Source organism: Cajanus cajan, chromosome 7, assembly GCF_000230855.2.
Source record: "Cajanus cajan strain Asha chromosome 7, NIPB_CcT2T_4, whole genome shotgun sequence".
Taxonomy (NCBI): Eukaryota; Viridiplantae; Streptophyta; class Magnoliopsida; order Fabales; family Fabaceae; genus Cajanus; species Cajanus cajan.
Genome location: NC_138523.1, coordinates 20,535,386 through 20,607,474, shown reverse-complemented (window position 1 = coordinate 20,607,474; position 72,089 = coordinate 20,535,386). Strand labels below are relative to the sequence as shown.

Below are 72,089 nucleotides of genomic sequence, written 5' to 3'. Positions count from 1 at the left end.
CGTATGCTTGACACTTGTGGCATTTCCGGACGTATTGGTAACAATCCCTTTCAATGGTCGACCAATAATATCCTGCTCTGAGGATTTTCTTAGCCATTGCAGGCCCGGGAATATGGGTACCGAAAACCCCCTCATGTATTTCTTTGATTACATTTTGAGCTTCGACTTGGTCTATGCACCTCAACAAGACCGAGTCATAATTCTTTTTGTAGAGGGTTTCTCCAATCAACAGAAATCCCATGGCCCTTCTTCGGATATGCTTTTTATCATTATCGCTGGCCATATCAGGATATTCCCCTTTTGACAGATATTGTTTGATGTCATGGAACCATGGATGATCGTCAACAGCTTCATCTATCAGTAGGCAGAACGCTTGCTTATCGTGCCGCCGGATATTGATGATGGGCATTTCATGCTCCTTATCCAAGGCGAACATCGATGATAGTGTGGCAAGGGCGTCAGCGAACTGATTTTCCTCCCTTGGGATATATTCAAAGACGACATTTTGAAAGAATTGTATCAGGTCTTTGATATGCTCAACATATGGTATCAGCTTAGGATTTCAGACTTCCCATTCACCTCGCAGTTGGTGGATGACTAAAGCCGAATCTCCAAATACTTTGAGCTTTAGGATACCATTGTTGATTGCTGCTTGGATTCCTAACGCGCAAGCCTCGTATTCGGCCATGTTATTTGTACAGTCGAAGTTGAGTCTTGCCGTTAAGGGGATATGCTTTCCTTGTGGGGAGATTAATACTGTTCCAATCCCCTGTCCAAGCATGTTGGAGGCTCCATCGAAATACATGGTCCACGTATCATCCTTAGGATCTTCATGTTGTAAATGCATTATATCCTCATCGGGGAAATCATCCTGAAGGGATTGATAGTCATTGGTCGGCCCGTGTGCTAGGTAATCAGCTAGGGTACTACCCTTGATGGCCTTTTGTGTGACATGTATGATGTCAAATTCTGATAATTGCACTTGCCATCAGGCAATCTTCCCAGTGATTATCGGTTTGTCGAACACGTACTTAATTGGGTCCATTTTGGAAACCAACCAAGTAGTATGCCTAATCATATACTGCCTGAGCCGTTGTGTTGCCCATGCTAACGCACAGCACGTCTTTTCTAGTGGCGTGTAGCGGGTTTCATAATCAAGGAACTTTTTGCTCAGGTAGTAGATGGCTTGTTCTTTCTTCTTTGTTTCATCTTGTTGTCCTAGCACAGCTCCCATGGACTCATCAAGCACCGTTAGATAGAGGATTAATGGTCTTCCCTCGACAGGTGGCACCAACACTGGTGGATTGGCCAAGCACTGTTTGATCTTATCGAAAGCTTGTTGACAATTCTCATCCCAAACTTCGGAATGATTCTTGCGCAACAGCTTGAATATTGGTTTGCACGTGTCAGTCAACTGTGCGATGAACCTTGCGACGTAGTTCACCCTGCCGAGGAATCCTCTAATTTCTTTCTCAGTTTTAGGAGGAGGCATTTCCATTATTGCCCTTACTTTATCGGGGTCCACCTCTATGCCTTTTTCACTGACGATGAACCCGAGAAGCTTACCCGACCGAACTCCGAAAGTACACTTAGCCGGGTTTAGCTTAAGCTGATACTTACGAAGCCGATTGAATAATTTTCTCAAATATTGGATGTGGTCCATCTCGTCTTTTGACTTTGCGATCATGTCATCCACGTATACTTCAATTTCTTTGTGGATCATATCGTGGAATAGCGTCACCATCGCTCGTTGGTAGGTGGCACCCGCATTTTTAAGTCCAAAAGGCATCACCCTGTAGCAGAAAGTGCCCCAGGGTGTAATGAAAGAAGTTTTCTCGCGGTCTTCTATATTCATCTTGATTTGATTATACCCCGAGTATCCATCCATAAAGGAATAGAGTGTGTTTGTGGCGGTGTGATCCACAAGTGTATCGATGTGGGGCAAGGGAAAATCGTCCTTTGGACTGGCACGATTCAAATCCCTATAATCAACACACACTCTAACCTTCCCATTCTTTTTGATGACTGGCACAATGTTAGCCAGCCATTCGGGATACTGGGATACAACCAAGAATCCCGCGTCCAATTGTTTTTCTACCTCCTCCTTAATCTTTAAGGACCATTCGGGCTTGATTCGTCGAAGCTTTTGCTTAATGGGTCGAAACCCCTCTTTTAAGGGCAACTTGTGCTCGACGATATTAGAGTCCAATCCGGGCATATCATGGTACGACCATGCAAATACGTCCTTGTATTCCCTCAATAGTTGGATCAATTGTGCCTTTATTTCATCACTGATATGGGTCCCAATGTTGACCTCTTGCAACTCTTGACCCTGCCCCAAATTTACGGTCTCCAATTTCTCTTGATATGGTTGGAGTAGACGAGCTTCTTGATCTAGCAGTCTTTGCAGATCCGGAGAGATGGTCTCCTCATCACTGTCCAACTCAACCCATTCATCCTCGGCTTTCGGATCCCGGTCAGAGCGAGCAATCACAGACATAATTATTTATTGGTTCTGTTTAGGTTTAGAGTTTATTAATATTAATGAGAGAGAGAATAGAACAAAATGAGAGAATAATGTGTGAAAAATGCCTCTTTATTGATGTATGTAAAACTGTACAAAACCCTTTATTTACATGAAAAGGTCCTCATGATCTCGGGTACTGATCATGAGTCCCTAAAAGAAAAAAATGTGGAGGGGCCCTATCATGGCTTGCCCTTCTCTCTCCTCCTGCTGCGGTAGAGGATTCTTGCTCACATCGGGCGCCGTCGAATCGAAAGTGACCCACCCAGCATCGATAAGGTCTTGGACCTTATACTTGAGAGCTCTGCAGTTCTCCGTTGAGTGCCCTGGTGCCCCCGAATGGTATAGACATTTGTCTTGTGGATTGTACCAATCGGGGTAAGGTGGATTCACTTTCTTTGGTGGAATGTAAGCTATAAGACGCGCCTCCACTAGCTTCGGCAGGAGATCGCTATAAGTGGTCGGAAGTTTATCAAACTTCTTCACAGAGTTGTTTTGCGATTTGCCTGACTTCGAAGCGGAAGAAGATGGAGAAATGGTTACAGCGTTGACTCCTCCTTCTTTCTTCTTCCCGAAGGCCTTCTTAGCTTCATATGGTTGGGAAGGCTTAGCCAGCTTCCCACTTTTAAGTCCTTGTTCCACTCTCTCCCCAATAGTGATGATGTCCGAGAAGAGTGTCGTTGTGTTCCCTATCATTTTATCGTAATAGGGACCAGTCAACGAGTTGATGAATATGGACACCGTCTCCTTATCTGACAGCGGGGGCTCTATCTGTGCCGCCAACTCCCTCCAACGTTGGGCGTACGCCTTGAAAGATTCATCATTATTCTTGCTCAAGGCTTGAAGATCTGACCTATCGGGTGTTAGGTCGATGTTGTATTTGTAGCGCTTGAGAAAGGCGTCGGCCAACTGCCTCCATGTGTGTACTAGATTTCCATCTAGCTGCATATACCAGTTGAGTGCAGTTTCAGCCAAGCTCTCTTGAAAGCAATGAATCAAGAGCTTTTCATTTGTGGCATATGCGGCCATCTTGCGACAGTACATGGTGAGATGACTTTTGGGGCAAGTCGATCCCGCGTACTTTGGGAAATCCGGCACTTTAAATTTAGGAGGGAATTGGATGTCCCTCACTAAACACATGTCGGCGGCATCCTTGATGTCAAAATCATGCCCCTCCATAGCCCTTAGCCGATCCTCGAGGGCGTGGAATTGTTCCTTTGATACTTCGGGCTCTTTAATCATAATTCCATCCCCAAGGGGTACAGCGTGTGGAGGATCTTTTTCATGCTCTTCCTCCTCTCCCTCATGATGGGACCCATGATCACTGTGATGAGATCCATGGATGTTGTGATGACGCATGAGTTCCATCATTTGCGCCATTTGGTCTTTAAGTTGCGAAAGCTTGGTTGTGAGCTTTTTGTTTTGCTCTTCCAATGCTTCCATTTTCTTGATCTTCTTTGCGCGTGTGAGGACAGAGAGATGACCAGCCACTTTCTAAAATGAATGTTTATTCTAATTAGCTTATTTATGATATGAATATACTCTCGATGTGAGCTTGATAATCTTTCATCTTTAAGGCGCTGCCTTTTTAAGATGAAAGTTTATCACCCTCCCTAGCCTATGATTTCTCCACAACGGAGAATCTCAATAGTCACGGGTCTCTTTCACTCACATCGAGAGGGTATTAGTGAACCTATAAATAATGATGAGGATGCATGAGGTATTATTGATAATGATGCCTATGCTCCTTACTTTTATTATATTTTCACACATGGTTTTTCCTCTCATGTCATGGTATTTTCATGCATGGGTATTATTCTTAGACCTTATCACGAGGTTTTTTATTAATGCACAATCAATTGCACATAAGCATTTACACAAACAATTCACTCATCCACGAACAGTCACGAGCGAATCACGAGGTAGGGGTATCCTGCAGAAATGGTGCATATTCAAGGTAGGTTCTAACTGTTCTCACCAGTCCAAGGCCCCCAAGGTGCCCCCATTATAGGGACCCAATTCCTCTCATCGTAGGTCGATGGAAAGCTCCAACGCACCGTCGGACTCAAGTTCATGGTTATCACCTTGAGTGATGTTTTCCGACAACGGTCTACGGGCACCTATAGACCCATTCGACAACCGGCCGTACTAACATCCACTCCCTATGGATTACCACTCATGCCCCCGGGTATAGAGGGAACTGTTGTGTGCAAAGGTTTGTGTGCAATTTATATTTCAAACAATTGCGGAATTTTAAACAAACAACAGTTATTTAAAGCCAAATATATAAAGCATGTTATCATACAAGCAAAGGGGTAATAAAGTAATTTTAACTATCATTTGTTAAAAATAATCTGTCACTAAATGGGACTGACTCTCGAAGCTTCCCCAGTGGAGTTGCCATCTGTCGCCACCGGCCCGAAACGGGCTTTCGGCATTCGCGAAGGATGGTTGGACTCTTTTATTTGTTTAAAAATATGGATTGCTAGAATGACTTATTCTCAAACTGAGACCTCGTCAAATGAGCAATTTTATTAAATGATTCACCAATCCATATTAATCCCAAGCGGGACCCTCCATGGATTAGTGGTTTTCGTAAAAGGAGGGTTCGTGGAGTCGCCACCAATGTTTTACTCAAAACATTGGAAAAAGGGATAAGGCAATTGATTTTATAAATCAACTTTGGCCATTACAACCAGAGTTGGGTAAGGGAGTCGGTTACGCGTGGGGAAGGTGTTAGCACCCCACAGCGCCCCTTTCGGGTTCCCTATGACAGATTATTTCTAAAATAATAGCGTAAAATTACTAAATTACCCCTATTTATTCTAAGCAATTATAAATTAACTATCTACATGATGACAGTTTAAATATGCACACAGAAAGCAGTAAAAGGAAGGACTTTAAGAAGAAACCTTTGAAGCGTGCTTTTATATATTTCGTACAACTGGGAAGCTTTTTGGCGTTCCCTCGCTCTACAAGCTCGCTCGCTCCTTCCTAAAAACTTTTAACTATGGAAATCCGGAGGATTTCCCTTCGACTAGGTTCGATCCTCAAGCAAAATGGCTCGGGGCTCAAGAACTTTGTCGGATCAACTCTCCGAGTGATTTCTAGGGCAGAACACTGCTCAAAAACCCCAGAATACTCAAGGAGAGGGTTGAAACTATCTGAAAAAGTGTGGAATGACGTCCAATTGACGTCATATTTATAGGGAATAGGCGCAATACGGCCTACAGAAGCAATACGGCCGTATTGAAATTTTTGAACTTCAATACGGTCGTATTGAGTTCAATACGGTCGTATTGAAATTCAGAAATTTCAATGCGCCCGTATTGAGTTCACTGCGGCTGTATTGAAGCTTCAACACGGCCGTATTGATTTCAGTACGGCCGTATTGAAGTTTCAGAAACTTCAATACGCCGTATTGAGTTCACTGCGGCCGTCAGTACGGCCGTATTGGGCTTCATTCCCTCCACTTCCTTATTTTGGGCTATTCTAAGACCTCTAGACCTACAGAGAACCCTCCTAGGGCCTTCCAGGAGTCCTTCTGGCTGATCTTCCTTCAGTCTTCGAGAGTCTTCAAGCTTTATTTCCGACCCGGACAATTTTAGGGGTCTACATTGCATATTTAAATTCGTCATCATGTAGATATTTAATACATAATCGCTTATAATAAATAGGGGTAATTTAGTAATTTTACACTGTTATTTATGAAATAATCCGTCATAGGGAACCCGAAAGGGGCGTTGTGGGGTGCTAACACCTTCCCCACACGTAGCCGACTCCCTTACCCAACTCTGGTTGTAATGGCCAAGGTTGATTTGCGAAAATCAATTGCCTTGTCCCTTTTTCCAATGTTTTGAGTAAAACATTGGTGGCGACTCCAACAACCCTTCTTTTTACGAAAACCACTAATCCATGGAGGGTCCCGCTTGGGATTAACATGGATTGGTGAATCATTTTAATAAAATTGTTAGTTCAACAAGGTCTCAGTTTGAGAATAAGTCGTTCTAGCAATCCACCACTTTTAAAAAACTAAAACGAGTCATGACCATCGTCGCGAATGCCAATGTCCGTTTCGGCGGGTGGCGACAGATGGCGACTCCACTGGGGAAGTATGAGAGTCAGTCCCATTTAGTGATGGATTATTTCTAAAATAATAGTTTAAAATTACTTTATTACCCCTCACTTGTATGATAACATGTTTATCTATTTGGCTTTAATAATTGTTGAATGTTTAAATTCTCGCAATTGTTTGAAATAAAAACTGCACACAAACCTTTGCACACAACAGTTCCCTCTATACCCGGGGGCATGAGTGGAAAGCCATAGGGAGTGGATGTTAGTACGGCCGGTTGTCGAATGGGTCTATAGGTGCCCGTAGACCGTTGTCGGAAAACATCACTCAAGGTGATAACCATGAACTCGAGTCCGACAGTGCGTTGGAACTTTCCATCGACTTACGACGAGAGGAATTGGGTCCCTATAATGGGGGCACCTTGGGGGCCTCAGACCGGTGAGAACAGTTAGAACCACCTTGAATATGCACTTTTCTGCAGGATACCCCTACCTCGTGATTCGCTCGTGACTGTTCGTGGATGAGTGAATTGTTTGTGCATTGTTTATGTGACATTGTTTGAGCATACATTGCATTATTTAAACATACAACATTCCCCTTTTAAAATAAGAATAAATGGGAATAAAAATCTTCCATCACATGGTGTTAACATCTACCTTCATCACATTCATATAGGTAGTTTCCCTTTTCACCAAAAAAAAAAAATATATACAAAAAACGAAATACCCAAAAAAAAAGAAAAAAAAAGGGGTTATTTATCCAAACCAAGCAATATCATGCATCATCTTAGGGACATCCCGAAAACATGATAATGCTTAGTTAAATAAACACTATGCATGCATATTCACCACCATCATCTCATATCATGCATTTTATTGTAGATTATGGAGGGATCTAGGGGAATGCAAGGGCAGTTGAAGAAAGTGGATTTCTTATTATACCGTGCTGAGAGGTTGGATCACCTCTGTACTTTGATGCCACGCGAGGCTCGTGTTGAATTTGAAAAATCCTATGGACGAGTCCTCGACTTAATGAAGATATGTGCGGATCCAGCTTTTCTGAGAGCATTGGTTCACTTCTGGAGTCTCGATCTGCATTGCTTTGAGTTCCCCCAGTTTGACTTAGTTCCTACTCTCGAGGAGTATGAGCTCATGCTACGATGGCCCAAATCAGCCGGGGTCCATATCTTTCATGGCAATCATGTGGCCGTGGAGAGGGTCGCAACTCAAGTCAAACTGCCATCACGATTATCTGCCTTAGTGGGGAACGGCAGTATCAAGGGTTGGAAGCTCGCAATGATTGAAGACCACCTTTCTTCCTTGGCTGGTGAGGGAGATTGGTTAGCTTTCAACAAGACTCTAGCGTTAGCCGTGTTTGGGACGATCCTATTCCCCTTTCACGCTAACACAGTGGACCATGCAGCTATGGACGCCTTCTTCGCTTGGGACGTACATATGAAGAGTCCCGTGCCTGCCATTCTTGCCGACACCTTGCTTTCTGTCAACCTATCTCAGCAGAAGCAAGGGAAGACTATCCGATGCTGCACCTCCTTGTTGTATGTGTGGGGCATCACACACTTCTATGCCTCTAGTCACATGGGGGCCTTGCCCGATCCATTGAGGAGTTTTTCGAAGATCCCCGTACGCCGCCGCTATGCTTCTGAATGGAAGGAGGAGATGGAACAGTGGAGTATTGAGCACTTCACGTGGGTTTGTCCTTGGTTCCGTCCAAGTAATGTATTGACGAAATGCGGTAGCTATCCAAGCATACCATTGATGGGCCTTAGAGGTTGCATAGCCTACTCACCTAGATTGGCTATGAGGCAACTTATGAGGACTCAGATTGTTCCTACTCAAGAGGAGCTTGGAGGATTGTGTTTCTCCTTTGATTCCGAGCATCAAAGGGATATGCACGCTGTCATTAGAGCGTGGGAGAAACCAATCTATGAGGGAGATCGAGAGCTTGGAAAGCCTCGGGTATCCGCCTCCACCGACTACGAGATATGGAGGAGCGAGAGAGGGGTGTCCCAGCCATCCACCTCTTGCGCAACCGCAACTACAAGGAGGATAATGCAAGAACAAGTCGACGCCTTGACCAAGAAGCTGGAAATTATGGGAGCTCAAATGAGAGTTCTTGAAGAGAAAAATGAAGAATCCAGTTTCGTCATCGATGGTCTACAAAGGCAATGCAAGAAGAAAGACCACGAGATAGAGCGGCTCAAGGATGAGTGTGCTAACCTCAATGAGGAGGCTACTCGGGCATCCAAAATGCCAAAGGTTGAACCGAGTAGTCAACTCCTAGAAATCAACACAAAGATAGCACACCTTGAAGCCGAGCATGCAAGGCAGGCACAGTTGATCAAGGACATGCAAGACGATCTGCTCTTGACTTGATCCGACGCACAACAATGGCGGGAAGTTGCTCAACAACAAACCGCAAGCCTTTCCGATTTCCGCAAAAAGGAAAGAGAGGGACTAGCACAGATGGCTAGACTCCGGGAGGAGAAGGATCGAGCCGAAGACGAACTTAATGAACTGCAGGCCATGATCAACTACCATAATCAAAAGGCGAAGGACGCTCAAAAGATCAGTGATGATATGAGCCAAGCAGTCCATACGCAAGTCGAAGCAATGGCCCGCCATGTAGAGGAAGCTGAAGATGAATGGAGAAGAAAAATGAACCCGCCTGTGGGTTTTTATCAGCTTTTCTCATATTGTAAAAAATTGCTTCAAAGCATTGTATGATAAGTTGTACACTTTCTATGATCAATGAAATCAAGTTTTTGATTTATGAAATCTCTCAATTGCCTTTGCATCTCATAGTCATTCATTTGCATACATCTCTCCAAGTAATTTAATAATAAACATTAATAAAAAGAAAGAATTAATCGATGCGTATAATCAAAGAGTGGATCGCACGCCATTTGTTATCAAATGCAAACCAACAACTGCGCCAAGCGAGCACACGACAACTTCGTTGTTGGTAATCAAGACGAACAAAGGGGAAGGTCCGACACCGTTAAGGATCACTACTCCAAGGCCTTTTCCCTATGAATCAAATAAGGCTGTGCCATGGATATATGACATCCATTTTTCTGCCAACAGCGATTTCTCTAACATCGCTGGACTTGGGGGCATGACTAGGAGTGGCAGGATCTACACTCCCAATGATCTTCATGATAAAAGCTCCCAAGAATAAAGGAAAGGAAAATAAAGAATCCGAGGAGGAAAATCTAGAGACCGCCTTCCAAGCATTGGAAAGTGCCAATGTTGAAACGTTTCCCCAAGAAATGAAGAAGGTAGCCTACATGCTTACCAAGAACGGATACTTGCCCGAACAAGGACTTGGCAAGGACTCCCAAGGGACTCCAGAGCTACCCATTATCAAAGATAATCCGGGGAAACAAGGGTTAGGATACAACCCTAATAAAGATCAAAGGACGAAGAGGAACCAAGATCCTTCTCGACGTTCTTTAAGCCAGATCTTTAGGAAGGCCGGTTCACAAGCGTCAAGGCCGGTCGTCGTCATCAAGTGCTCTTCTCCTTCCGATAGGGATGTATAGACCTGATGACTATTAGAGATTACTCCTCGGGGACAGCCCGACCCCCGAGCCTCGATAGGGCACATGTTTCCATTATGATTATAATAAAATCATTCTTTATTCATTTCTTATTGCTTCTTTTCTTGCTTGCAATAAATCTCTAGACCACATTATTTTAACCCTGTTTGAATAAGCATGAATGAGGTTAAAATTGTCTTAATAATAATAAACCCGCATCATTTTTATGTGGAAGTGTGTATGACAACTTGGAGCACCTTCCCTTGGCCTCGACAAGTGCCATCATGGATAAAAAGAAATCCTTTAAAATAAAAAAGCTCGGCAGGAAACCCAAAAAGGGGGCTGCGCAAAAATAAGAGCAAAAGACCCGCTAGGAATCCCACGAAAGGGTGACCTAGGCAAAAGTTAGGGTTGCAAAAATGAACAAAAACAAAAGTCCGCTAAAACGCCACAAAAGGGTGTTTTAGGCGAAAATAAGGACAATCAAAAAAAGCAAAAGAAATCCATGATGGTACCATGAGCCGAATTCAAAAAGAAAGGTTCAAGGGAAGCTATCTAAGTTGTCAAATCACAACGTCAATAACAAGATTTTCTTAACTTCATAAGTGTTTAATCAAACAAGCCTAAACACATAAGCCTACCTTGGCCAACCATTCTTACAAAAACCATTTTCAAAAAATAATCCCCTCTAAAACACAAACTTCTGAACAAAAAATATCTTTCCTTTCTTTTCTCTCTTGTCCCAAACGATTTTGGAATAATCTAGTGGAAACATGGAGATATAGTGGTCAATAGGAGGGTTGACATGTCTTCTAAAGGAAGGGAAGAATCACTTGGTTGATGACGCCCATCTTGATATAACACGCATCATTCCTCGGTTATGTAAATCGGCAGCGCACAGCCCGTCTGGAGGAATGGCAAAACTCAAACAGAGAAACGCATCGGTTAATTCTTTTGAAAAATGAATCAAATAGAATTAGGTGCATCATACCGCATACATGCATACAGATGATAGGTGTACTGGAAGATCACTTATTCTCTGTTTATTGAAAAAACAAAACAAACAAAAAAAAAAACAAAAACAAACAAAAAAAAAAACAAAACAAAAAAAACAAAAAAACAAAAAAATATAAACTTCAGAAAAAACAATGCGCCCGTATCATGTTCAGTACACCCGTACTAAAATCAGGGTTATGAACAAATTTTCAACTCAATACGGGCGTACCGAAATGAATACGGCAGCATTGGCCATAACGTCCATACCAATACGGGCGTATTGAATTCAATACGGCCCGTATTGGTCCATTCTCATTCATCACAACATCTTCATTCCTCTGCATACTTCATCTGTGAGTGTGTTTGAGATCCCTCCAACAGAAAAAGCCGAAAAATCGACAAAAAAGGCAAAAATACAGAAAAAGCCAAAAATCAACAAAAAAGGCAAAATACAGAAAACCCAACAAATTGTACAGAATAACTGAGCCTGGAGAGGCTTGCCGAAATAATACTCTCTCAGAATAATTGAGCCTGGAGAGGCTTGCCGAAATAATACTCTCTCAGAATAACTGAGCCTAGAGAGGCTTGCCGAAATAATACTCTCTCAGAATAATTGAGCCTGGAGAGGCTTGCTGAAATAATACTCTCTCAAAATAATTGAGCCTGGAGAGGCTTGCCGAAATAATACTCATACAAAATAACTGAGCCTGGAGAGGCTTGCCGAAATAATACTCTCTCAGAATAACTGAGCCTGGAGAGGCTTGCCGAAATAATACTCCCCAGAGATATCTCAGCTTCTACTCACAGGCCAAATTCCCCAGTGAGAGCTATCAAACCAAGATCAGCAAAGATTCCCCAAGGGAGGCTTGATCATCTAAACAGAATATCCAAGTCGAAAGGACTCATACTTCCTCAGTGGAAGATAGCTTTCCAACTCAGGCGATGAGTGAAGCTAAGCCTGAAGAGGCTTTCTAAATAATACTCTGGGATACATAAGATCTTCAATCCCCATTCGCCTACTCAGAGGCACCCCTTCAAAGAAGAGAAAAATCAAAAAGATCAATAACCATTCTCCAAGCGGAATCCGGCACTCAGTCGAACACCGAACATCAAGATCATTCGCCTACTCAGAGGCACTCCTTCAAAAAGAGAAAATCAAAAACATCAATAACCATTCCCCAAGCGGAATCCAGCACTCAGCCAAACACCGAACATCAAGATCATTCGCCTACTCAGAGGCAACAAAACCGGAAAATCAAAAGAGTCACCCGAATAAGGATAACCGGGATACTCCACCAACGTCGAAAGGACGTCAGCCAATCATAAGGCATCGCTCACATCAGAAAGAGCATCTATGTGTCTGCATCCCCAAGGAATCATAAATTCCCCAGTGGGCACCAACTACACAATGGAAAGTTGGGACACAAGAACCTATGAGTAACTGCACATCCCCTAGACGGATCCCTGCGTTATCCAGCCCTCAGCGGCATCAAAATAAAAAAAAAAAAAAAAAAAAAAAAAAAACTGTCGAAGCAGCATCGTGGACTGTGGAGACAAAATCATACGACAGAATCCCCTAGTGGATAACAGCCTACGCAGAGGCAATAAAACCAGAAAATCAAAAAGAGTCACCCGAATAAGGATAACCGGGATACTCCACCACCATCGAAAGGACGTCAGCCAACCATAAGGCACCGCTCACATCAGAAAGAGCATCTTTGTGTCTACATCCCCAAGGAATCAGAAATTCCCCAGTGGGTACCAACTACGCAATGGAAAGTTGGGACACAAGAACTTACGAAATAACTGCACATCCCCTAGATGGATCCCTGCGTTATCCAGCCCTCAGCGGCATCAAAATCAAAAACAGTCGTTGAAGCAGCATCGTCGACTGTGGAGACAAAACTATCACAAATCCCTGGAGAGGGCAAACTCACGCTACCAAAGTGACCAAAGCACCGAGGTATGCACAAAGCCTGGAGAGGCGATACTCAGCTACCCAGATGTCCAGAGCACCGAGGTATGCACAAAGCCTGGAGAGGCGATACTCAGCTACCCAGATGTCCAGAGCACCGAGGTATGCACAAGCCTGGAGAGGCGATACTCAGCTACCCAGATGTCCAGAGCACCGAGGTATGCACAAAGCCTGGAGAGGCGATACTCAGCTACCCAGATGTCCAGAGCACCGAGGTATGCACAAGCCTGGAGAGGCGATACTCAGCTACCTAGATGTCCAGAGCACCGAGGTATGCACAAGCCTGGAGAGGCGATACTCAGCTACCCAGATGTCCAGAGCACCGAGGTATGCACAAGCCTGGAGAGGCAGTACTCAGCTACCCAGATGTCCAGAGCACCGAGGTATGCAACGAGCCTGGAGAGGCGACGACTAATACTCAACCTGGAGAGGCTACTCAACAATTTTCCACCGGAAGACACTACAAGTCGGAAGGATGGCTCATTCCCCGGACAATCGGGTCAACTCCTTTACTTGTCAATCGTTACACCAAAAGGTCGTTTGACTAAGTAAAGGGGGGGCAGCTGTAGACCCCTAAAATTGTCCGGGTCAAAAATAAGACTCGAAGACTCTCAAAGATCGAAAGAAAGTCAGCCAGAAGGACTCCTAGAAGACCATAGGATGGCTATCTGTAGGTTTAGAGGTCTTAGAGTACCTAAAAATAAGGAAGTGGGAGGTTTGGAGCTCAATACGGCCTCCTTGGAGTTCAGTACGACCGTACTGCACATTTTGTACTACAATACGGCCGTACTGAAACCAATACGGCCGTATTGAAGTTTCTGTATTTCAATACGGCCGTACTGAATTCAATACGGCCGTATTGAAGTACAAAAACTCAATACGGGCCGTATTGACCCCAGGGGCCGTACTGCGCCTCATCCCTATAAATAGGACGTCATTTGGACGTCATTTGACACTTTGGCACACAGTTTTGACTCTCTCCTTGAGTATTCTGGGGTTTTTGAGCAGTGTTCTGCCCTAGAAATCGCTCTGAGAGTCAATCCGACGAAGTTCTTGAGTCACGAGCCATTTGCTTGAGTCTCGAACTTAGTCGAAGGGAAATCTTTTGGATTTCCATAGTCAAAAATTATTTTTTAGGAAGGAGCGAGCGAGCTTGTAGAGGGAGGGAGCGCCAAAAAGCCTCCTAAACTTCATTGATATATAAAAAGCACGCTTCAAGAGGTTTCTTCTCTAAAAATCCCTTCTTTTACCGCTTTCTGATTGTTGCATATTTAAATTCGTCATCATGTAGATATTTAATACATAATCGCTTATAATAAATAGGGGTAATTTAGTAATTTTACACTGTTATTTATGAAATAATCCGTCATAGGGAACCCGAAAGGGGCGTTGTGGGGTGCTAACACCTTCCCCACACGTAACCGACTCCCTTACCCAACTCTGGTTGTAATTGCCAAGGTTGATTTGCGAAAATCAATTGCCTTATCCCTTTTTCCAATGTTTTGAGTAAAACATTGGTGGCGACTCCAACAACCCTTCTTTTTACGAAAACCACTAATCCATGGAGAGTCCCGCTTGGGATTAACATGGATTGGTGAATCATTTTAATAAAATTGTTAGTTCGACAAGGTCTCAGTTTGAGAATAAGTCGTTCTAGCAATCCACCACTTTTAAAAAACTAAAACGAGTCATGACCATCGTCGCGAATGCCAATGTCCGTTTCGGCGGGTGGCGACAAGGAGGATGAAATGGTCGTACTTCAAACGATCAATAACCACAAATATAGCTTCATAACCATTGGATTTGGGAAGACCAGTAATAAAATCCATTGAAATATCCTCCCAAATCTGATTTGGAATAAGGAACTATTTCTGGTAGAATGGTTGTATATCAGAAAAATAAAATGGATACTATACAAATACACATTTTTAAGTATGTGTCTTTCAAACCAATTAACTGTTTGGATATTTTAAACTAGTTATTAGTACTAAGTGGATGCTTCAATGAATGCTATAAACTTAAATAAATCTCATTTTAAAATTCTGATTTTAGGATATATTTAATACATTTTAGAAATATTAAAAAAAATTACACATCTGAAAACTAAATTATGAACATGTTGAAAAAATTTCATTCCAGAAGCTATATATCTTTACCAGAAAAGCACATAGGATAGGGAATTTTTTACCCACGTCTGGAATTGCCTTTAGCAGCATCAGATGAAAGAAGTGATGAATAAATTGCCACCAGTGAGATGTTTGGTTGGGTTTTGTTTCAATGCAGTAACTATAAAGATGGCTTCATGGGTAAAGAATAAAGCTGGCTTTTAGAAACTAAATTTCCTTAGTGTAAAATATTCTGTTTATTTGGTATTAAAAGTGTAAAATATTTTAATACTTATAATTTTTGTTTTCCTTTGAGTCAATTTTTTTTAAAAATTTCCAGATTTAGTTTCTGAAATGTATTTAATCCATTTCACAAGTAATTTTTTTTTTGAAACATTAATAAATTTCTAACTATATGTTTTCCAAAATATTTTCCAAGAAAAGTATTTTTATAAAAAAAATCGAAGAGGTGTATGAAGAGAAATATGAGAAGATTAAAAGAAGATGAAGAGTGAAATGGTAAAACAAAGTAAAGAGAAAAGAAAAAGAATTGAAAGCAGATCTCCAAATAATGAAAGCAACATGATCATATTTTCTCTTTAACTATAACATTGTAAATGTTAATACATTTGTCATCCTAATAAACCTATATTGTTCCATTTCTTAAACAGGGTATTAAACTTGCTCTATTTTGATATTGAAGATCAATGCTTAGTTATATATATTTTTTTAAATTCATTTGGTTCTAATTATACCCTTGGTTTTTGGTTGGCAGCTCTATTCTATTGTTAGACTTATATCGTTGCATTTCTGGTACACTGCTGGTTCCATTGGTTCTTAGAGGTAACTTTTTGTTGGTTCCATTATTTCTTATTCAAAATGCCTGATTATTTTTTTTTTCATATGGTAGTAGCTTTAACATAAAAGCTAGCATTGAATCTTAGGTTATGCTTCTCCTTCCACTCATTATTATTTTTAGTTTCAATAATTATTATATTTTTTTTATATAATTTATATTATAATTTTGTGGAGGACTTGCTTTATTTTATGCATACTATACTATTTTATATTAGCATAGCTTGATAAATTATTCTTATAAAATTGTTTAGGTATCCTTAATAATAGATAAGTCATGGATTTCAAAGCCCCGAAATTCAATTGATTACTCCATTGGTTGTAATAAATTCTTAGATTTTTCTTTTAAGAATGGAGTTATAGGAGATACGATTCGATGCCCGTATCCAAAATGTGGATTTATGAAATGGAAAACTAGAGACATAGTTGAGGATCACTTACTTTATATACCATTTCCTCAAAACTATGTTATATGGGATCTCCATGGTGAAAAGGAAGCATTGAAATCTTCTCAAATGGAAGATGTTTTCCAAGATAGTGGTGTTCAACCTCAAAATCCAATGAAAATGATGATGAATGACGCATTTGAACAATACAGGAAACATGCCTCTAATATAGGTGCATCACGACCATTAAATGAAAATGAAATATTAAATGATGAGTGAAAGGGGATTATAATGGCTTTTATGAGCTTCTAAATGATGGGAGTCAAACATTGTATGAAGGAAGTAAATACACAAAATTGGAATTTATAATCAAATTATATCATATAAAAGTTTTGTATGGATTAAGTGACAAGGCAATGACTATGATATTGGATTTGTTGAAAGACGCATTTGAAGAAGCAAAGTTTCCTCCTTCTGTTTATGAGGCCAAGAAAATTATTAACAAGCTTGGTCTTAACTATAAAAAAATTGATGCTTGTCCAAAACACTGCATGTTGTATTTGGGAGATGATGAAAAAAGTTCGGGTGCTTGTAAGCATCATGGTATATCTAGATGGAAACCCAAGAAGAAGAAAAAATTAGCTGCAAAGGTTTTACGTTACTTTCCATTAAAAGCAAGATTGCAAAGATTATTCACATGTTGTAAGACTACAAAAGATATGAGATGGCATGTTTTGGAAAACAATAAAGATGGGTTGATGAGGCATCCAAGAGATGGAGAGGCATGGAAGACTTTTGATTTAATCCATCCTGAGTTTTCTTCAGATCCTCGGAATGTTCGCTTAGGCCTTGCTACTGATGGCTTTAATCCTGCTAGGACCTTGAGTTCTTCCTATAGCATTTGGCCAGTGTTCTTAATTCGATATAATCTTCCACCTTGGATATGTATGAATCACACTTCATTCATCCTATCAATGATCATTCCGGGAAAGCAAGGTCCTGGAAATAACATAGATGTGTACCTACAGCTCCTTGTAGAGGAGTTACGTGAGTTATGGAATGGTGTGGATACCTACGACTCATCATTGAATGAAAATTTTAGAATGCAAGCAGCTCTTATGTGGACAATTAGTGACTTTCATGGCTTAGGCATGTTATCTGGTTGGAACACACACAGAGGATTGGCTTGCCCGATTTGCAATTTTGATGCGGAACCTTGTCGCCTTCAAAATTGTAAAAAATGGTGTTTTATGGGTCACCGTCATTTTTTAAGTAGAAATCATAAATTTAGATTGAATCGTGTTTGTTTTAATGGAAACACAGAAGAACGAAACCCACCATTAAAATTATCTGGATCTGACATTTTTCGACAGGTGGAACATATTAATATTACATTTGGAAGTGGAGCCATTCTAAATGGAACAATAAAAAGATCTAGACAAGAACCCGCACAGTGGAATAAAAAAAGCATATTCTTTAAACTTCCATATTGGGAGTCTAATTTGTTGCGACATAATCTAGATTTTATGCATATTGAGAAAAATGTATGTGACAATGTGATGTATACATTGCTCCATGAGAAGGATAAATCAAAAGTCAACCTTAATGCTCGAAAAGATTTAAAAGAAATGGGCTTAAGGCATGATCTTTGGCTAGATGATAATGGAAGATATCACCTTGCTTTGTTTTCATTGACCCGCGATACCAAAAAGTTATTTTTGGAAACTCTAAAGACTATTACAGTATAGATGGTTACTTAAGTTCTTTTCTAATTATTAATTTATACCTGTTAACGAATATGAAATTAACAATATATTTATTACACAATTTATAATAATAAACTAGAACATACTAAAAGACATAATCTTATCGATGAAAATTTATATTATAGTGAAAACTAAATAAAATATAAGTATGTCAATATAGTATGCTAAAAACACAATAATAACATAAAACGTTTAAACTTCAACAAAGTAATAGTGAAATACAATAAAATATCCTGAAACAAGTAAAATAAAGAAGCTTAATTAAGGGTCTTCTGCTATGTCATCAAGAGCATCATCAACAGCATGGTCAGGATCATCTGGCCTAGTACTCGGTGCAGGAGGGGTTGGCCTTAAAGGGTCAATGTTGAGATGGCGTAGTATATACTGCATCTGCTCATCATGCTGTCGTATATGCTCTTCCAATGCTTTTTCCTTTGCTTCCTTTGCAGCAAGCTCAGCATTTAATTTAGTTATCCTATTTTGCATTTCTTCAATCACCCCTGCAGTGACTGGTGATGGCTGTGACTTAGAAGATTGTGGAAGTGTTGAGCGAATGAAATCATCGGTCAATCCAGCAAGCCCATACAAGTTCCCCTTCGGATTCTTTTTAACCACCTGCAAATAAACTTCATTATCACTAATACAAGTAGAAGCAGAGCCCTCTGTGTCATCCTGTGTAGCTTGTTGCTTGACTTCAATTAGACGCTCGTTATATTTCTCCTAAAAAAAATAAAAAATATTATTTCAACAAAAATTTCAAGACAATATATTCTTTGATTTTAATTCAGCAAATAATTGTTATTTTACAGCAAATAATTCAGCAAATAATTCACCCTAGTCAACGTCATGATATTTTCTACAGGATTAACCAATCACACAATATATATCCTTAAAGCAAATATAGATTCTTGAACACGTATCCAGAGGGGTTTTTTTTGTATGAATCTATAGAACTAGTTATAAGTATAACATGCGTAGAAACATGAATTATTATAAAGTTTTCTAATATGTATAATTCCTTTAAAAAAATTGAAACAGAAAATAAAATATATTAATATTTGGGCGGGTGCCACCCATATTTACAAAGAGAGATATAATTCCTTAAATGATTATCTATTAAAAGAAGCATATCCCTATATGTATCTTTATCCCAAAGTCAACAATTAGTTAAAGAAAATTAATGTGGCCAATCAAATCATCGCCTTAACAGGAAAAAGGAAAATCTCCTTGTCACTGTATTTTCCAGTCAATATTCTAGACAAATGTCATGCGTAACCAAGAGAAATACAAATGGTGGAATTGCTGAAACCAAAGGGTCAATTATTTCATCCTATTTTACAACTAAGATGCCGTTTGAAAGTAAATATTTTGAAAGTTTCATGTCAAATAAGCCCAAGACTTCTACTCCATTATTAAATAGTGCATATATATCAATTCATTTTAATTAATATAATTAACTAATATGAATATTTCAGGCCAATTATTCTCGTTGACAAAGTAAAAACCAAAATCAGTTTGCCTTCCCATGGCCAGAACAATTAGCAAACAATTAATTGGCAAGCTTATTAATAAATTGCAAAAGCTGTTACACAAATGAATGAACAAACGTGCATGAAAATATAGAGCAAATCCAAAACTGATTCAGAAAAGTAAGACATGGTGAGCAGTCCCATAGTTTACAACTTCAATCCATAATTGTCCATTAAACCACTCCTTCTCTCCCTCTATTTAAAGGCACAATGTTTAACGAATAGTCCTCTAATGTTTTCTAACAATTATCACCTTTTTAATACATTAACATAATGCCTCAATCGTGTGTGAGAAGGGACGGTGGTAATTTGGTGTCAGATATATAGCATGTAATTAATTCAACTCAATTCACCTTTAACCTGCTTAAAAAAAATGAGTTGATTTGATATTAGATTAATTTTTAATTTCTTTGAGTTGAAAATCTCAACCTATGTATAATGAATTCACGAGTTGGGTTGATTAAAATAATTAATAATAAATTATTTTTTCATTCTATTTTTTTTTTTTATAGAAAGTTTTGTCTTTTGTGCCTTTGGTGATAAGTGAATGATAATCTTTGTTAAGTGTGAGTCTTCTGGTAGACCAGCTGTGTGAATTAAGAATTGAAATGAGAATTAAATCTTACTTATATACATGTATAATTATAATATAAATTCATTTATGTCATCTGATTTCATTTAATAGAAAATATTTAAAAATGATAATAAAATTAAAAAATTATTATCCAAATTTTTAAAATGATAAATTATTTGAATTAAATTAAAATTTGGAAAGTGATAATTTATTTTTTTTAAAAAAAATTTACATAGTTACCACCAGTAATTAACTGTCATTTTATAATTCTAGTTAATTCAATGGCTAGTTTTACCAAACGCATTTAATTCAATCCACTTGCTTATCAGCTTTTAGCTAGCTTATTTATTTGATTTGTCAAAATAACCTGTGGCTAACTTCAAATGATATATGGCTCTGTGGTTGTTTTCTCTTATATCTAGAGGGGATAATTTATCATGTTTATGATAATGAGTAGTTATTATAATATAGTGGTGATCAATATAAAAATTAATATAAATTATATTGTTTGTGAATTATATGATATGAAAGAACGTGCATAATTTAAATAAATTTTTTTAAGTATTATAATATAATATTTAATATTTTTCGGGCCTATTCCTTTAACAAACTTTTGGATCCATCTCCCTGTTTTCCGATGTCTTTTTGGTGTTTACTTACTACTAGTATGAAATGCTGATACATTTTTCATAATCTTTCAGTGAACCATATAATAGGATCAATAAATAAAATAGTCATTTTGAATAATCGTCTCCTATTCAATCTATTAAATTATAGCATTTTTAGAGTTTTTTTAATGACAATTATTTTAAAGTAGGAGTGACAAAACAGGTAGCTTGCTCTGTTTTAACCCACTCCTCCACCAACCCATCCAAAAAATAGGGTGAAGTGGGTTGGCTTACTTGCTAGAGGTGGACTGAAACTTAAATATGCAGTGGAGGAATTAAAATTACAAATTTATAAAATTCAGATACTAAAGTAATGGAATTAAATTTTGAAAGATTGAAACTGTAGATTTGATATTATAAGAGGATAAAAAATGTAATTAGCCATTTTTCAACCCATGTTTTTAAATAACCATTTTTCAAAATCCGAATCTAATCTAATCAAGACTCAGAAAATCTCAAAAATACTCATAGTCATATTCTAAAATCTTAAAAATACTCATAGTCGTATTCTCATAGAATTGGGTCCCTATTTCACAGGTCAGTCAAGTATGTTAAACAAGGCCTAAATTTTATTTACACACGACTCACCCAAAGGAAAAGGGAAAATGTTAACGCGGCTACATCCCATTTCTGGGTGTACGGTGTAAAAAAAATAGAAGAAGAAATAAAGATAAATTGATAAATGGAACGAATCATATGACAAAATAAAAATTGATCACAAACAAAAAGGAAAGTCAACAAAAATTACAGAATAAAACAAAACATGGAGAGGAACTTACAGCAATGTTGCGGGCTTTATCACTGACCCATTCTCCAGTCTTAAGTTTTTTTGTCTTTTCCACTAATTCCCAAGCAGTAGGGGGACGATTTAGCTCCTTCGCCTATATAAATTTAAATATTGCAATTCAACCAATCAATTATATTAAATTGAACTAAATATAAATAAAGAATTGAAATAAACTTACCAATTTTTCAAAGTGGGCTCCTGCAGATATGGAGCCACCAGTGTAAGCTGTTGCTCCATTCTCTACAGCCCGATTCCCTTTAGCAGTATTACTTTTGTTTTGAAATTTTTCAGAAGCCCAATGTTGATCCAAAATAGCTCGAGCATTTTCAGGGATCCAATTTCCCTTATCGACACCTAGTCTAACCTTATGCATAGCATTTTTCAGAAGAGTTGATCCTTTATGCTCAAAAGTCTTTCTTATGGCCCGATCATGTTGTGGATCCCACTTATACTCTTTCTGCATTAAAAATGAATTAGGAAACATACTAAAAAGTACATGCAACAAATTTTAAATTAAACAAAATTTAATTACCTGAAACTCTCCGAACCACATGTCCCGAACTGATTCATCCACAGCCTTCCAAGTGGGCCACGCTCCCTCAAATTTTTGTTTAAAGATCCCTGAAATGACATCAGCAGGGCCTTTTGCAGGAACAAATCTATTAAAAAAGATATTGTCAAAATCACATTTAAACAATGTTATATTAGAAAAATCATCTTTAAATTAAAATGTACGTACTCTTTGCCTTTCAAGGATAGCCAAAACCTTTGGTCAGATGAATCCCCAAACTTAGGAATGGGAGGAGGTGGGTATTGTGGAGTCAATGAACATTCTTCTATTAAAGGTGTGTCCTGTCTAGAATGAGTATTAGGAATTGATTCGCCTACGAAGGTGGGAATTGGTTCTTCATGAACTATAGGGAGTGGGTCTGTTTGTGTGGGTAACAATGACTCGGAGCTCGAAATGTGAAGGCCAACACCACCATGACCTCGACCACGAGGTGCTTTACGACCACCACCTCTACTTCTACCTCTACCTCTATCTGCCATCTGAATATAGAAATTATTACATATATCACATTTAAGAGCAAATGTTATTTTTTCATCCAATAGACTTGTAATAAACAACAAAATAGATGTTCTACACATAAAATTATATTTAAGTCATTCTACACATCAAAAAAATTATACAAATAATTATTTAATGTATAAATTACCTAAGGTTCATCTGTATCATTGAAATCACTCTCATTCTCATCATCATTATCATCCTCACTTGATATGTATTTATCTTCAATAAATTCATCCACCATGTCTGGTTGATCAAATGATTGCATATCTACTTCTTCTCCACCAACATCATTATCAACTAGAGAATCATCAATGACATCTGAGTCAATATGTAACATGACTTGAAGCCCTACAACCTCATCATCCTGGTATGGAACCTCTTGCTCAGTTTGAATTAATATATTATCATTTATTCTACTACGAGCCTTTGTCTTGATTATGGCCAACCAATCATTATGTCCCTCAGGATATGGTGTGAAGTAAACTTGCTCAGCTTGTTGTGCAAGTATGAATGGGTCATAAGCCTTATTATACCTCCTTGATTGCCTTACCTCAACAACCCCATACTTATCATTTACTCTTGTTCCGATATTAGGAGTATTATCAAACCAATCAAACTTGAAAAGAATTAGTTTCATTATTGGTAAGCCAGTATACTCCAATTGAATAATATCAGTCAATTTTCCATAAAAGTCAGATTCTAATTGACCACTAGTTCCTCGTACCCAAACACCACAATTAGATGAATTCATGCCTTGACCCCAAAGAAGAGTGTGGAATTTATATCCATTGATAGTGTAAATAGGCCATGATTCAACCTTTAGCTTGGGCCCTGTCGCCACCGGCCCAAACGGGCCTCGGCGGTCGCGAAGACGGTCGAGCTCGCTTTTATTTTAGTTTTGAAAATGTATTGGATTATTAGAACGACTTGTTCTCAAACTGAGACCTTGTCGATCTTATCCAATTTATTTATTAAATGTCTCACCAATCCATGTTAATCCCAAGCGGGACCCTCCATGGATTAGTGGTTTTCGTAGTAAAAGGGTTCGTGGAGTCGCCACCAATGTTTTACTCAAAACATTGGAAAAAGGGATAAGGCAATTGATTTTATAAATCAACTTTGGCCATTACAACCAGAGTTGGGTAAGGGAGTCGGTTACGCGTGGGGAAGGTGTTAGCACCCCACAGCGCCCCTTTCGGGTTCCCTATGACAGATTATTTCTAAAATAACAGTGTAAAATTACTAGATTACCCCTATTTATTCTAAGCAATTATAAATTAACTATCTACATGATGACAGTTTAAATATGCACACAGAAAGCAGTAAAAGGAAGGACTTTAAGAAGAAACCTTTGAAGCGTGCTTTTATATATTTCGTAAAACTGGGAAGCTTTTTGGCGTTCCCTCGCTCTACAAGCTCGCTCGCTCCTTCCTAAAAACTTTTGACTACGGAAATCCGGAGGATTTCCCTTCGACTAGGTTTGATCCTCAAGCAAAATGGCTCGAGGCTCAAGAACTTCGTCGGCTCAACTCTCCGAGTGATTTCTAGGGCAGAACACTGCTCAAAAACCCCAGAATACTCAAGGAGAGGGTTAAAACTATGTTCCAAAGTGTGGTATGACGTCCAATTGACGTCATATTTATAGGGAACAGGCCCAATACGGGCTACAGAATCAATACGGCCGTATTGAAATTTTTGAACTTCAATACGGCCGTATTGAGTTCAATACGGCCGTATTGAAGCTCAGAAATTTCAATAAGGCCGTATTGAGTTCACTGCGGCTGTATTGAAGCTTCAATACGGCCGTATTGATTTCAGTACGGCCGTATTGAAGTTTCAGAAACTTCAATACGCCGTATTGAGTTCACTGCGGCCATATTGAAGCTTCAATACGGCCGTATTAAGTTTAGTACGGCCGTATTGGGCTTCATTCCCTCCACTTCCTTATTTTAAGCTACTCTAAGACCTCTAAACCTACAGATAGCCATCCTATGGTCTTCTAGGAGTCCTTCTGGCTGACTTTCCTTCGATCTTTGAGAGTCTTCGAGTCTTATTTCCGACCCGGACAATTTTAGGGGTCTACAGCTGCCCCCCCTTTACTTAGTCAAACGGTCTTTTGGTGTACCGGCTGACAAGTAAAGGAGTTGACCCAATTGTCCGGGTGATGTGCCAACCTTCTGACTTGTAGCGTCTTCCGGTGGAAAATTGTTGAGTAGCCTCTCCAGGTTGTTGCATACCTCGGCGCTTCTGACAACCTTGGTAGCCAAGTTTAACACCAACGTGCTTCTGACGACGCTGATGGCTGAGTATTGTCTCTCCAGACCTTGAGTACTGTCTCTCCAGACCTTGAGTACTGTCTCTCCAGACCTTGAGTACTGTCTCTCCAGACCTTGAGTACTGTCTCTCCAGACCTTGAGTATCGTCTCTCCAGACTTTGTTTGAGTACCGTCTCTCCAGACTTTGTTTGAGTATCGTCTCTCCAGACTTTGTTTGAGTACTGTCTCTCCAGACTTTGTTTGAGTACTGTCTCTCCAGACTTTGTTTGAGTATCGTCTCTCCAGACTTTGTTTGAGTACTGTCTCTCCAGACTTTGTTTGAGTATCGTCTCTCCAGACTTTGTTTGAGTATCGTCTCTCTAGACTTTGTTTGAGTACTGTCTCTCCAGACTTTGTTTGAGTATCGTCTCTCCAGACTTTGTTTGAGTACTGTCTCTCCAGACTTTGTTTGAGTATCGTCTCTCCAGACTTTGTTTGAGTACTGTCTCTCCAGACTTTGTTTGAGTATCGTCTCTCCAGACTTTGTTTGAGTATCGTCTCTCCAGACTTCGTTTGAGTATCGTCTCTCCAGACTTTGCCTCTCAAAATGAGGTAGTTGAGTATAGTTTGTCTCCACAGTCCACAATGCTGCTTCGACGGTTTGTTTTTCTGATTTTGTGCCGCTGAGGGCTGGATAACGCAGGGATCCGTCTAGGGGATGTGCAGTCATTCATAGGTTCTTGTGTCCCAACTTGCATTGCTTAGTTGGTACCCATGGGAATTTTGACTCCTTGGGGTGTAGACACAGATGCTCTCTCTCTGAGTTGAGCGATGCCTTATGTTTGGCTGACGTCCTTTTGACGTGAGTGGAGTATCCCGGTTGTCCTTATTCGGGTGTCTCTCTTTGATTTTTCTGATTGTGTTGCCTCTGTGTAGGCTGTTATCCGCTGGGGATTCTGGATGTTGATTTTGTCTCCACAGTCCACGATGCTGCTTCGACGGTTATTTTTGATTTTTGTGCCACTGAGGGCTGGATAACGCAGGGATCCGTCTAGGGGATGTGCAGTCATTCATAGGTTCCTGTGCCCCAACTTGCATTGCATTGTTGGTACCCATGGGGAATTTCTGACTCCTTGGGGTGTAGACACAGATGCTCTTCTTGAATTGAGCGATGCCTTATGTTTGGCTGACGTCCTTTGACGTTAGTGGAGTATCCCGGTTATCCTTATTCGGGTGACTCTTTCTGATTTTTGGATTTTGTTGCCTCTGTGTAGGCTATTATCCGCTGGGGATTTTGTCATTCATTTTGATTAGCCTCTTCTGTTAGGCGTATCATCTTGACGCTTGATGTTTGGCTAAGAGCCGGATTCCACTTGGGGAATTATTATTGATCTTTTCGATTTTCTCTTTTTGAAGAAGTGCCTCTAAGTAGGCGAATTATCTTGATGTTCAGTGTTTGGCTGAGTGCCGCATTCCGCTTGGGGAATATTTATTGAAATTTTTGATTTTTTTTCTTTTTGTAGGAATGCCTCTTGAGTAGGCGACTGGGGATTTGGGGATCTTATGTATCCCAGAGTATTATTTAGGAAGCCTCTGCAGGCTTAGTCTCACTCAACGCTTGAGCTGGAGAGCTATCTTCACTGAGGAAGTTTAAGTCCTTTGACTTGGATATTTTGCTTGGGCGATCGTGCTTCCATTGGGAATTTAGTCGATCTTGCTTTGATAGCTCTCGCTGGGGAATTTGTTCCGTGAGCTTGAGTTGGGGTTTCTCTGGGGAGTATTATTTCTGCGAGCCTCTCCAGGCTCAGTTATTCTGCATACTGTGGAGGATGTGGAGTATTATTTTGGTAAGCCTCTCCAGGCTTAGTTATTCTGTACAAACTGTTTGTTGGATTTTCTATATCCTTGCCTTTTTTATTTTCGGCTTTTTCTGTATTTTGCCTTTTCTTCTGATTTGGCTTTTTCTGTATTTTGCCTTTTTTATGTTTTTGGCTTTTGCTGTACAGAAATTAAAAGTGCTAAAGAAATTAAATTCAGTTATTATGAAAGAGTATTATTTCGGCAAGCCTCTCCAGGCTCAGTTATTTTGAGAGAGTATTATTTCGGCAAGCCTCTCCAGGCTCAGTTATTCTGAGAGTATTCTTTCGGCAAGCCTCTCCAGACTCAGTTATTCTGAGAGTATTCTTTCGGCAAGCCTCTCCAGGCTCAGTTATTCTGAGAGTATTCTTTCGGCAAGCCTCTCCAGGCTCAGTTATTCTGAGAGTATTCTTTCGGCAAGCCTCTCCAGGCTCAGTTATTCTGAGAGTATTCTTTCGGCAAGCCTCTCCAGGCTCAGTTATTCTGAGAGTATTCTTTCGGCAAGTCTCTCCAGGCTCAGTTATTTTGAGAGTATTCTTTCGGCAAGCCTCTCCAGGCTCAGTTATTCTGAGAGTATTCTTTCGGCAAGCCTCTCCAGGCTCAGTTATTTTGAGAGTATTCTTTCGGCAAGCCTCTCCAGGCTCAGTTATTCTGAGAGTATTCTTTCGGCAAGCCTCTCCAGGCTCAGTTATTCTGTATGACGCTGTTGATTTTTTGAATCTTTGCATTTTGTTTGCTGCTGTCATACACAAGCAATTTTCTATTTTTCTATTTTATGCGGTTGCCTCATGATAAGGTCTTTGAATGTGCAACTAATGTGTGTGTGATGCACAAATGCAATACAATTTTTTTATTTTTGTTCATTTATTTAGAAAAGTGAGTGGCTCTCCCTATCCTCTTCTTCTCGGAGGACTTTCTGTCATTGACGCGAGGGAGTATTTTTGTGAGCCTTTATGCAGGAGATTATGGATTTTACAGGAACCCCTCCAATTTTCTTTTATTGACCGATTATTAATGGAATTTCGTACAATTTTTATGAAAAACCAATTCAGAGGCATAATCACATGGTCAAGAAAGAAAAGAAACAAATGGATATTTTTATTGATATTCACAAGTGTTTTTACAGAAAGATATACAGAAGGAAATTTCTGAAGAATGGCTGGCCAAGGTAGGCTATACATTTTTGGCTTAAACAATTATATCTGTAATTGTCGCTCTTCCCGTTCCCCTAATCGTTTCGGGTGAGATGCCTGAGCCAGGAGTGTAGATACTGCAAGACGCTTGCTTCTAGAAGATTATCACTTGAACCGCCTTTCGGTTTTCGGTTCAAGTGATCGTTGCTTGCTTTGTTTTTATATCTTATTCTTTTGCCCCTAACTTTTGCTTAGGACGTATCCTAACGGGGTAATTTTGCCGTTATTTTGCCTAGTACCCTTGTACTGGCGGGCTTTTTATTTTGCCTTAACTTTTGCCTAGGACGCCTTTTTTGGGTTTTCATCCTAGCAGGCCTATGCAAGCAACGTCTTCAAGCATAGTACTTCTTTACCACGTCAATGTTGACTGGGTATCGAAGTTCTTCTCCGTCCATGTTTGTGAGAATCAATGCTTCTCCTGAGAAGGCTCGTTTTACCACGTATGGTCCTCCGTGATTTGGGGCACACTTTCCGATTTTGCCCTTTTTGAGTTGGTAGTAATTTCTTCATTACCAACTCTCCCTCATGGTAGACTCGAGGGTGGACTTTCTTGTCAAAAGCCTTTTTGATCTTCCTCTGATAGGCTTGACCATGGCATATGGCGTTCAGCCGTTTCTTTTTGATAGGGTTCAACTGGTCATATTGGCTTTGAACCCATTCTGCCTCGGAAAGTTTTGTTTCCATGATTACCCTTAGATAGAGTATCTCGACTTCGATGGGTAGAACTGCCTCCACCCCATAAACGAGTGAGAATGGAGTAGCTCCTGTAAATGGACGTACTGAAGTCCTATAGCCATGAGGAGCGAAGGGTAACATCTCGTGTCAGTCTTTAAATGAGACAACCATCTTTTGCACTATTTTTTGATGTTCTTATTGGTTGCCTCGACTGCCCCATTCATCTTTGGCCGATATGGGGAAGAATTGTGGTGTTGGATCTTGAATTCTTGGCACAGTTCTTCCACCATTTTGTTGTTCAGATCAGTGATGATTTATTTCTCCATGCTTCCACTAGATTATTCTAAAATCTTTTGGGACAAGAGAGAAAAGAAGGGAAAGATATTTTTTATTCTGAAGTTTGTGTTTTAGAGGGGATTTACTTTTCAAAAATGGTTTTTGTAAGAATGGTTAGCCGAGGTAGGCTTATGTGTTTAGGCTTGTTCGATTAAACACTTTATGAAGTTAAGCACATCTTTGTTATTAATGATTGTGCTTTGACAACTTGGATAGCTTTTCTTGAGCCCCTTGTTGAATTCAATTGATGGTACCATCATGGATTTATTTTGTTTTTCTTTTGCCCTAACTTTTGCCTAAAACACCCATTTGTGGAGTTTTAGCGGGCTTTTGTTTTTGTTCATTATTTTGTAACCCTAACTTTTGCCTAGGTCACCCTTTTGTGGGATTCCTAGCGGGTCTTTTGCTTTTATTTTTACGCAGTCCCCTTTTTGGGTTTCCTGCCGAGCTTATTATCTTTAGGATTTCTTTATCCATGATGGCACTTATTGAGGCCAAGGGAAGGTGCTCCAAGTTGTCACACACACTTCCACATAAAAATGATGTGGGTTTATTATTATTAAGATGATTTTAACCTCATTCATGTTTATTCAAACAGGGTTGAAAAAAATGTGGTTTAGAATTTCATTATAAGCAAGAAAAGAAGCAATGAGAAAGAATGATTTTATTATAATCATAGTGGAAACATGTGTCCTTATTTCATCACTGATATGGGTACCAATATTGACCTCTTTTATCTTTCGGCCCTGCCCCCAAATTCACAGTCTCCAATTTCTCTTAACATGATTGGAGTAGACGAGCTTCTTAATCTAGCAGTCTTTTCAGATCCGTAAAGATGGCCTCGTCATCACTGTCCAGCTCAACCCATTCGTCCTCAAATTTTGGATCCCGGTCCGAGCGAACAATTACAGACATAATTATTTTATTGGTTCTGTTTAGGTTTAGAATTTATTAATGTTAATGAGAGAGAGAGAAAAGAACAAAATAAGAGAATAATGTGTGAAATATGCCTCTTTATTGATATGTATTGAATTTTGTACAAAGACCCTTATTTACATGAAAAGGTTCTCATGATCTCGGGTACTGATCACGAGTCCCTAAAATAAAAGAAAAATATGGAGGGGCCCTATTGTGGCTTGCCATTCTCTACTCCTGCTTTGGTAGAGGATTCTTGCTCACGTCGGGTGCTGTCGAATCGAAAGTGACCCACCCAGCATCGATAAGGTCTTGGACCTTATATTTGAGAGTTAGGCATTTCTCTGTTGAATGCCCTGGTGCCCCCGAATGGTATAAACATTTGTCTTGTGGCTTGTACCAATCGGGGTAAGGTGGGTCGATCTTCCTTGGTGGAACATAAGCTAGAAGTTTGGCTTCTACTAGCTTCGGCAGGAGATCGCTATAAGTGGTCGGAAGTTTATCAAACTTCTTCACAGGGGTGAATTGCGATCTTCCTGACTTCGAAGTGGAAGAAGATGAAGAAATGGTTATGGCGTTGACTCCTCCCTCCTTCTTCTTCCCGAAGGTCTTCTTAGCTTCGAATGATTGGGAAGGCTTAGCCAGCTTCCCACTTTTAAGTCCTTGTTCCACTCTCTCCCCAATGGTGATGATGTCCGAGAAGAGTGTCGTTGTGTTCCCTATCATTTTATCGTAATAGGGACCAGTCAACGAGTTGATGAATAAGGACACCGTCTCCTTATCCGACAGCGGGGGCTCTATCTGTGCCGCCAACTCCCTCCATCGTTGGGCATACGCCTTGAAAGATTCATCATTTTTCTTACTCAAGGCTTGAAGATCAGACCTATCGGGTGTTAGGTCGATGTTATACTTATAGCGCTTGAGAAAGGCGTCGGCCAACTGCCTCCATGTGCACACTTGATTTCCATCCAGCTGCATATACCAATTGAGTGCAGTTTCAGCCAAGCTCTCTTGAAAGCAATGAATTAAGAGCTTTTCATTGGTAGCATATGCAGCCATTTTTCGGCAATACATGGAGAGATGACTTTTGGGGCAAGTCGATCCCACATATTTTGGGAAATCTGGCACTTTAAATTTGGGAGGGAATTGGATGTCCCTCACCAAGCACATGTCGGCGGCATCCTTGATGTCAAAATCATGCCCCTCCATAGCCCTTAGCCGATCCTCGAGGGCGTGGAATTGTTCCTTTGATACTTCGGGCTCTTTAATCATAATTCCAGCCCCAAGGGGTACAGCGTGTGGAGGATCTTTTTCATGCTCTTCCTCCTCTCCCTCATGATGGGACCCATGGTCACTGTGATGAGATCCATGAATGTTATGGTGACGCATGAGTTCCAACATTTGCGCCATCTGCTCTTTGAGCTGTGAAAGCTCGGTCGTGAGCTTCTTGTTTTGTTCCTCTAGCGCTTCCATTTTCTTGATTTTCTTTGCGCGTGTGAGGACAGAGAGATGACCAGCCACTTTCTAAAAATGAATATTTAATCTAATTAATTTATGGAATGAATACGCTCTTGACATGAGCTTGATAACCCTCCATTTTTAAGGCGCTGCCTTTTTAAAACAGAGTGTTACCACCCTCCTTGACTTATGATCTCTCCTCAAAGGAGAATCTCGATAATTATGGGTCACTTTTACTCATGTCAAGAGGTATTGGTGAACCTAGAATGCATGGTTTATGAGGATGCATGATATCTTTATTGGTAATGATGCACATGCTCCTCACTTTTATTATATTTTCACACATGGTCTTTCCTCTCATGTCATGGTTTTTTCATGCATGGGGATTATTCTTTAGACCTTATCACGAGGTTTATTATTAATGCACAAACAATTGCACATAAGCATTTACACAAACAATTCACTCATCCACGAACAGTCACGAGCGAATCACGAGGTAGGGGTATCCTGCAGAAATGGTGCATATTCAAGGTAGGTTCTAACTGTTCTCACCGGTCTGAGGCCCCCAAGGTGCCCCCATTATAGGGACCCAATTCCTCTCATCGTAGGTCGATGGAAAGCTCCAACGCACCGTCGGACTCAAGTTCATGGTTATCACCTTGAGTGATGTTTTCCGACAACGGTCTACGGGCACCTATAGACCCATTCGACAACCGGCCGTACTAACATCCACTCCCTATGGTTAATCACTCATGCCCCCGGGTATAGAGGGAACTGTTGTGTGCAAAGGTTTGTGTGCAGTTTTTATTTCAAACAATTGCGTAAATTTAAAAATACAACAGTTATTAAAGCCAAATAGATAAACATGTTATCATACAAGTGAGGGGTAATAAAGTAATTTTAACTATTATTTGTTAAAAATAATCTGTCACTAAATGGGACTGACTCTCGAGGCTTCCCCAGTGGAGTCGCCATCTGTCGCCACCGGCCCAAACGGGCCTCGGCGGTCGCGAAGACGGTCGAGCTCGCTTTTATTTTAGTTTTGAAAATGTATTGGATTATTAGAACGACTTGTTCTCAAACTGAGACCTTGTCGATCTTATCCAATTTATTTATTAAATGTCTCACCAATCCATGTTAATCCCAAGCGGGACCCTCCATGGATTAGTGGTTTTCGTAGTAAAAGGGTTCGTGGAGTCGCCACCAATGTTTTACTCAAAACATTGGAAAAAGGGATAAGGCAATTGATTTTATAAATCAACTTTGGCCATTACAACCAGAGTTGGGTAAGGGAGTCGGTTACGCGTGGGGAAGGTGTTAGCACCCCACAGCGCCCCTTTCGGGTTCCCTATGACAAATTATTTCTAAAATAACAGTGTAAAATTACTAGATTACCCCTATTTATTCTAAGCAATTATAAATTAACTATCTACATGATGACAGTTTAAATATGCACACAGAAAGCAGTAAAAGGAAGGACTTTAAGAAGAAACCTTTGAAGCGTGCTTTTATATATTTCGTAAAACTGGGAAGCTTTTTGGCGTTCCCTCGCTCTACAAGCTCGCTCGCTCCTTCCTAAAAACTTTTGACTACGGAAATCCGGAGGATTTCCCTTCGACTAGGTTTGATCCTCAAGCAAAATGGCTCGAGGCTCAAGAACTTCGTCGGATCAACTCTCCGAGTGATTTCTAGGGCAGAACACTGCTCAAAAACCCCAGAATACTCAAGGAGAGGGTTAAAACTATGTTCCAAAGTGTGGTATGACGTCCAATTGACGTCATATTTATAGGGAACAGGCCCAATACGGGCTACAGAATCAATACGGCCGTATTGAAATTTTTGAACTTCAATACGGCCGTATTGAGTTCAATACGGCCGTATTGAAGCTCAGAAATTTCAATAAGGCCGTATTGAGTTCACTGCGGCTGTATTGAAGCTTCAATACGGCCGTATTGATTTCAGTACGGCCGTATTGAAGTTTCAGAAACTTCAATACGCCGTATTGAGTTCACTGCGGCCATATTGAAGCTTCAATACGGCCGTATTAAGTTTAGTACGGCCGTATTGGGCTTCATTCCCTCCACTTCCTTATTTTAAGCTACTCTAAGACCTCTAAACCTACAGATAGCCATGCTATGGTCTTCTAGGAGTCCTTCTGGCTGACTTTCCTTCGATCTTTGAGAGTCTTCGAGTCTTATTTCCGACCCGGACAATTTTAGGGGTCTACAGGCCCCCATGCTAAATTACGCAATAGTGGATCTTGAACATTATTATCAGAATTTAGAACCTAAAAAATGTAACAATTAATGTTATATATTAAGGGAAAATAAAATTTTATGTAGGAAAATTTGATGTTAACCTACATATTCTTTGAACCATGTAGGAAAATTTGATGAAATTTCCTGACCAACTTGAGCGTCTGAAGCAATGGGGTTGAGTTTCCTTAAATATTTGACATAAATACTACAATGGTAAAAAACAAATCAATCAAACTACACAATATGACAACATTAACATTTATGTGGATGTTATGTAAGGACTGAACATTGACTTACTCTAAATATGGCTCAACCTCTTCACAATTTTGAAGAACATACAAATGAGCAGCTTTGAGGTCTAGTTGGTCCAAGAAATATTTTGTAGATTTTCCACTCGCTTTACCAAGGTAGTTAAAAATTGAAAAACAAGTAGACATAGAACCTTCATCTACATCAACATTACGAGGCATTCTGGTCCTTCTTGTATCAATTTCAGAAGGATAGTAGTAGGAAGCAAAGGTTGATGTTTCCTCAACTAAGTAAGCTTCACAGATCGAAGCCTCTACCCTTGCCTTATTTTTGACTTTGTTTTTTAGGGAATGTAAAAACCTAGAAAGGTATATGGATGCATTAGTTAAAAATTTGAAAAAATAATAGGAAAACATATAATTGATTATCAATTTTATACCTCTCAAAAGGATACATCCAACTATATTGGACTGGACCACCAACCCTAGCCTCATAGGGAAGATGAATAGGAAGATGCTCCATTGAATCAAAGAAGCTTGGTGGGAATATTTGTTCCAACTTACACAACAACACAGGTATGTCATTTTCCATAACTCTTAATTGCTCAACATTTAGTGTAGTAGAAGTCAATTCCCTAAAAAAATGGCTAAGTTCAACAAGAACCTTCCAAATAGGTTTCGGTAACGAGTCGAATGCAATTGGAAGCAATCGTTGCATGAAAACATGACAATCATGACTCTTCATTCCATGTAACTTTCCCTCCTTAATAACAACACATCTACCCAAGTTAGAAGCATATCCATCAGGTAACTTTAGTTCTTTGACCCATTGACAAATAGCTACTCTTTGGGATTTAGTCAATGCATATGTTGCCTTAGGCTTGATAAGTTTACCACGACCAACATCTTTCAACTCAAGTTCCCTTTGATTGCATATTTCTGCTAAATCCAATCGAGCATTGTTAGTATCCTTTGTCCTCCCATTAATGTCCATCACAGTGTTAAACACATTCATAAACACATTTCTCTCTGTGTGCATGACATCAATGTTATGGCGTAGAAGGTGTGTTTTCCAATATGGTAAGGTCCAAAATATACTTTGCTTTGTCCAATTATGTTTGTCTCCATAATGTGGAGGGTTTTCATCTCCCCTATCTTGGGCAAGCGGTAAATGAGCAACTTGCTTCCATATATTAGGACTAGACAAACGTGGAGGAGGGTTTGAGGTCTCAATAACCCTCTTCTTAAATGAATTTTTATTCTTCCTATATGGATGATTATGTGGAAGAAATTGACGATGGCAATCAAAATAAGAAACCTTGCGACTATTCTTAAGGGAGAATGCCTTTGATTTATCCATGCAAATAGGACAACCAAGTCTCCCAGCAGTCGACCAACCAGACAACATTCCATAAGCTGGAAAGTCATTAATTGTCCACATCAAAGCAGCCTTCATCATGAAATTCTGCCTCAATGACACATCATAAGTTAGTGTGCCATCATTCCATAAGGTGCACAACTCATCTATAAGTGGCTGCAAGTACACATCAATCTTGTATTTTGGATTTGATGGACCTGGAATTAATATGGTCAAGAACATAAATTCTCTCTTCATGCACATCCCAGGAGGAAGATTGTATGGAGTTAAGATAACTGGCCAACAAGAGTAAGTTTTTCCATATTGACCAAAAGGATTAAACCCATCTGCACATAAGCCTAATCTGACATTCCTAGGCTCTTTACTAAACTCCGAATGCACCCTATCAAAATGTTTCCATGCTTCTCCATCAGATGGATGACACATGATAGTTGAGTCCCTTTCAAAAGATTATAATAATTATAACTCAAATCATAATAAATAATTTGATATTAAATTTATTATATATTAAAATTAATTAAATATTTTTTATCAAATAAACTGATACAGATTTTAGATATTATTTACTATGTTTTATAATCAAAAGAAATCCAATATTAAATCAAAAGATAATAAAAATTATAACTAAAATCTTAATAAATTTTCTAATATTAAATTTAGTATATATTAAAATTAATTAAATATTTTTATTTAAGAAATTATTACAGATTTTAAATATATATTTTAAAGTTTTTATTTTATTAAATTAATTGAAAATAAATTATATTTTATCACTTTTTAATAAAGTAAGTGAATGATAATAAATTAAATAAAATTTGAAAATATATTTAATTAAAAATATTTTTTTATCAATACAGTGACTTAAAAAAATTATAATAAATAATGAAATTAAATAAATTAAATCTTATAATGATTATTTTTTTAATGATACTAAATTAAATATTCTAATTATTTTACAATAAATTAAAATGAAAAAATAAAAAAAAAATTTAACTGATATTTCAAATAAAACACATTAAAATATTATAATCAAAACAAATCCAGTATTAAATTAAAAGATTATAAAAATCATAACTAAAATTATAATAAATATTCTGATATTAAATATTTGTATAAAAAAATTGCTACAGATTTTAGATTTTATTTATTATATTTTATAATCAAAACATATCTAATATTAAATCAAAAGATTATAAAAATTATAATTCAAATCATAATAAATTTTCTAATATTAAATTTAGTATATATTAAAATTAATTAAATATTTGTATTTAATAAATTATTACAGATTTTAAATATATATTTTAAAGTTTTTATTTTATTAAATTAATTGAAAATAAATTATATTTTATCACTTTTTAATAAATAATGAAATTAAATAAATTAAATCTTATAATAGTTATTTTTTTAATGATACTAAATTAAATATTCTAATTATTTTACAATAAATTAAAATGAAAAGATAATAAAATATTTTAACTAATATTTCAAATAAAACACATTAAAATATTATAATCAAAACAAATCCACTATTAAATCAAAAGAATATAATTAAATATTTTTTTAAAATTTAATTAAATATTTTTATCAAAGAAACTGATACAGATTTTATTTATTATATTTTATAATTAAAAGAAATATAATATTAAATTATAAGATAATAAAAATTATAAGCTTCTGTATTATATATATATATATAATTACTTTCAGTAATATATCAATGAATCAAACTGGCGTAGCGGTTTCGTAGTTGGCCCATGGTTACCCACAGGACCCAGGATCGAAACCTGGCTGTGTAACTTTAATGAGTAATTTTAGTCTATTCATAAAATTTAATAAAAAAATTTAGCGACCGATTTTAATTCGGTCGCTAAGTTTGTTTGTATTGTTTAGCTACCGAATTTAATTCGGTCGCAATTTTTTGATAATTTTTTCAAAATCGGTCGCTCGCAAACTACGTTCCCATGAAACAAAATTAAACAGCGACTGATTTAGCGACCGATTTTATTGCTACCGATAAAATCCGTCGCTAATTCCGTCGCAAAACAGCGACTGATCAAATTCGGTCGCTAAATCCGTCGCTAAACTATTCGGTCGCTAATTCGGTCGCAAAATAGCGACCGATAATTTTCGGTCGCTAAATTCGGTCGCTATTTTGTATTTTTCTTGTAGTGTTTGTTGATTGATTTAGAAACCGGGTGAGTAGTCATTTAGTGGTTAGATATCTTTTTATACCATATTTGTTTTAAATTTTGACTTCCAATTTTTTCTAGATTATGAATCCAGACACAATGAGTTAAATGTCTACTAATCTAAAGTTTCTAGCACGAGGACTTTTGGATAATGCAAGAAGATTTACTACATATAACATTAATGGGTTCAAATTTCGAACCTTGGTTCGCGAAAAGGGATTAAAAACACAAAATAATGGTGTTTTTTTTAACATCTAACACATCATGTGTTTCAAGTAACGTTGATGGAAACTTAAGGCAAGCAAACTTACCATATTATGGGAAGTTGGAAGATATCATTGAGATTAACTACTATGGTCGATTCAGTGTTATCCTTTTCAAATGTAAATGGGCTGATACTACACGAGATAGAGGGTATAAAAAGGACGGTTGGAATTTTAGTTGTGTTAACTTTGATAGATTGATTCATGTTGGCGATCGTGAAGAACATGAACCATACATTGAAGCATCTCAAGCACAAATGGTGTACTATGTAGATGATGTAGTTAATAAAGGATGGAGTGTTGTTGTACATATGAAGCCAAGAGATTTATATGACATGGGAGAAGAAGTAGAAGAAAATGCATATGAAAATGAGTCATACCAAGAGCAAGAGCTTAACAATTTTCTAGGCTTGATGATCAATATGTACAATTGGCTACAAACCATCTAAATAATAATATAGTTGATTAAAGTTTGAATCCTAAAATAGCAAGAAATTCACACTTGTTTGACTATATTTATTTACTTTTGCACTTCTTTAAAGGTAATAATTTGACTTGTAAATGTTGTCATTATTTCATTTAATTATTATTTTAAACTTTTTTTAATTTTGATAGTATATAATGTTTAATTTAATTGTTTTGTATTTATTTTTCTCTTGATGTAGTCATGCCAAAGTTGAAGTGTTTTAGAAATCCACAAAAATCAGCACCTCAACCACAATGTGATGCACCTTTGACACAAGCTCCAACACATTCTGTTCTAGTAATGAATCCTAAAATTCATTCCACACCAAGTGATTCCTCACAAGCTCTTGAAGTCCCAACTATTAATGTCCCACTTTCTCATGTATCAACTTCTAAAGTTCCACAAGAAGATGAAACTACTAGACTTCATGTTGGGCGTGAGTCTACATAATGTTGGACTGTTGAATAGGTATATAAGTATTGTATTTTCACTTATAATTATTATAATATAAACTATATTAATTTTTCTTATTATTAAGTTCTTTTATTGTTTAAGACTCTAAAGACACTGTTAAGAAGATTAAGGTGAAAGTTAGGGAAGTCAATAGCTTACCTAGGGAGTTACACATCATTGTGGATTTTGATGACCAAGGCCAAGCAATTGGTGAAGCACAAGCCTTGCTTGCTGGATTTCTTGGAACATTGGCTGCTGATCGCAAGTTATTTCCTATGGATTATGATAGGTGGTCTGGACCTTCAAGCGTACCTAAAGCTTATTTTGATGATTGCTTTGAAACAATTTAAAGGTATGATAATTAGTCATATATAATTTTTTATTTCTAAACTACTTATATTTTTTTTCTATCTTTACTTGTTTGCATATATTCTATATTATTTTGCTTATGCAAGATCTTATATGATATTTACAAATTTTTACTTTTTTTAGCCTCGATTTTATTTTAAGATTAATGAAGCTAGTGCTAAACGGTATAGCAAAATGAGTATGGGAAGGAAATGGGCTACAAATAGGCAAAGCTTGTGGAATGAATTCAATGATCCAACCAAAATAACCAAATCAAGAGATGAAATCATAAGAAATGTGCCGATAGGCATAGATAAAGATCAATGGGCTCGTTTTGTTCATTATCGTCAAAAACCATCAACATCGGTACAAATTTGATTGTTTTAAATATTAATTTGTTTTTTTTTTGGCTAATTATATGATTACTATGTGAATTTGAAAAGTTTTAATTGCTTTGCCTATAGGAACTTTGTAAGATAAATAAAGAAATTCGAAGCAAGCAAGTTATTCCACACATTGGTGGCTCCAAAGCTAATCCTAGAAGAAGAAAGGAGTTGGTAATGACACTAAATGTTAACTTTACTAATTAATTTTTTTTTAATATTTACTCACTCTTTATTTATCTTAGTTGCTAGAAACAGGGAAGGTACCAAGTCGTGGACAATTATATATTGAAACTCATAAAAGGAAAGATGGATCATTTGTAAATGATGCAGCAAAGACTATAGTGGTAAATTTTTCTTTAGAAACATTGATTTCAAGGATTGTGTTTAATCTTAAAAATTTTTATATTTGATTTTATTACATGTTTGTAGGAATAAATTGAAATAGGTTTGACTCAAAGCATAGTTGATGAATCTAAAGTTTCTCCCCTAGATGTTGTTCGTAGAGTGCTAGGGCCAAAGCACTTCGGGAGAGTACGATGCATGGGATTGGGTGTTGTTCCTTCTAATACATTAATTTAGGAATACAAGACTTCGCATTTATAGCTTGAGCTCTTCTTCATCTGGTGTTGCCTTTCCATCTTCAAATCAATGGTAAGAGAAATACAACAATTTAGAATAAGCTTTTAAGGCCTACATGATAATGAAAGAAGGAAGGATCCCTGAAGAATTTGCTAGTTATTTCACTCCTGAAACAAATGTAAGTAATTAATGTGCATACATTATTATATAATATGTGTGGTATCTTTATCTACATGGTTTGTAGCATGATTCTACTGCAATGTTTGGTATTGGTGGCTATTTTGTTGGTTCATACTCTTTGGTTGCAAGGTTTATATCATGATTCTGCTATAGTTTCCGGTTAGAATGGTTGTTTTGTTGGTTCATGGTCTTTGGCTACATGGTTTGTTGCATGATTTCTACTACAATTTTTGGTTTGGGTGGTTGCTTTGTTGGTTTATAATATTTGGCTGCATGGTTTGCAATATGATTTCTATTGCAATTTTTGGTTTGGCTGGATGTTTTGTTAGTTCAATTCTAGTTTTGGTTGTTCAGAGTCTGAATGGACTACTCTCAGTCCTTGGTTATTGGGTTGGGAACTAGTTGGCTACTACACATCTCTAGTTTGTTGTTGCTATTATGGTTTTGGCTTCATGGAGTTGTTGGTCTATAGTTCTAGTTTTAACTATGGGTTATGTTGCTGGTTATTAATTGGTTGGTCTGTTTTGGTCCTTGGCTAATATAGTCATGGGTGTTTGGAATTATCATTATCATATAATATTTGTTATATACATTTTTCTTGACTGAGTGCTTTTTATTTTCTTATTTCAGTCAAATGATGCTTCAAGTGTTCCTAATACACCTTTGGATGCAAGAGGATCATCTGCTACTAGCAACCCTTAGTTTGCAGATAATGTATTTTGGATTTAAAGTTTAGTATAAGGCTAATTTGACAATGTTATAGATTTTATGTTGTACTTGGATTTATAATAGAAGTTTGAATTATAAATCTTTGAACTATATGTTGTGTTTTTGGTTATTAGCAATGGAATTTCTTCATCCATTTTATGAGTATTTTTTTATATTAAGTTTCTTATAAATATCACAAGTGAAAATGGGAAATCGTAATACATGTCGATTATGTGATTAAAATGAGTATAAAAACTATTTTACACAAGAAAACAAGGAGGATTAGAAACTCCACAAAAATATATTGATTAATGACTTGTATAGTTAATTTACTATAAAACCTCCACTAAATAACCTCTACTGTTAGCATGTTTTAAAGCCTCCATCGAAAAACATCTACAATCAATTAGCGTAGCTTTAAAACCTCCTTTAAAAAACCTCCACTGTTAGTGTAGGTTTAAAACCTCCACTGTTAGTGTAGGTTTAAAACCTCCTTAACAAAATTGCCGTTAAATATTCACAATACTAGAGGTTTTTAAAAAACGCTGCTAATTGCTTGCGGCGAATGTAACTGGGGAGATTTTTGGAAACCTCTGCAGGTTACTTTGCGAAGGGTAAAAACCTCCACTAAACGTAAAAATAACCTCCGCTATTTAGCACATTTGTTGTAGTGACTTGTGTTGTATGAAGTTGAGCATATTGTTGTGGTGAAGTTGTTATATAGTTGGCTTATTGCTCTCTATTTTATATGTTGATATCTTTTAAATAAGTTGGCTCTTATTTTTTCATATGTTGGATTACAATGATCATACTTGTTATGGGAGCAAGTCAAAACTAGACTAGAGGGTGAGTGGGATGTTTTGGCCATGCAGGAAATGGTGATGTTTTGATGGAGGTTGTTCTAATACAGTTAGATAGTTGCTTGACTGACAACTTAGGATTTTTATTGTTGTTTAAGTTCTTGAACTTGTATATGTGTGCGTGTATATAGGATTTTGTTGTAATCTCACTAAGGGACTTGATGTTTTCAAACTTTTATAAGTAGGGACTATTTTTAAGTTTTTATGCTCTTATACATATATCGTTGCATGTATATTCAAGTATTGATTGCATAAAAATTCTTGGTTAGATGATGTTTATATTTTATGCTTCTTAGTTGTTTTATTATAGTAAGTGTAATGGCCTATCAGATCAATATTGTGCCTGCATAAATCACTATTAATAGACTACCTCATCTTGTTCATTGAGGATAAAAGGAAAAAGAATCAGGACTTTGCAAAATAAAAGGAGGTATTGTAAGGAAAAAGAATAAAAGGAAATTAAGAGAGAAGACAAGAAGAGGAAAGGGGGAATGGAGAGAGGTGTAGACATGGACTGATAAATATTATATAAGTGTTGCCATTAAAAAAATAAAAATACAACACAAATATAAAGGCTAAAACACAAAGTACAAACATAACAATACTACATCATCATCACATCAATGCTAGGTCATTACACGATTAATGACATTAAATGGTATTTGATAGTGAGGGCCATGACAAAACTTAAAAATGTTTATATGGGGATTAGAATAATTTAGGCGTAAAGATAAAAATGTGAGTCAAAGTGAGTTAACACAACTGATTCAAGATTCAAATCAAACTTTTACCTTTCTCATGGGTGCGGGTTCAAATCTTCTAATGTTACTTTTTTCGTTTGGTGGACAATCCTTCTCACGAAGATTCCCTACCTTTAAGGGCTAATTGAGTTGCTTGCTAAATTGGTAGTATTATGAGTGATGGAAAATCTTGAAGAATGATGGGTGAACTCTTCCATTGACTTGCTCCAAGCTCCATCGGATCTTCCTTAAGTGATTTATAGACATGAGAATACATGGAACAAAATTAAAGACGCTAGAGATTCTGGAGTTGGAAGCACCTAAGTTAAGGGAACAAAAAGGATTGTTCATAAGGTGCTAAGCCTATAAGCTTTTTAGGAACCCTAGATCCTATGCGTCTAAATGAACTTCAAGTGGGAAAGAATTTGCAAAAATACAGAATGCTCTATATCATATATTCGAAGTGAATACAATGGAAGGAGGAGAACTCAATTTATAGGCCAAGGAAGCACTCAAATTGGAGCCACACACAAGGCTTTCACTTTGGCGCCAAAAATTTGAATTTTCAAATGAAATTTGAAATTCAAATATCTTGGTAGCCACACGCTAGCTTCATTTGCAAATCCAATTTGATTTAGGTTGCATTTAGGGTTAATTTGATGTTATTTGGGTGGATCATGTAGCCAACCTTAGGCTAACACATCTACAGCAAATGCAACTCAAATTACATCTATGTGACCTAATTTATCTAGATAATTCTCTCAAAGCCTACTCTAACGGCCTAAATACAATGGTTAAACTATCCTGAACATTAAAAAATAATAAATGAAGCAAAATGAGTCTAATATTGAACACCAAAATAGCCAAGGCAAATTAAGCCCAAAAATAGGCCCAATAAGCCTAAAGCCCAAAAACCCTAATCTATGTGATCTAAAATACAATACCAAAATGTATGAAAATTATACTAATATAATACATACTAAATGGTGGATAATCAAGATCTCTAAACTAGTCAAATCTTCATGTATCTTCCTGGCCATATGATTCTGGTAGTTATACCTTTGGTCCATACTACTCCATCAAGGAGGATCTTTCTAGACTAATTGAGTTGCTTGCTAAATTGGTAGTATTAGGAGTGTTTTTCCTTTCTACTAATTTATAATTAAAATGTGAAGATTATATTAGTATAAACATCAAATAAGTAATTAAACCAATATTTTTTTTGTAATTCTAATTAAACTCTAAAATATTATACACATAATAATATTTCTCCTATACTAATTATGTCACCTTTTTTTTTCGGTCGAACATGTGCTAATGTCACTTTTCACTAAATGATCAAACTTAAAACTTTAGGTTGGTCCGATCAGGAAGCTTATCCACGCATGATTCCTCAATCATCATCATCAGTCTCCAAATTCCTTCTTCATCTTCAGCTACCATCTCTGTACGGGTAGGGAGGTCGGCCACCACCCTGTCGGCCATTGAATGGCAGAACCAGGCAGCCGAATGTCAATCGGCCACCTGGATCGGCCTATTGTCACTTATTACCTTTAATCAAGTAATTAGGGATTAATTAGTTGATTAGGGTGTATTACCTAATACGGTAAGTATGCTGCGAGGCCCATGGGGTCCGGGCCCATAAATGACAGTATAAATAGCTCAGGACAAAAGGTAACGTCACTGTTCATTAATTATCCTAGAGATTCGAGCTTGTCCTGACTTGAGCGTTGGAGTGCCTTTTGCAGGTACCAACCCCCTCTTCAGCGTATTGGATTACTGGATTGGGAGTCTCGTTCGGCCTTCGGACTACTAGAAGACTTAGTGTGCCCTTCAGACAGGTACATTTGGCGCCCACCGTGGGGCCGAACTGAGACGATCTTAGAAGATTAATCGAGCAAGACAATGGCGATAACAAGGAGGACGAACACGGTAGATCAGCAACACGAAGAAGAACATGTCGAGGTGGTGGATGAAACCAACCTTTCCGAAACCGTCCGTCTATTGAAACAAGAGATGGAGGCTATGAAACAACAGCGAGAAAAAGACGCTAGGGAGCTTTCAGCCTTGAAAGCTGAGAATGAGGCACTAAGGAATCAAGACACCTCATGGAAACCTACTCAGGTCACCAATACCCAAACTCAAGGGTCGCACCAGTCCCATACGATCCATACATCGGTCCCTCGTGCCTCGGCAGTAGCACCTGACAAGCACCCCTCGGCCTTACCCACTGTCGGTCGGCCTGCAGATTTGACAACCATCGGCTCACACCGACACCCTTTCACCCCCTCCATAATGCAACTCTCTCTTCTGGACAATTGGAAATCTTTACCCATTGATAAATATGATGGTACCACTGATCCTGATGAACATCTTGATGTTTTTCTTACGCAGGTAACCCTGAGTACTACGGATGATGCTGCATTGTGTCGCATTTTCCCCACATCCCTTAAGGGTAGGGCGTTGAGCTGGTTCACTCGGCTACCCCCTAACTCGATCGACTCATTCAATACTCTGTCATCTCAATTCACAGTTCAGTTCGCAACTAGCCGCCCTCATAGCTTGACATCTTTGTCGTTGGTTAGCCTTCGGCAAGATAAGAAAGAATCGCTTCGGACTTTCATGGATCGGTTCAACAAGGCAGCCTTGGAAATCCGAGATCTTAACCCGGCGGTAGCACTTCATCACCCGACGACGGCTTTAAAACCAGGGCCATTCGTCAATAGCCTATGCAAGAAGCCTCCTTCATATATGAATGATCTGCGCAGAAGAGCGGATAAATATATGCAAATGGAGGAGTTGGCCGAATTTCGAAGTCAAGCTCGGGCTGACCAGCCGGCCAAACCCGAGAAGCCAATCGAACAGACATACAGGGGGCGAGGCAAAGAAATAGCTCTTCGGGACCGGCCCGTGCGAGGTCCCAAATACTCCAATTACACCCCTCTTAATGCAAGCCGGGCAGCGATACTGGAGCAAGCTTTGGCAGCAGAAGTGTTGGCGGTTCCAAAGAGAGCTTCTACTCCGCCACGCGCTGATACCAGCAAAACCTGCAGGTATCACCGAAATCGCGAACACTCAACTGAAGAGTGTGCCGCCTTAAAAGAAAATTGAAGATTTGGTCAAGCAAGGCAAGTTGCACAATTTTGTGGATCGGCCAGCTTCATATCATCCCCGCTCTTCGTCCCAGTATCGACACAACGATCGGCATGCGCAGGATCGGTCTGATAGACCTCGGCGCGAGCGAAGTAGGTCGCAAGAAAAGAAAGATGATCCGGCACCTTCACGTCGGAGGGTCATAAACACAATCGCAGGTGGATTTGCGGGTGGCGGCTCGACATCTTCTGCCCGAAAGAGACACCTTAGAGCTATTCGTTCGGTCAATAATGTGGATAGGCAACCTCCCTGACGATTACCAACAATAACTTTCACTGATGCCGATTTTCAAGGCATCGATCCTGAGCAAGATGATCCAATGGTGATTAGCGTCGAAATTCACAACTATATAGTAAAGAAAACGCTGGTGGATCAAGGCAGTTCGGCAGATATTTTGTATTGGAATAACTTTAAACAATTGGGTATTTCTGAAAGAGAATTGGTCCCATATGACGACCCTTTGGTCGGTTTTGTAGGGGAGAGGGTGAACACCAAAGGGTATATTAAGTTTTTCACTCGTTTTTGTGTTGACGAACAGGAAAGCAGGGAAATTCAGATAAAATACATCGTGGTAGACGCTCACACATCTTACAACATTCTCTTAGGACGACCATCGTTGAATATGCTAGGCGCTGTTGTGTCAACTCCGCACCTAGCAATGAAGTTCCCTTTTGATAAGGGGAAAATCATCACCATCCACGCCGACCAAAAAGCTGCTCGGGAATGTTATTTTGCTAGCTTGCAAGTAGCTCCAATCGAAAGAAAATCAAAGTCCAAAAGGGTTCATGTCGTCAACTCTTCGGCATCAGTTGAACCAGTTTGGGATCTTGATCCAAGAATGAATGACGAGGAACGCGTAGAGCTGGTAGAGTTAAAAAGAGAGCTACAGATCGGCTCGAATTCGGCTCAAGTCACATACATCGGTGCCGACACATCTGAAGAAGACTGTTCTATCTTGCGCCGGGCGATAATGAAAAACAAAGACCTTTTTGCATGGACACCTTCCTACATGCCCGACATAGATCCCAATATCATGTGTCATTAATTATCAATTTGTGCCGAAGCGAGACCGGTTGCCCAGCGTAAAAGGAAAATGGGAACCGAACGGAAGCAAGCAGTAGAGGCAGAGGTGTCCAAGTTGCTAGCAGCGAGATTCATTCGGGAAGTTCACTACACCACTTGGCTAGCAAATGTGGTATTGGTGAAAAAGCCGAACAGAAAATGGAGAATGTGTACTGATTACACCAATCTCAATAAAGCATGTCCCAAGGATGCTTACCCACTCCCGAACATAGATCGGTTAGTTGACGGTGCCTCCGGACACAGAATCCTCACCTTTCTCGATGCTTATTCGGGATACAATCAAATCCCCATGCATCCCCGTGACGAAGAAAAAATAGCTTTCATAACTGATTTGGCCAATTATTGCTATCAGGTTATGCCCTTCGGGTTAAAAAATGCAGGTGCAACTTATCAGAGATTGATGAATAAAGTCTTCCGGCACCAAATCGGTCGAAGCATGGAGGTATATGTTGACGACATGGTTGTTAAATCCCACGACATTGCCCGCCATGTAGTTGATCTTGCTGAAGTATTTCAACAATTGCGCCGGTATGACATGCGTTTGAACCCTGAAAAGTGTGTGTTTTGGGTATCAAGTGGAAAATTCCTCGGGTTTATGTTGTCGGCAAGGGGTATAGAAGCCAACCCTGATAAATGCATGGCAATCGTCAACATGGTAAGTCCCAAAAACCTTAAGGAAGTCCAGAAGTTAGCAGGACGGCTTACTGCGCTATCAAGATTCATCCCCTGTTTGGCCGAAGTAGCCAAACCCATTGTAGGATTGTTGAAGAAGATCAAGAAGTTCGAATGGTCTGAGAATTGTGAGGAGGCTTTCAAGATATTGAAGGAGCGCCTCGGCTCGCCACCTATTCTTTCCAAGCCCGATCCCGCGATACCAATGGTGGTTTATTTGTGCGTATCAAACGACGCAATCAGCGCCGTTTTGATTCAGGAAAAGGTGGAGCAACAACCTATCTACTTCGTCAGCCGAATGTTACAGGAGGCCGAGACCAGGTATCAGCTTCTGGAGAAGATGGCGCTTGGGCTCATTCATACCGCTCGGCGCCTCAGGCAATATTTTCAGAGCCATCGTGTCATTATCTGAACTGATTGCCCGATAGCCAAGGTGTTGCGAAAGCCAGAAGTAGCATGATGGATGATGGCGTGGTCTGTTGAGCTATCAGAGTTTGATATCAGCTTTGAACCACGAGGTCCGGTCAAGTCTCAATACTTGGCTGATTTTGTTAATGAATTGCAACCCAAAGGCCGTTTCGAAAATGGCGTGTGGACGATACACGTGGATGGCTCGTCAAATAGTCAAGGCAGTGGTGCAGGTATAATTCTTGAGGGACCGACAGGAGTAACCCTGGAACAGTCTCTACGATTCGCGTTTAAAGCGTCAAATAACCAAGCCGAACACGAGGCACTATTGGCAGGATTGAGACTCGCACAAGAAATCGGGGCTACACGATTGATATGTTGGACCGACTCGAAAGTCGTATCAGAACAAGTGAACGACAATTTCCAGGTGAAAGATTCAGGCCTGCTGAAATATTACCACTTGTTTCACAGAATACGCAGCACTTTTGAGGATGTCCAAGTGAAACACACGCCGAGAGAACATAACGAGAGGGCCGATCAGTTAGCTCGGTTGGCAAGTAGTAATCGGAAGCCCGGTCAGCTACGAACCACACTTCACCTTGATCTGGCCACTCCAAGTGTAACACCGATCGAATGCATGACGATCGAAGAGCCTACACACACTTGGACAACGGAAATAATGGACTACCTGGAGCTTGGCAAGGAACCATCTGACCAGGCGGCTGCCAAAAAACTCCGAGCTCAGGCGGCCAGGTATTCGGTTGTTGGGGGACAGTTGTATCGCAGGGGTTTCTCGATGCCTCTTTTGAAATGCATCAATAAGGCACAGGCGGATTATGTCTTGAGAGAAGTTCAAGAGGGCATATGTGGATCTCATTCGGGAGGGAGGACGCTAGCTATGAAAGTGCTTAGAGCAGGTTTTTACTGGCCAACCCTCAAAAGCGATTGCATGCAGTTCGTCAAGCGTTGTCTCTCATGCCAAAAACATGGCAATCTTATCCATGCCTCGGCTGAAGAACTGCACAGCATAAGCTCGCCATGGCCGTTTGCAATATGGGGAATGGATATACTCGGACCATTCCCGATAGCTAAAGGCCAATGCAAGTTTTTATTGGTTGCTGTGGATTATTTCACGAAATGGGTCGAGGCCGAACCACTCACCAGCATCACAGCCGCTAATGTTCAGAAGTTCTTGTGGAAGAACATCATTACTCGTTTCGGCATTCCTCATGCTCTCATAACCGACAATGGTTTGCAATTCACCGACCAGAAACTCAATCGATTTATCCAAGATCTTGGCATTCAACACAGATTTACATCGGTCGAACATCCGCAGTCCAATGGACAAGCCGAAGCAGCTAATAAGGTGATACTTACTGAATTAAAGAAACGATTGGGGGACGCTAAGGGAGCTTGGGCCGAAGAATTGTTAGAAGTCCTGTGGGCCTATCGGTGCACGCCTCAGTCCACAACTCAAGAAACACCTTTTAGGCTAACATATGGCACTGATGCCATGATCCCTGTTGAAGTCGGGGAACCTTCCTTTCGGCGGCAACATTTTGATGAGACAACCAATGAAGCATCGCTCCGAGCTGAAGTCGATATGATTGACGAAGTACGAACCAAAGCTCAGATCATAGCCGAAGCTTGCAAGCAACGAATGGCTCGTAGATTCAATTCCAATCTCACCAAGAGAAGCTTCAAGGAGGGAGACTTAGTCTGGAGAGTTCTGGGACCGACAAGACGTAATCCACGGGAAGGCAAGTTGGCAGCAAATTGGGATGGCCCGTTTCGGATCCGACATAGCCTTGATAATGGTGCCTACAAACTTGAAGAGCTTTCTGGCAAGATCATCCCCAGAACATGGAATTCATCTCACTTGAAGACATACTACAGCTAATCATTGTAATCTGATCATAATGTAATTCCAAGTTGCACTCTTTTCCTTGATCGGTTTTTTCTCCCCTTGTAAAAAAGTGAAAAGGGGTTTTGGCCGACAAGGTTTTTAACGAGGCACACATCAATAAAGTACGCTTTATCTCACTGTTTGTTTTTGCCCTCTCGGAAATTCGCGCAAAAGGCTTCCCTCCCGAGTTGATCAACTCGGCCAAGGATGTGCCTCAAAATCACGCAAAAAGGCTTCCCTCCCGAGTTGATCAACTCGGCCAAGGATGTGCCTCAAAATCACGCAAAAAGGCTTCCCTCCCGAATTGATCAACTCGGCCTAGGATGTGCCTCAAAATCACGCAAAAAGGCTTCCCTCCTGAGTTGCTCAACTCGGCCAAGGATGTGCCTCAAAATCACGCAAAAAGGCTTCCCTCCCGAGTTGATCAACTCGGCCAATGATGTGCCTCAAAATCACGCAAAAAGGCTTCCCTCCCGAGTTGATCAACTCGGCCAAGGATGTGCCTCAAAATCTCGCAAAAAGGCTTCCCTCCCGAGTTGATCAACTCGGCCAAGGATGTGCCTCAAAATCACGCAAAAAGGCTTCCCTCCCGAGTTGCTCAACTCGGCCAAGGATGTGCCTCAAAATCACGCAAAAAGGCTTCCCTCCCGAGTTGATCAACTCGGCCAAGGATGTGCCTCAAAATCACGCAAAAAGGCTTCCCTCCCGAGTTGCTCAACTCGGCCAAGGATGTGCCTCGGAAAATCACGCAAAGGGCTTCCCTCCCGAGTCGATCAACTCGGCCAAGGATGTGCCTCGGAAAATCACGCAATTCCGAGTGATTCCACTCGGTCTTGCTCAAGAAGCCACCCAAGTCCGAATGAATCCACTCGGTCTCGCTCAAAAAGCAAGGAAATTCCGAGTGACTCCCTCGGTTTTGCTCATAAGTAGCGTAATTCCGAGTGACCTCCACTCGGTCTTGCTCAAGAAACAAGGCAATTCCGAGTGACTCCACTCGGTTTTGCTAGCAAGGCAAGGCAATTCCGATTGACCTCCACTCGGTTTTGCCAGCAACTCAAGGTAAGACCGATTGACCTCCACTCGGCCTTGCTCAAGAAGCAAGGCAATTCCGAGTGACTCCACTCGATTTTGCTAGCAAGACAAGCAATTCCGAGTGACCTCTACCCGGTTTTGCCAGCAAATCAAGGTAAGGCCGATTGACCTCCACTCGGTCTTGCTCAAGAAGCAAGGCAATTCCGAGTGACTCCACTCGGTTTTGCTAGCAAGACAATCAATTCCGAGTGACCTCCACTCAGAATTGCCAGCAAATCAAGGTAAAATCGATTGACGTCCACTCAGTCTTGCTCAAGAAGCAAGGCAATTCCGAGTGACCTCCACTCGGTTAAGCTAGCAAGACAAGAAATTCCGAGTGACCTCCACTCAGAATTGCCAGCAAATCAAGGTAAAACCGATTGACCTCCACTCGGTCTTGCTCAAGAAGCAAGGCAATTCCGAGTGACCTCCACTCGGTTTTGCTAGCAAGACAAGTAATTCCGAGTGACTTCTACCCGGTTTTGCCAGCAAATCAAGGTAAGACCGATTGACCTTCACTCGGTTTTGCTAGCAAGACAAGCAAGTCCGAGTGACCTCCATTCGGTCTTGCTCAAAAAGCAAGGCAATTCCGAGTGACTCCACTCGATTTTGCTAGCAAGACAAGCAATTCCGAGTGACCTCTACCCGGTTTTGCCAGCAAATCAAGGTAAGGCCGATTGACCTCCACTCGGTTTTGCTGGCAAGACAAGCACGTCCGAGTGACCTCCACTCGGTCTTGCTCAAAAGACAAGCAATTCCGAGTGACCTCCACTCGGTTTTGCCAGCAAATCAAGGTAAGACCGATTGACCTTCACTCGGTTTTGCTATCAAGACAAGCAAGTCCAAGTGACCCCCACTCGGTCTTGCTCCAAAAAGCAAGGAAATTCCAAGTGACTCCCTCGGTTTTGCTCATAAGTAGGGAATTCCCAGGGACTCCACTCGGTCTTGCTCCAGCATACAAGTGTTTCTTTTTATTTTTACAAACAATAATACCGATTCGGCTACTTATTACTTGTGTCTTACGCGCAAATTTGACAAGTACTTCGAATGAAGAAGACGTATTAAAGAAACAAATCCGAACGAGACAATATCATTACATTCTAAAAAAGGAGGCTCTATCGGCCCCCGGTCTACACTTGTTTAAACAAAAGTTAAAAACTACATAAAGACCTATCAAACGCTAAACTATTCTTCCGGAGTTCCTGCTGCACCGGCTTGAATGGCGGATTCGGGGTTTCCTTCAGTCTCATTCTCAGGTTCCGGGTTTCCCTCATCCATGGTGTTTTCCTCGGAAGAGGTTTCAGCACCTTCTGCCTGGGGGGCATCCTCTGGCTCTTCCCCATCGGGATTTGCCCCTTCAGGCATATCAGCAAAAGAAATCAATGACCCTTGATAAAAATCTTGGGTCATATCAAACTCGAAGCCCTCTTCAAAGTGGCCGAAGTGTTTAGCTTGCCGAACAGCGTGTTTAAACCCGACTTCATGTTGAGCAACAATCTTCTCTTTCGCCTGCTCCTTTAGGCGGTTATACTCGGCATGAGGCTCCTCCAGTCGGCGCCGCTCCTCATTAGCTACTTTTTGAAGGTTCAGGCGAAGAGTATCATTGTCACGCCGAACAGCATCCAATTCGGCCGACAGCTCCCGATTTTTGGCTGTCACTTCTTCATTCACCGCGATAGCATTGGCGGCAGTCCTCTCGGCCTCCTCTAAACTTTGTTTCAAATGCACCACCTCACCGATGGGTTCCATGGCTAGGTGATGGGCTAAGGCCAATGCGCGAGTTTGCACCTCGCAGTAGAGTCTCCACTTGGCTCTTGCATCCAGGCTAGCCAAGAACTCCTGCCCGAAAGGAGACACAATGTCAGGCCGAATCAACGCCTCGGCCGACACATCGTCACCAAGAAAGGCACGAGACATTAGCTGAGGTGGCACCACAATCACAGTCCGATTGGGTGATGCCTCGGGCACTGACTTGGCCTTCTTAGCGCGTTCTGGATTTTCCTCAGCGCCTTTCCTTTTCGGACGTTCTCGACTGGTCTCCTTTCCCTTTCTTCCCTTCTTTTTTTTGCGTTCGGGAGAAGGAGGCTCTCGGTCATCATTATCTGGTCGGGGGGTACGTGCAACTTCCGAAGTGCCTACACCCCCAGCTTGTCTGACTTGCTTCGCCCGAGCAGCAAGCAAGTTGCGAATGTTCAGCTCATCGGCGCCGCTGGTAACCATGATTCCTGCAAAAAGGGTTTGATAAACATCAATAGGAATTTAATTGACAGTCGAGATAGGATAGATTACATACCTATCAGGTCATTCCACCAACGTGAAGATTCAACCAAGTTAATTAAAGACCTAGTCGGCAAGCGCCGAGGAAGACGAAGTAACAACTTCAGGTCATTCCGCTCTTCGGCCGTCAGCATCTTCTTCGGCACCACGTCGTAAGGCCGAGGGGCACGAGTCCAGTACAGTGGGAACAGACTTTTATCATCTTCCCCAAAGAAGAAGCGTCGTCCATTCGGCCTGATAGTCACTCGGAAAAATCCCGGCTTAAAATTCTTATATGACGAGGTAAAACTGTCCAACAGTAACCGATCACCCACTCGGCTCAATGAAAGCCACTTCGCCAATATAGTAGGTCGGGAAGAGTAAAAATATAGAAAAAGGAGTGGAGAAGGCTTGATATGGATACACTTACACAAGTGCTTAAAACCTTGCAATTGCGCCCAGCTATTCGGATGCAATTGAGTAGGAGCAACGTTCAACACCTTCAGCACCCCCATGGTAAACTCATCAAACGGCAGTTTTACCTTCAGGTCCCGAACGAGGCAGTCGTACATATAAAATGACTCCATCTTTGCGCCACTTTGATCTAAACAAACAATGTCTGGGTTCGGGAAGGCGTTATTTCGGCAAGACCGAACTCCAATCGGATACGGCTCCTCCTTAGCGTCAAAATTTAAACATTTTGTATAGTCCAGCAGGTTTGTGATCATAGTTATGTCCCGATAACGTGAATAGTAGGAAGTTACCTCCCCATTGACCCACTCGTAACCGGGCACATCAGAGGGACCATATCGTTGCCGATTCGAGACACGCTTCGTCTTTTCCTGAACCTCTTCACTCCCGCTAGTAGAGGTTTCCCCCGAAGAAGAAGTGCCCTCATTCGGTCCATCGGCATCAATCGGCAGTCGGACGGTACTTCGATGACTTGACTCACTGGACGATGTCCCCTCGAATGACGACGACCGAGAGCTGTCGGCCGAAGAGCTTGTAGAACTATCAACCATGATTATAAAAGCTTACCAATTTCTTTGCAGAACAGTTCCTGGTCAGATCGGCTTCGGAGATCTTCGGCTACCCCAATTCGGTTGAGAGCAATACGTGCGAATGGCCCTACCACTCGCCTATTTATAGGCTCATCAAATGGGCGGGAAAATGCAACTTTTGAATTTGTGTAACCGTTCGATCCACCTGATCCAACGGTTACAAATGTGCAACCGTTCACCTTACCAGGGCCACTATCTCCATTTTACCCTTAAAAAAAGCTCCATCTTTCTTCAAGGCTGGGGGGCAGTGTACAGGTAGGGAGGTCGGCCACCACCCTGTCGGCCATTGAATGGCAAAACCAGGCAGCCGAATGTCAATCGGCCACCTGGATCGGCCTATCGTCACTTATTACCTTTAATCAAGTAATTAGGGATTAATTAGTTGATTAGGGTGTATTACCTAATACGGTAAGTATGCTGCGAGGCCCATGGGATCCGGGCCCATAAATGACAGTATAAATAGCTCAGGACAAAAGGTAACGTCACTGTTCATTAATTATCCTAGAGATTCGAGCTTGTCCTGACTTGAGCGTTGGAGTGCCTTTTGCAGGTACCAACCCCCTCTTCAGCGTATCGAATTACTGGATCGGGAGTTTCGTTCGGCCTTCGAACTACTAGAAGACTTAGTGTGCCCTTCAGACAGGTACAATCTCGAAAATCGTCTTTGGAACGTTCAGTACAATTCATTCAAATAATTAAATGTGTGGATAGCTGCTGCAGAACAAATTTAAAATAACATGCAAAACAGCATGGTGCTAAAAATAATGAAAGCACATATTAAGAACCCTTAAAATCATTTTAAACTAAAACTAGAAGGAAAATACATTCATATATAATTTTAAACAATAATTCCCCGTAAATGCACGTTGATTTTGGTTTTGATTCATAGTTTTGGCAAGATATGAAGAAAAGGAAGAAAAAAAAAAAGGTTTGCAAATAAGCCATTAATCCGTATGAAAAGCTTCACAAATTAAAGATGAAGTCATGAAGGTAAAAGAAAGATGAAACCCATGATCATATATTAACGAAAATTTTAATTAATAAATAATGGAAAGAATGAGCACAAACTCCTCATCTGACAGGAGAGGCTATATATGTAGCCTATAGATCGAGAAAACATGAACTTGACTTGGGACATGGAATGCTTCTCAACTCTAATCACTACTAGATTTTCATGCATTAGCAACATTTTCTTATTTACATTTATTAAAATGTTACTAATTTTCAAAATCAAAGTCTCATATCGAGTAAAAAAAAAATTCATAAGTTATTTTGCAACATTTTAAAAAAATGTTATTATAGTTGCTTCTAAAATCAAAGTCCCACATCGAGTCAAAAAAAATATATTTATTTTATATCTAATTGTAACCCATAATTAAAGTTCCACATCGAATATATTAATGACTCATAAAGATTATATATACTCATATAGTTATATTTAAGATAAATAAAATTTGATATTCTATATATAATTAGTGGTGACTAACTAAAAATGTCTTTCCCTAAAAACTTAAGGAACTCCTAGAAATTTAGTTTAGGAGATATAAAAATATAATAATTGATAGTAATATTTAAATTAAAATTAATTATTATTTTATAAAGTTATCAAAATCTTGGCAACATCATTAAAATGTTACAAAAATACTACTTTGGTAATATTTAAAAAATGTTACCTAATTATGCAAAAATGTTATTAAAAGTCTTTAGCAACATGGACTATATACAACATTTGATAATATGTTACTAAAACAAATTAGCAACATTTATACATAATTAAGTAATATTTTTCAAATGTTACTAAATACCATTTGTGTTGTAGTGAATTTTTTTTTTTTCAATATTGTCACGTGTATCTCTTAATATATTGAATCAGAGACTAATTCTACTCAAAATACTGTAATTATGATTAGTGTAAATTTTTTTTTTTTTCACACAATGAAGATCAAATGATCTTAAGATGCTTTGGGCAGCTCTAGCCCAGGTGAGAGCAACCCGTATACATAATGTGTACATAACCAAACAATTAATATATAGCCACATGCATGACCAAGTTCTTCTCATAAAAATGGTGTTGGTGTTGGTGTTGATGTCTGAGCCATGAACCTTCGATACGTGTTTCTCTCACCCGGAGAAGAAATGACCAGAGAAAAATGAAGGGAAATTTAGAGAATTGAAAATGGATCTCTTCTTGGTTGGCTAGCTTTTATTAGTTTTTTCATCCTTGTTTGTGAAGTGTGAACATGTCTTGTGGACTTTTACTATATAACAAAAAACAAAGGGTGCAATAATAATGTATCGATTGTGCCAAGAGTTAGCCGTCCACATTGAATTCAGTTTCTAAACCTTGATGTGATGGCTGCATTTCCATTGTCTTTACTCTTTAGTCTTTAGTAAAAATTGACTAGTGTTAATTAACTATCAAGTATTAAGTGGTCTATAATAGCTGCGTCTTCTAATGAAGTACAAAATTTCTATATGGCACATGGACATTATTGTGCAAGTAAGCTAGTGATCAGAACTATGACATGCTTGAGTACTACATGTATTCAGTCCTCGCATTTTAGAAGGTCAAAATCTTGCTCTCCAATTACCATTTTTGTTTATGCTATTTTTCTATGCCATCTGTTTAGCTTAAAGACTTGTAATTTATCACTCAATTGTATATATACATGTATGATAGATTTTCATTGTATATGTGTGTGTTCTATCAGACTAAATCATTTTAAATATAAGATAAATTAACTAAAAAATTATATGATGTTAATTATTGAAACAATATAAACCTCACTTTATTCAATAATTAACCTGGTTAAGTGACTGGAATAAGGAGTTTAATTACTTAAACTTGATTCATTTTAAAATATATATTACTCTTTTATATGAAGATCGTGCAGATATATGGGAAACCGATTGCTATGTTACTAATTGTTATTTCTCTTTCGTGAGATGATGTGAAATATTGACAGAATTCGGCTACGAAAACTGCATCACTAGTTATTGACCACGAAATGACTCAAATTAAATGAGTTATTCATCATCTGTGAAAATCGCTCGTTCATTGGCATAACAATTTTACCTGCTCAGATCGTTTCACTTTCACATGCTGTGGCTTCATAAGCATTAATTAAGTTCTTTCAATATTCCTTCTCCTTTCTCTTTTCTCTTTGATTTGTATGCATTAAAACAACTGCAGAACTCCAATATCCCATGACTCGCTCAGTGGTCAAAACAAGGCTTGTATAGTGAAGTAAATAAGTTCATAATAAAATGCTTAAATATATTTTTAATTTCTTAAGGTTTGTATAGGGATAATTATTTTTATCCCTCAAATTTAAAACTATTTGTTTTAGTCTTTATAATATGTAAAAATTTTATTTTAATCTCTCATGTATTAATAATATATATAAAAATAATAAATTGAGACAGTTATGTAATATCAGTTAGATTTAAGGTGATGTTTTTATTAACAAAGACACCGATCAATAAATTTTAAGTTATAATATTTGATAAATTCTTTAACAAAATTTGAGTATAAAAATTAAAATAAAATTTTTTAAAATTATAAAGACTAAAAATACTAATTTTAAATTTAAAGGACTAAAAATAAATTTATCTTAAATTTAAAAAATTAAAAGTAAATTATCTTAAATTTAAGAGACTAAAAACATATTTAAATCATAATAAAATAAGAATGCAAAGTAACTACAAAAGTATGTTGAATACATTCTTTATTACTACTAGCGGGTAAAAAGCATGTCATACCTTTCTTTAAATACACACATAATAGTAGAAATAGTAGATGATTATTAAGAGATTAAAAGAACTTATATCATAAGACTTTTTTGACTTTTAATAATTATTATTATAAATTTTTTTAAAGGTTAAAATTATCAACAAATCCCTTTTATAGGTATAGATAACAAAAAAATTATTAAAAAATATGTGAATTCTATTTCAATATTTAATGAGTCTCATTCGTGTTATTATAATTAACTCCTATACATAAAATATGAATGATTATCTTACACGAAAGTATTTTTAGGAGTTTTTTCTTCAACGAGAAAATTTTTAGAAATTTTTTTTATTTTAAATCTAATTTAATTTTTTATTTATCATAATTATTTATAAATTAAATTTTAATATTTTAAAATAAATTATCAATAAATAAAACTAATCTTGTGTTGCAATATAAATTATTTATCATAAATATAAAATATAAATTATATTTTAAAAATATCTATTTATTTAAATTTTAAATATAATTTATATATACAAATATAGTATTATTTTATATATATAATCTATTTTAAATTTTAATTATATATAATAAAATTTAACCTATATATTTTACAAAATCAATATTAAAAATTATGTTGAAAAGAATATACTAAAGAGTGTGGGAGTGTTCTGTACGTTCAATATTACAATCTATTTGCCTTATTGGGCCACATAGTTTTGATAGTCATTTGGACCTAGGCCCAACTCAGAGGGGGTGTTTGGGTATTACTGCAAGATAAGAGTGAGGCGAGGTTTATAATATATACACCTTCTTTTTTTTATAAGTACACCTCTTTTAAAAAAAAATAATTAAAATTTTAAAATTTTTTTAATTTTTTTTTAAATTTTTTAATTTTACATCCACAACATTTAATTTAGTACTTTTTTTTCACATATCTTTCTTCCTTTTTTCAATTTTTACATGCACTCCTTTATTTTTCCTTCACCCTACCTATTTTGGTAGCATGTGAAAATTGAAAGAAAAAAAGAAAAGTATGTAAATAAGAAGAAAAAAGTAGCAAATTGAAAGTTGAAAGTGTAAAATTAATTTTTTTTTTAAATTATAATGTTTTATAATTTTTTTTAAAAGAAGGAGGTGTACTTATAAAAAAAAAAAAAAAAGGAGGTATATATATCATGAGCCATGAGGCGATTGATCATGATGGTGAGATGGGCTAGTCATAATCGATTGATGTGGGTGGCCTATGGTGGAGAAACAAGGCCTTTGCTATTTACACTCATATCTACTAAGTACTCTCTTCTTTTCCTTTTCTTCTTTTAAATATCTTTTTTTTTTCCCTTATCTTAGAATTATCTCTCTGTTTTGTGTGTAAAAATGTTTTGCTTCTTCTGGAACTAAACATAACCCGGAAAGTAGTTTTCATAATTATATTTCAACAAGTTACATACAGTTGTAGAAAGTAATTTCTAGAACTAGCTAGATTTTAACAAATTTTACTTAATTTTGAAAATTAATTTCCAAAATATAAAGAAAGGTATTTTCTATATCAGTCACATGACAATTGATGTAATAAATGTCTTGAAAATTTTAAAAATGTCACCTTGTTGTTTTTTGCATTGATTATGTATTAATATATGTAGAAATATAAGGTAAAATGATATTTTTCACCAATAATTCTATTTAAAAGATTTACAATATTATTATTTAGTTGAAATTAATAATAAAAATATATATATAATATGAAACCAAGCTCTTGCTTATCCGTACATTGAATATACAAACTTTGATCATGATAAAAAGCATAATTTTGGGAATTTAACACATTGTTAGTATAAAGAAGTTTCATATATTTTTTTGGGGAGGAGTAGAAAAGGGAAAGCCGAAAGCCACTCTTGATAATTTGATCAGAATCACCTCACATGAGGACTATTGGAATATATCTCAAGAGTCAAATCAAGAAACACTAGTAGCTACGGCCTCATTTGATCAAGTTGTTATGTCCCACTCATAATCACAAGGTACCAAACCAGCTATCTAATTCAATCTTAGACTCAGATATTCAGAGATGCCATATGCTTTGTGAAAATCATTCAAAAATTGGAGGATACAGATAAGGGAATCAGGGTACATGAGGCAAGATACTCAGACGTTCCCATGAAGATAGCTACTCTAAAATTAAGAAGACTAAGACCAGGTCGCTATTGATTCAAGAAACCAAAATGCAAGATATAAGCACTATACTCAAATTTAATTTTACAATTATTTAATGACAATATATTTACTATCTAATAAAAATATTAATAATTAATAAATAGTAGTCACTAAAAATATATTTATACTATACTAAAATTTATTTTTAATCATAATTATTTAATATTAATAAATTAATTTTTTTATTTTATTATCTAATAAAATATTAATGAATATGGAATAATAAATAATGAAGAGGGTTCAAACGACACCGATGTAACTTTTATTAAGTATTACACGTTCAATAACTTTATATTAAATGTGAATTTTATAAATTCAATCGTTAGATTGAAAATTCTTTACTCTTAGATCATATATACAAAATTTTATATTAATCCAACATGATTTGATACCTCATTATTGTAAAACAAAATTGACGTAATATATACAATTTAAAATATAATAAAATATGAACACTTTGATTACCTTCAAGTTGTTGTTCAATTTTAACAAAATTTGATATAAACATATAAAGTGAATATAAAGTGATATGAAGTTATAATTCAATAGTTGGATTTATAAAATTCACATTTAATATAAAGTTATTGAGAGATATAATACTTAGTAAAAGTTACATTGGTGTCGTTAGAACCCTCCTCATAAATCATAGTCATTATAAATATATTTATAAAAGTAATTATTGAAAATAGTTTGTAAAAAAGTAAGAGTAACTTTTAGTTCATTTTATTAGGAAAAGTTTAAGTTTTATATTGACTAGAAATAAGATAATTAAAGAATATACGAGTGGAGAGCAACCATCTCCTTACAGGTTGATTTTATAAGGTTGAGTTACACTCATAACTTACTATTCTAAGATGATAGTAGATCATCCGCCATTTATTCATGTGTCAAGCTCATTAGTACTAGACTTGAGGGGGTGTATTAGGAAAAAGTCAAGTTTCACATCGACTAGCAATAAGACAATTAAAGAGTATATATAAGTAGAAGGCAACCTTCTATTTACAAGTCTCACATCAACTAGAGATAAGGAAATTAAAAAGTATATAATCTAGAAATCCTTTATTGAACTTTTAGTGGCAATGGTAGAAAATACTAAATGACACCAAGAAATGCCACAAGAACTCACACATTTGTCTCGACCATTATAAGGATCTTTACTAGCATGTAGAATAATTATCAATAAATATTTTCCATTTTTATTGTCACTAAAAATAATATTAAATGTCACTAAAAGTCCATTTGTTATAGTGAAGGGGAGGGCTTCTAGAAAACTTGTGGAGGGATTCTTAGCATTAAGGATGCAACTAAGTTGAATATTCATTTTTCTTTATTACAAGAAGGATTCATTGGTTTTCTATGCTTCATTTGGACATGATAACAAAACTTGTTTCGTTGTCAATGTAACACCGAAGGAAAAAAGAAAATATGGAAGGATTTGTTAATGTCAAAACGGGGTTTCAAAGGGAAGTTTTGGTGTGTGGCAAGTGACTTCAATGTTGTGCCCATAGATCCGAGAGAAAAGGAGTAAAAAAGAAATCAAACAATAAAGAGAGGGTAGGGTTTCAACAATTTATTGATGAGATGAATCTTATTGATGAGCCATTAGTGGGAAACAAATTCACTTTGTTCAAATTTGATGGTTCAACGATAAGTATATTTATTAAATTTCTCATGACAGAAGATTTTATAAAACAATGGAACATCTCAGCTCAATAGGTAGGGAAATGTGATATCTCTAATCATTGCTATGTCATGCTTAAATGTGGTTCCCATAATTTGGGGCCCAAACCTTTTCATTTCAACAATTATGTCTCAACATGTTGAATTTGAAAGCTTTGTGTTTGAAAAATGGTCCAAAAAAAGAATAGGTCATTGGAAATTGTTTGCACTCAAGGAAAAATTAAGAATATGTAAGGAAAACATTAAATGTTGGAACAAAGAGGTTTTTGGAAATTTGGACTTGAAGATGGATGAATTGGTCAGAATGATAAATCTCTTAGGCAACAAAGCAGTAAATAACTTTTTAACATCTTTAGAGATTGATCTTAGAAAAAAAGCTATAATAGTTATGGTAGGTAAGGGAAGCTTAATTACTACAACAAAAATCTAGTTCCATATGGCTAAAGGAAGGGAATGTTAATTCCGCATTCTTTCATGTGTTCATTCGTTCTTGTAGAAGATGTACCAAATTTCAGCCTTGCTTACTGATGGGGGTGAATTGAAGGAGTATAAGAAATTAAATATGAAGTCAAAGTACACTTCCAAAACATCTTTTCTAAATTTTCATTCCCTAGGCCTCTTCTTGACGATATTCAATTCATTCAACTAAATCCTTTCAACCCTTATTTCCATGGATAAGATCAAAGAAGTGGTATAGAGTTGTGGTGGAGATAAAAGCCTTAGTCCAAACAAGTTTAATTTCACCTTTTTTAGGAGGTTTTAGGAGGTTATTGGAAGAGAAGTTTGCGATACGGTGATTGAATTTTTTGTTAATGGAAATCCCTAAAAGCTTTGCTATATCATTTATTACTCTTATTCCTAAGAAAGACCATCCCATGTCTTTATCTGATTATAAACCTATTTCACTTATCAATAGCAGGTACAAAATTATCTCTAAGATTTTAGCTGCATGCCTAAAATTAGTCTAGGGTTTATTCATATCTCAATATCAAAATTCCTTTTTAGCTAATCACCAAATGTTGGATGGGGTTGTTGCACTTAATGAAATGGTGGATTTTGTTAAAATTCACAAGAAAGATCTACTCATTTTTAAGGTAGATTTTTAAAAAGCCTACGATTCTGTTAATTGGAGTTTCTTGGATTACATGATGGAAAGGTTGGGTTTTTTTTTTCATAAGTGGAGGGATTAGATCAAAGGTTATATTTGTTCAACATTTGTTTTAGTTCTAGTAAATGGTAGTCCCACTGATAAGTTTGAGATACATAAAGGATTAAGACAAAATGATCAACTTGCTTCCATTTTATTTTTAATAGTTGTAGAAAGGCTTGGTGGGCTAATGAGAAACGCACATCTATTTTCCCATGAAGACATGGAAGATATATGCAAAAGATAAGCATTTTTTTTTCTTGAGACAATTCAGGATTAATTTATATATGTACATTATTTTAGTTTTATTTGATTACATTGTTATTAATTATTAACTTTATCTTTACAGTTATCTGTATTTGATTGCTATGAAGTTTAATTTATACATTATTTCAATTTAAATAATAGATATTGTATATTATATAGGTTAGTATTGATCTAGACAACAATATGTTGATTTGAATTGCCTAGAATATACTGGAATGTATTTTTGTTATGCAAGTTTTGGAAAATTCATAAAACAAACAAGATATTAAAAAAAACTCCACATTCTATGATGGATTTGGTGTTACCCATTATAGAATGTGCACATTTTATAACGGGTGTGACCATACCCATCATAAAATGTGGGTGTTAATATATCAAATCATCATATTTTGTGCCCCTTGTGTGAGGAGTGTTGACCACCTGACATAGAAATTGAACTTTCTATGTTACGTGTTAATTTGTCATAAAATGTGTGAATAATTTACGTCATCAAGATCTATCTCGTGTTCCAAGCCGACATAGAATGTCCAAAACACCCATCATTTGGCACTACAAGAATTATTACTTTTAACGAGGGTTAGCTTAATCCCCAAGAATGTATACAATTATCGAGGGTTTTATTAAATTACAGGGGATTTTATGAAAATCCCAAGTAAATTAATGGAGTTTCACATAAACCCCCATAACATTCTTCATATATATATATATATATATATATATATATATATATATATATATATATATATATATATATATATATAAATTTTTAATTAATACATTAAGTTTTTAATTCCCACCTTTTTTTGGTGGTCGATCGTCTCCCCGTATATTCTATCAATTTATCCCAAACAAAAAGTCCCGCTCTAGCGTGCCATTCTCTTTAATTTTTCCCTGCATTTCATTATGCTCTCAACCCTAAACCTAGGCATTTGCATTTGTTCACATTTCATTAATGCCAACACTTTGCGTTTGCTCACAACCGTATTCCCTTATGGTGTTGTTGCTCCTCTGAGCATTGTGTAATCCCTCTCCGCTGTTAAGTTTGCCCTTGCAACAGCCACATTTCGTAAGTTCCTCTAAGCATTGTGAACGCATCGTGCTTTTGCTACACTTTGGTAAGTTCCTCTTCGTTTTCCTTTTCGATGCACATTTCGTAAGCCCTTTCTTTTCATTACACTTTGTCTAAGTTGCATTTGAGAATTGCCCTTCGTTTAAGTCACATTTGAGAATTGACGAGAGAATGAAAGAAATGTGTTAAACTTTTTCTGTATTTGGCATCGATTCTTTCCTGATATCTTTTGGCAATAATTTTTGTGATGATAGCTTCCGAAAATAATGAATGCATCATGCTTGAATTTTTGTGATATATTTATTCCCTTAATTTAAATTGCAATTCCAGCTTTAGTTATATTTTAATTATAGAAATTACGATAAAATATGGTTTAGGTAGCCAAATTGTTGTTGTAGGATAACCAAATTAATGTTTCCAATTAGGTAGAAGCATTTTTTTAGAGTTTATTTATTAAAATAAAAACTATGGAAGGATTACTATCCCAAAATTCCAGATTTACTAATACTGGATGTTCTGTGTGTGCTAATTGAGTATGTTGTAGATTTTTGGGATTTATGCGTTGAAAGATGTCCATGAACCAACTATAGAAGATGTTCTACTTCCTGGGAAGAACATGGTCATTGATGACTATTGTATAATAAACTCATTATTTTTTAGATTTTAGATATGTTTGGGGTACCTAATTTTTGTTTTTTCTTCATTTTCTATTAAATACTTTATTCATCTTTTCTACAAAAGATTTATATGAGGCTTTCTTATGCCTTCATTCTAAACTTGAAATGCTTAATTACTAATTACAATTTGAAATCTAATGATTTTACGGCTTGTGTTAATCACTTGACCCATCTCTTAGTGAATTCATCCTAACTCACCCTGACATTAAGGTATTACTCATCTTCCTTATGATTTTACTTATGCTTACTTATGGGTCACGTAGATTATGTATAAAATACATTATTTTAATAAAAATATTTGATTGTCTAATATATAAGACACTAATATCTATTAAATTCATAAAAGTTTCTATATGTGTTTAACAACTTGAAATTATTTTTTATTTATTTTTATTGATAGTTTTTATTTGATTATTCGTTTCTTTTGGACCCTTGTGTTATTTAGTTGTTACGAAAATATTTTAGTATTATTTGTAATTTAATTTATAATATTATTGTCATTTTTAATAATAATAATAATATATTAACAATTCCAATATAATTGAAAAATAATTAACTAAATAATATTCATATTATATAATAAAATTTATACACATTTTAGTAATTACATATTTAAAAGTACTTTTAACTACTATTATCCAAACAAGTTTCTAATTTAATAAAAGTACTTTTAGAATAAAGGTATCCAAACATAAATCAAGTTAAATTAAACCCACTTTTAGTTAAACTTAAGTTTAGAAAGTTAAGTTCAACTCAAGTTAATTTTCTAATTGTAATCCAAACACACACTTAAAGGATGAACATGATAAAAAGCTGGAGAAAGAGAAAGAGAGGGAGATAGAGAAAGAGATAAAAATCTCAAAAAAAAAATATATAAAAGATGATTGACATGATCTATTCTCCCTCTATAATATATATGTAGAAGGGAAGCATGGATCATTACATGATCCTGTTTAGAATGAGATGGTTATGATTTATAAGTTGAAGGTTCAAAAGAAACATATTTTGAATGAAGTTTGGTTGTGTAAACATGAATTGAAAATAACTATTGCCAAATAATTAGCAAAGCTTGTGAGTGTCTTGAGCTCTTAGATATTGTGTGAAATCGTGGATGGACGTGGTTGATTGTGGTCTCACTTTACGATAATCATGGTCGTAGAACATTTTTTAAAACTGTAGGTGTTGGGACTCTGTTTTATTAACTTCTCATCTTTGAAGTGCTTACAGGATCTTGATGATCATATTTCTTTCTTAGACGTGTGCTTGTGAACTTGATGGTATAGTTCCTAGGCATTTTGTTTCATGTCACTGAACTATGTAAATAAGCTAAGCACTTGAGAGTTCAAGCTTGGCTTGCAAAAGTGTATGATGCATAGATTAATTAACTCATTGTTTTAAACAAGGAAAATTTGAAGCTTAGCAGTGACTTGTTTACAAATATGAAACTTGAGCTTGGTTTGTTTAGGTTGTTCGATGTTTGATTATTTTGTTCCTTTTTTCAAATTTCTTCTTAAAATATTTATGAGTTGATTAATTTACTATTTAATAGATATTTTCACGTGAAAAGATAATGTAAAAGTAAGTAAAGAAAAAGAGTAAAGTATAACATGAAAGTTAGGTAATAATATTTTTAATATAGAATTGCAATTTGCAAAATATAACACTTTATAATTTATTTGATATATGGAATTCTCCTCTCTATGTTACAAATTTGTATAACTTAGCCCTTAGAGAAGTCTGGTCAACTTACATTGGAATAAATTAATTGCAATACTAAAACATACTTTTGTATTTTTTGTTTGTGCAATTGGACAAGCAAGATTTAGAACAATTACTACCTAGTCACATTCTTGTGTTCCTACCTATTGCCTAGTTAGACTGTTGCGTGCTTACTAGGTGCCCCAAGTGAAAATTTATATTCTTATGCTTCTTAATTTGTTTAAGTTATTTCTTTAGCATTTTATTTTAGTTAAATATAAATTACTATTTATTTCCTATTTGAGCATGTAATGGATCAAAAATCAAATTATGATTCTTTTATCACTATTTGTGTATTAATTGGAGTCTTTTAGAGAGAAATTTTAATGGGTTACATTGCCTTTGTCTTTAGAATCTAATAACACTTAGATTCCTTACTCAATCCTAGTGATTCTAACTTAATAGAAAAAACTTTTCTAAATTAATTATCCTAATAGAACTCATCTATGATAAGTAAAAAAGATTTCATTTTAGTTCTTTAAAAATATTTTCAATTTTATTCCAATTGACAACAAATTTTATAAAATAATTACTTGAATTATCATGGCCTAAACAGAGCTAGATTTCATGGATAAGTCTTGGATTGACATGCCTCAAAATACACCTCAATATATGGAAGGGTTGAATAAGTTCTTGGATTTTTCTTTTGCTAATAAGTGCGTTAAGGGTAAGATAATTTTCCCGTGTCCAAAATGCAAGTTTAACAAATGGAAAACTCGGGAGGTAGTGCTTGAGCACTTAATTCTTAAACCTTTTCTAAAAGGGTATACATTTTGGCTTCTACATGGAGAAACAAGTTTTGAACAAATTATTGTTGAAACACCTCTAATGTCACAACAAAATTAAGATAGAGTTCCTACTAATGATCCCATATGTGATATGGTTAACGATGCATTTGGGCATTTTTTCTATAACGACAATATTGAGGATGACAGGGACATGATACCAGAATCAAGTCAAATGATTCCTGATGATATTGTAGAGTATTTCGAGTTGATGAAAGATGGGCGACAAAGCTTGTATGATGGATGTGATAAGTATTCTAAACTCCCATTCTTAATCAAGTTGTATCCCATCAAATGTTTATGCAAAATAAGTGACAAAGCAATGTCAATGATACTAGAGTTGTTAGCAGATGTCTTTGAGCATGCTAATATCCCACATACATTCTATGAGGCCAAAATGATCATTAATAAGCTTGGCCTTAATTATTCCAAAATAAAAGTTTGCCCATATGATGGAAATGTCGAAAATAGAAATCCACCTTTAGCAATTATAGGTGTAGATGTCTTACAAAAAGTTGAGAATCTTAATGTTAAATTTGGGAAACAACCAGAAGATGAGGTGTGGGGAAAAAGAAAACAAGGAGAACTTCATGCTAAGGTAACCAATATGCAATGGCGAGAGAAGAATATATTTTTTGAGCTTCCTTATTGGGTAAACAATTTGTTGCACCACAATCTTGATGTCATGCATATTGAAAAAAATGTATGTTATAATGGTATATTTACATTATTGAATGACTCAAGAAAATTAAAAGACAACTTAAGTGAACGAAAAGACTTACAAGAATGGGGTATTAGACTTGATCTTTGGCCTTAACAGAATGGTAAATATCTTCCCGCTATATATACATTGACAAAAGAAAATAAAGATATATTTTTCAAAACTTTGAAGAAGATTATTGTTCCTGATGGCTACTCAAGTAACATTAGTAGATGCATTGATGTCAGTCAATGTAAACTTAGGCGATTGAAAAGTCAATACTCACATGTTTTGGTGGAGCAACTTCTACCTCTTGTAATTCGAAAGGCACTCCCAAAGCAAGTGTGTTCTGTGTTGATTGATTTGTGTTCATTTTTTAGACAATTGTGTAATAAAGTGTTACAAGTTGACAAACTTGACCAACTACAGAGTAGAGTTATTGTCACATCATGTCACTTGGAAATGTTATTTCCACCTTCTTTTTTTACAGTCATGGTTCATTTGATTGTGCACTTAGTTGAAGATGCCAAGCTTGGAGGACCCGTCCAATATCGATGAATGTATCCTATTGAGAGGAACTTAGGAAAATTAAAGTCTTATGTGCGTAATAGGGCTCAACCAGAAGGCTTTATAGCTGAAAGGTACATGGCTGAAGAGGCTTTAACTTTTTGCTCTAGATATTTAGATGGAATTGAGACTATATTCAATCGAGTAGGTCATGCTAATGATGAACCAGATAATGCTTCACATAGTCAAAGCACTTTTTTCCACCTATTGGTAAGCCACTCGAGGGTTATACTTACTTCACTTTATCAACAAAGGAAAAGTTACAAACACATCGTCATGTATTGACTAATTGTGCGCAAGTTGACCCATGTCTTCGCTAAATATTTTGACTATATAATTTAGTATAATTGGTCTGTACTTAAACTATTATTTGTAATTGCATTATATACTTCTCATAGGGAATACAAAGACATTCTTCATAAAAAAAATGAAAAGTTGTACATGGTTATCCACTATGATAGACAAGAAAGTTCATAGAGAGTTTGCTGAATGGTTTTCAAGTCGTGTATGTATATTTACACTATTCCACTTTTTTATATATATAATTTTCATGACTATTGATTTGTTTTTCTTTTTTAGAAAAGAAATGACTCTAATGGATCCTATTAAGATGATTTAAAGTTTTTAGCTATGGGTCCAATTGATTGCGCAAAGTGCTATAGTGCATACAATGTAAATGGATTCAAATTTCATACATTGGAGAGAGACCAAGGACTTAAAACACAAAATAGTGGAATATTTGGTACATTTGGAACAAGGAGTTATGCTAGTAGTAGTGATAATCAAATGCAATTTGGGGATGTGCCTTATTATGGAAAATTATTAGACATAATTGAGATAAACTACCAAGGTCGATTTTCAGTTACTTTGTTAAAATGTGTATGGGCTAATACAACTACTTCTAAAGGGATTGTGAAATTTGACCTAGGATTTACATTAGTAAATTTTGCACATTTGATACACACTAGTGATGATGAAGATTATGAGCCATACATTTAGGTTTTAGAAGCTCAAATTGTTTATTATGTAGAGGATGAGTTAAATAAAAATTGGAGCATACCTGTACATGTAAAGCCACGGGACTTATATAACGTGGGTGGAGAAGATGGTGATACTTTTTCATGAATGTGAGCGTTTTGAACAACAAAATTTGGCAATATTATTTCCAGATGGGGAAGGGAATATTCCACTAACAAGGTCAAATTGTAATTGTTATTTTATATACTAATTGTGTTTTCATATCATCCCTAGTGTGCTATTTTTACTATTTTCTATTAATTTGGTAATTTGACTTATACTAATGTTATTGATTTTAGGATACTTGAAGATGAAGAAAATTTCCAACAAGAAGACTAGCGGAGCACATACGAACAAAGGTGGCTATTTTGGCCATGTTTCAGCCACTCCCCACAATAGAAATACTCAATCGTCATCTTCACATCATTCATCTCATCCCAGTACATATTAAAAAATATAATGTATCATGAAACCTTGAAGATAACACCTTTCTAATGAATATGATATGTTTCATGTTAGGAACCTTGAAGATGAAATTTGCAATTTCAACAAAGTCTAACTCGTCACCTTAGCAACCTTGTACCTAGGCTCCACCTCTACCTCCACCTCCACTAGCACCTTTGTCTGATACAATAATTCAACATGCATGTCAACCTAGTAAGATGTTTCCACTTTCATGTCAATTTAGACTTATTTTACTTGCATTAATTATTTTGACTTACTAATTGTATTTATCTAATTGATTTCTAGCACCTCAAGTGCACACTAATCCTTCACAACCTAATAATCAACCTCTACCCCGACCTGCACTTCAGTATAATACAATATCTCTTCCATCTCAACCTAGTAAGATGCCTTAACTTTCATTTCAATTTGGAACTCATACATCAATTACATTAGTTGTATGGACTATATTTCTTTATTTCACTTGTGTTATTCTAATTGTTTTCTAGGATCTTTGAAGAAGAGGGTAGTTTCCACCAGCAATAGTAACTCTACAGCTCAACTAAATATTCAATCTCCACTTACATCTCAGTTTGATTCTCAACCTGCACATGATTTTTTTATATGAATCTACACCAGTAGCTACACCTAAGTTACAATCTGATAGTGATGAGGTAGGAAATGAAGAAATTGGCATGCAAACAAAGAAATCAAAGGTTACATCACATAAGAGATCATGACTTGTTGATGTGATAAGTAAGCTTTAATTAATATTATTTAAGTTACATATATCAAAAACTTTATTCCTTATGTAAGAGATCAATTCTTGTTGACTTGATAGGTTATATTTAACAGATGATCAAGGCAATAAAAGTATAAAATAATTGATAGTCAATGATGTTTGGTTTTTACCTCCTACTGAAAAGATTGTTGTGCATTGGAATAGTGAGGACAAACCAATTGACAATGCCGGAGCATTGTTGAATATGTTCTTAGGTTGAGTTGCGAGAAATGTCAATGCATTTCCTATTTTCTATCAAAGTTGGAGAAAGATTCCAAAAGATTATAAAGAAAATCTTCTTAAGAACACCATTGAAGTAAGTGACGTATGCATTTCATTTATTTGTAATTTTAATTATACTCAATTTATTGTTAACGTTAATTATTTAATAATTTGAAGGCTAAGTTTGAAGTTCACTCTCAAGCTCATGTACAATATGTCTTCAAATCACTTAACATAACATGGAGTGACTATAGGCAACAATTATGGAACCAAAGGAATGATGGAACGCATACAAGAGATGAATTGATTGGAATGGTTCCAGAAGGAATAAATATAGATCATTGGGCTTCTTATGTTGACTATCGTCTAACTTAAAAAATGAAGGTACTATAAACTAATTTTTTTTATTTATATTTATGTACTTGGATTTGTTATTTTTTTTATCGTAAATAGGAAATTTCCCAAAAAAAATAAGGATAATAGAAAGAGGGAAACATTTGCTCACACTGATAGATCCAAGAGCATTACAAGAAAGAGACATGAGATGGTAACTTAAAAATTTCAATAATATAATTATATTTTTTCTTCTAACATACATACTAATATAATTTTGTTACATTTTATAGGAACAAGAAAGTGGTCGTAAAGTTAGTAGGGGAGAAGTACGGATAATAACACATAAACATACTAATGGAGAATTTGTGAATGATGAAGCAAGAGAAATTAGGGTAAGTTTATTTTTGGTAAATATTATAGTGCTTAAAAAAGTATATATATCAACTTATATGATTACTTA

At 37.1% G+C, this 72,089-nt stretch overlaps 2 protein-coding genes across 2 annotated transcripts; both read right to left on the bottom strand.

The window, feature by feature from the left end:
* Positions 1 to 18,341: 18,341 nt before the first annotated feature.
* Positions 18,342 to 22,785, bottom strand: LOC109817285 (uncharacterized). The gene is made up of 6 exons (XM_083060800.1): positions 22,752 to 22,785; positions 22,539 to 22,635; positions 22,332 to 22,458; positions 21,978 to 22,256; positions 21,792 to 21,893; positions 18,342 to 18,961 (listed from the first exon to the last, which is right to left on the bottom strand). The coding sequence occupies exons 1-6, from the start codon at positions 22,783 to 22,785 to the stop codon at positions 18,503 to 18,505; spliced, it is 1,098 nt and encodes a 365-aa protein (XP_082916926.1). The 3' UTR covers positions 18,342 to 18,502.
* Positions 22,786 to 33,775: 10,990 nt separating this feature from the next.
* LOC145949898 (uncharacterized) lies at positions 33,776 to 35,870 on the bottom strand. Its single transcript, XM_083060799.1, has 4 exons — positions 34,507 to 35,870; positions 34,116 to 34,427; positions 33,924 to 34,023; positions 33,776 to 33,847 (listed from the first exon to the last, which is right to left on the bottom strand). Exons 1-4 carry the CDS (start codon positions 35,868 to 35,870, stop codon positions 33,776 to 33,778), a joined length of 1,848 nt encoding a protein of 615 aa, XP_082916925.1.
* Between the last annotated feature and the right edge of the window lie 36,219 nt (positions 35,871 to 72,089).

What these genes read in the sequence shown, in the direction of transcription:
- LOC109817285 (XM_083060800.1), bottom strand. Translation starts at nt 22,785, where the DNA reads ATGGTGGTGTTGGCCTTCACATTTCGAGCTCCGA. An exon ending in CTTCACATTTCGAGCTCCGA is followed by an intron (nt 22,636 to 22,751) that starts GTCATTGTTACC and finishes CACCTTTAATAG; the next exon opens with AAGAATGTTCATTGACTCCA. An exon ending in ATAAAGCCCGCAACATTGCT is followed by an intron (nt 18,962 to 21,791) that starts GTAAGTTCCTCT and finishes TATTTTTTTTAG; the next exon opens with GAGAAATATAACGAGCGTCT.
- LOC145949898 (XM_083060799.1), bottom strand. Translation starts at nt 35,870, where the DNA reads ATGTGTCATCCATCTGATGGAGAAGCATGGAAACATTTTGATAGGGTG. An exon ending in TGGATGTATCCTTTTGAGAG is followed by an intron (nt 34,428 to 34,506) that starts GTATAAAATTGA and finishes ATACCTTTCTAG; the next exon opens with GTTTTTACATTCCCTAAAAA. An exon ending in CTACATGGTTCAAAGAATAT is followed by an intron (nt 33,848 to 33,923) that starts GTAGGTTAACAT and finishes TACATTTTTTAG; the next exon opens with GTTCTAAATTCTGATAATAA.